Here is a 71,585-nt window from a genome sequence, read left to right on the forward strand (position 1 = left end):
AGTAAAAATCATCTTACATGTTAGTGTCTCAGTGGACAGTGAAATTCACTAAGTTAGTAAACTTGACTAACTGTTTCAGTCAGTGTGCTCCCGTCATGCTCTCGCGTCAATTGTCCCACTAATTAAGCTTCCCAGTCTACCCCGCTATAGCGCGGGCGTTCTCCTCATTGTCTCAGCAACATCGTTTTGTCCCACCTTATTCCTTCCCGTTTGTTGTTCTTGTGGAACCTATATGCAATATTAGTGTTTTACTATAGTGATTTAGGCAAGAGTACAACCCTTTTCATTTTTTATACTGTGTCATTTCTATTTGCATTACGTACAAATACTTTTTTTTCATAACGCCAATATAAGCATTCTTTTTCTTTTAATACGATGACAAAAAGGAATCAGGTGAGAATCTCATCATGAAAACGCACCTCTATCGACTTGAATACATGATACTGTAGTTCATGTATGATACCATGTGCAGGTTACTGTTGAACACTCATTCCAACGTTATTATGCTTATTCCACGATGACGCTTACACTGTCCTGCTAGTTTTAGCGTCACAGATTTGTTTTCGGGGCGTACATATCCTTGAACTGATATTACCTTCTCTTCAAAGTAGCGTTAAAGCAAACTCACTCATTTACCTTTATTCCGCCAGCCACCCTGAAACCAAGATTTACGTGTCTATATACTCGCTTGTCTCATACAAACTCCCTGCATTTATGATATAGGCAAGTTTGATTTTATTTAATTTACTGCCGTGTTTAGTCAAATGTTATTTATATGTTTTTAGTAAAATAATTGTCATGTTTTATCGTTCATTAACACTTTCTTTACTCATAGGGTAAGAAATAACTGAGTTAAAAATCGTTTGTGCACTTGTGCAAATATAACTTCACGCGCACCAGAGTATTGTTCACGTCACCCGGGCGTCATTGTTGACGTCCTTCGAATCTTATTGTGACATATAAGGTCTGAATAATGTCACACTAGAAAAAAAACCGTCACAGCTGAAGGTTAATTGTTGACGTCATTTGACAATTGTGTTTTTCTTATTCGGCGGTTGTGGCCAGTATATTTTACTAAAAGGGAGCTCAAAAGGATTAAGAAATAATGGGTAATAAAGACATTATTACACTCTAATGAGTGTCATACTGATTTTACGAAACTCGTGTAAGAATTCATGTAATAATCTATTTAGTTATTTAGTAAGTCATTTCATTGTTTCATTTATGCCCACGTCGACAACACGTTATCCCTTTTCCTCCCCCTAAATATATACAGGCTGAAACCAGCACGAAAACATAAACACTGTAAGCTGGTTCTCGGCCCTCTATGCGCGTCGTGAAGAGACGGGACCCAGCTTAAGATAACCGGAGCCAACTGAAAAAGCCAACAGTAATATACAAGCCCTACACAGGGCTCTCCCCGAACCCTACAATCATAAGTGAATAACCAAAGAGATCTAAAAGCGCTGCTAAAAGGTGTAGCCTCATATCGCCCAAACGAGCTGGATGGCTTCTAACTGATATCATTGTTCAATATATTATAATATAAATACTTATTACACGGAATGTTAGTTTCTTTGATATTCAAACAAAGACCCATCACTTATCATGATATTTATTCGAAACTAAACAGACGGAAAATATATCGGAGAAGGAAAATGGCGGTAACCACAGCCTCGGGAATACCATCGAAATCATGGCAACCTGCACAGTGTACTCTGGAAACAACGTATGTAGATGGCGGTTTTCTAAGTGAATGTACCAATAACCGATAGTTTGTATTCATGATTCTCATTGATCCATTTGTTTAATCACGTAAAATAACAAGGTAAGACCACTGCTAGTAGAATGCTGGTTGATCGACACATGTACCCCCGACACGTTCGGCAGAGTTGTCTCCCCCCCTGGTTGATGTGCATGGCTCCTATTAATTTTATTTTACCAAGAAGCGACAAACGAATTTATGGAGCGAGAGAAAATAATTGATTATTTAGCTTAAAGCATATTTTTTCAGATAATTACCTCCTTTAAGATGCATTAAAAAAACGTTTATTACAACATTGACGGAAAGAAAAGTCATGAATTTCTTTTAAGCATGTTGTGTTTCAGGTGTTAACAGAGAAATAAGCTTACAAATCCTCATAAGATGCTTAACATTATGAAAGCCACTGACATTCATTTTCCGATGTTTTATAAAAAATATATTTTGCCAGCCTTTGTCATGTTTGTTGAGCAAACTGCCATGGAATAAAGTGCTAATTTCAGATACCAGTGCCTATATTTAAAAAATAAATAAGGATCAACTGATTTGTTCATAGACTCATATGTTATTAATGGTTACCAAACTTGTTCAGGAAGTGTTTTGTGACCATGTTGTTTGTATTCCAGGATGGGGACCATCATAGTGGAGCTGTACTGGAAACATGCACCAAACACTTGCAGGAACTTTGCAGAGCTGTGTAGACGTGGGTACTATAATGGCATCAAGTTCCATCGAATCATCCCAAATTTCATGATACAAGGAGGTGATCCCACAGGCACAGGTACAGAGCTTCTTGTCAGTTTGCCAGACCCTGACCATGGTCATTGTGTTTTCTCTTGACTTGACCTTTCATGTGGTAGTTCCTTGATACTCATGTCAGTAGTGATGGCAATAAGGTACAATTTCAAGATTGATTATTTGTTTGAAAAAACAATGAATGAGAAATTATTGATCGAAAACTGTTTGTGTGTTTGTTGTTTAACGCCGTACTCAGCAATAATCCAGCTATATGACGGCTGTCTGTAAATAATCGAGTCTGGACCAGACAATCAAGTGATTGACATCATGAGCATCGATCGACGCAATTGGGATAAGATGACATGCATCAACCAAGTCAGTGAGCCTGACCATGCTGACGACCCGATCCCGTTAGTAATCTCTTATGACAAGGATAAAAAACTGAACAAAAGAAAAGAATGATATGCATTTACTGTGTTATACAGTATCCTTCATGTACATAATAAATACAGAGGTAGACACTGTTAGCATGGTTAGTCAAATGCAACTAGTCTGCAGCTCATTTCACACTTGTGACTTGAGTAAAATAGCCAGATTTTCATGGAAAACCTTTTCTACCTTTTCTCAGCCTGTCACCATGGTCAATCTCAGATGAGCCATGCGACACATTCTGTATATCGCTAATATAACTTGTGGTCAGCGATTCTGTGATACCGAGGTCATGTGAAGGAGAAACATTTTTGGCATTATCAGAGCTGTGACTACTATATTTGCAAGAATGTATACAATTGATTCTGATTGGACCATTTGTGACTTTTAGCCAATGAAGGGCACTGATAGTAAATTGCGACACATAAGGCAATGAAAATCATGACGTTTATTTTCAATAATAGGAGCAGCTATCCTGTGATGTAAACTGTTATTGACACAGTAAAATAAACCCATCTACATGAATGCACCCCTTGTCCCACTGAGAGTAAATATCATGGGGGGGGTCTGGTAGCCTAGTGGTTAAAGCATTCGCTCGTCACGCCGAAGACCCGGGTTCGATTCCCGACATAGGTACAATGTGTGAAGCCCATTTCTGGTGTCCCCCGCCGTGATATTGCTGGAATATTGCTAAAAGCGGCGTAAAACCATACTCAGTCAGTCAGTCAGTAAATATCATGGACCAGTCGATAAAATATTGCAAGAATCCCGCAAGGCCTTGGCAGAACTGCCAGGGATCTGACCCAGAATCCATATTGGGCTTCTGTATAAGTCCCATGGGACTAGGACCTACTAAACTCAGGGGCCGGTCGAGTAGAAACATGACAAAGGTATACTGTTTCATCGATATTTCTGCTTTTCTTTCAGGCAGAGGTGGGGCGTCCATATATGGAAAATTCTTTGAAGATGAAATATCTGATGAGCTTAAACATGCAGGTAGGACTAAAGATATCATGCACATAGGAATGTGAGTGTTAATTAAGTAATTCTGGTGTCACATGGTCCTGTTGACAGCGCACAGGTCACAATCAGGTGAAGTTATGCAACGTAGGTCGCGGAAAGTAGTTGGATGGGTGACAGTTTTCGTCAGCTTGACTCTAAGCATTTCTAGGGCTTCGTTCCTGCCCCATAGGATTATTTGTTTGTTGTGTAACGCTGCACTCAGCAATATTACGGCGATATCATGAATATCGACCCTTGCAATTGGGATACGATGCCCTTTTAGGGCAAGCATTGGTTGCTGAAGACCTATTCTAACCCAGATCTTCACGAGTGTGCCCCAAAGGAAGCAGATGTGGTGTCTCCTAAGGCAAGACTGTTTTGAAATACATTTGTATATCTCTGATCACCCAGCAGTGAATGGATACCCAGTAGGATGACATGGTAATGTCACTGTTAACCTTTGAAGCACCTCACGGGCAGCTTGGGTAATATACTCCCCAAGGAGCTGAGAATGAAAATCAGGTCACACTGATCCTTGACCGGGAATAATGTAGTGCTTTTAGCATGCTTTAGAGTGTGGATTTGGAGCATTATAAATATGCACATTATTACATTATCAATCCAACTGCAGAATGACTGGAAAATCTGCACTTACAAAATACCACTTTTAGCACATTTGATGTTCGCCATGAACATGAAGGATTAAGTATAACAACATGCCAAGAAATACCTATGTCAGTTAAAGTGCTCAATCATCATGATCATATATGCTGACAAAAAAATTCATCAGTTTAAAAGAAATATGGGGCTTTCAGTTATGATTGAGATACAGCATTTATTGATTTATCAAACTAACATTACAATATTGAACAAGTTGAAATGGTAGATCTATTTTCTTTCTCAGGAGCTGGTATATTATCCATGGCAAACAGTGGTCCAGATTCTAACGGGAGTCAGTTCTTCATTTCCTTGGCTCCAACACAGTGGCTGGATGGAAAACATGCTGTGTTTGGTCGAGTGTCTGGTGGCATGCAGGTTGTTCACAGGGTTGGCATGGTGGAAACTGATGAAAATGACAGACCATTAGATGACATTAAGATTGTGAAAGCTTCTATCACACCTTCGTAATAATAATGTGTCTGCAATCAAACTGGATGATGGGACTGCGAGACCTTGGTGATTTTTAAGAATACTCTCCGCCACACAGTGTTTTAGCAAGTCATCTGTTCTACCAAGTATGCGTTATGAGGTATCCAGCTGATGACTGTCAATCTCTTACAGCATTGATGTGGCACAGTGGTGAGAGTGTTTGCTTGAGCCAGACTAGATCCAGGTTTTATTCTCATAATGAGTAAGGTCTGTGACAGATATGGGCAGGTTACACCACCTCATCACGCTATTCTGTTCGGCATGTTTTAACAGGAATAAGCTCTATAGTTTAAGATTGACATAAACATGTAACAGCTGTGAGCACCACTCAAGCATTTGACAATGAGCAGAGATCACTGATTTTTGTATGACCTGAGTAAAAACCTCAAAATAATTCTACTTAACATCAATTTGTATATGCCGCTGTGTACTGGAAATGGTAAGTGGAATTTTAGATATAGCTTTAAAGAAAAGGTTCATCAGGGAAGTATGGACTTGAAATGGTTTGCATTGTTTCTAAGTGGCACCTTCTCTCACTACTGTTTAATCATGTTTATAAAGGTCAATATGTGACATACTTAAATCTGTGAAGTATCAGAGAGCTTTTTCGAGAGTGTTAATGCATGTTTTATGGCATCATCATTTCAAGGTCTGTTCAAACATTTGTCATCTAATGTATCAGGATCATGCCATGAATCAAATGTCATGTTTTAGTTCATTTCAGAAACTGAAAATATATTTTGTAAATAAACATTGTCTTTGTTTTTCTCTGTGTTTACTACTCAAAAGAAGTTACGGACAACCTGATTCTTTCATTTTTCTTCAGTTAATCTGTCATGGCATGTAATGTCATATATATTGTAACATATTGCATAATGTAAGATTTGGGTGGTCATTAATGACGTAACAGTTTGACAATAGCCCTCACTACCTTTCGGAAGTCGAGGTGAGTGAGTGAGTGAGTGAATAATGTTTTATTGCAAAGTCATCAATGCTACAGCTCTATCACACAGCATTTAGCCTGTGCACAGGGTTTGACAGTGCAAGCGTTGTCACAGACCAGGTCACACATACTGCTTATCAAATTCCCACTTCAGTTTGGTTCTGATGGCAAGCATAGGACGCTGCATACCTATTCCCACATGAAAAACCCTACCAACTAAATTTGTTTCTCAGTTTGAAACCTCTTCTACCACTATTTAATGTGGTAACTACTCACCACACCGTAATCTTAGTAATGTTAGTCGTGTAAGTTTAACTCCAATGACTATATTTGCATCTTTTATTAATGCCAACACACTGTATCTCACCTAAAATGAAGTTATCAAAGGTAAGTACTTAAATAAAAGTGGATGTGAGCATTGATGTTAATATAGTTTCTTATTACATGACTTAAATACTGATTACTATAAAATCCCAATAGTATCTAATGGTTTGAACAAAATATGTCATCTGGAGAAACCTACATGACAAGGTTCAGCTTCCGCAATGTGACAATTTCGGAAGACAAAATGTTTACAGAGCTAAAAACGCATTCAGGATTTTCAGTAAGGTTGCTGTACTGTGCTGTTGTAAATCTGATTCGATCATCTTGAAAAATCTGATTTCGAACCAAGATGACTCCAACAAACTTGGAACTACATAGGCGACCATCTCACCCTCAAGGTTCAACTTTGAGGCCTGGTGATGTACAAATACGTTTTCAGCATAAATGTGTTACATTGAATGTACCGGTATTGGCAGTGTCAAGATATGGCTGGTAGTGTACATTCACCTGATTGTGAGTTTGTCTGGCATGTTGGGGAACATTGTTGATCATGGATGGCCCAATGGTTTTGGGCCCGTCTTTCGCTGAGTAGAGTTACGCCTCTTAGTTTTGCTAGGGACTGCGGATCGAGCATTCGAATCCCAGGTTTTTCCCGATTACGACCCTTGTCTGCCAGTACCTCACCTCGTGGGTTACCAACCTGGTTTCTTGCGCTTGCCCTACATTGAGAGCAAGCGCAGCCTACCCAGGAAACCAGGCTGGTGGGTTAAGCCTCAATCACATCGAGCTTGCGATCAGATTACGACCAAGCTGCGACCGAAAAATGTTCGAATCGGGCAAATCGTATGAAGAGCGCACGGCTGATCGCAGAGGTCGTGGGTGATCGCCAGAGCAAAATCAGTCGCAGCAAGGTCGATGGTCATGTTCAGCATTTCGCTATGGCGGGCGTACCAGTGCTGTCGAGAAGACTTCGACTTATGGTGGCACGACTGCAGATGGCGCGTACGATCGGTCGCTGATCGTCACGATTGATCGTACGATCGGTCGCTGATCGCACGATTACCTACGATTGAACTTGCGATCGATCTTCTCCAATCGTTGGTGATCGCACGACCCCGTGTACCACCAATCGTACGATTACCTACCACCAATCGCAGTATACGATCACAAATGGAGATCGTAGCAAACATGGTCGTAGGTCGTATCTCGGCCAAATTGCCAGCAATCCCACGATCCTGAAATCGTACGATCCGGTGTGACTGTGTCTTTAGTTGACGATCCGAGTTACTCTTAACCGCCACAAGCTAATAAGCAGAGATATCTCAGTATTAACTGACATACTGTCCAAACCGGCCTTCAACACAAATGCCTCCATCACATATTGACGTGTAGTTGCATTCCTCCAGTTCCACATTTTTAACAGACCATAAAACAGTTATCATCTACCAGTGACCTTAGAAAGATAATAAGCACGGAATGGAGGTTATTCAGAATCTAAATGGGGTTAAAAAGTTAAAAATGCTTATTAACTTCTAAAAAAACATGTAATACTGTCATGACAATGTAATTTCACATGTACTCCGACACCATTGTCAACACTATCATAGATACGCTGAGTTGCAATAAGTTCGTGTTTGTGTGCAGGCATTGTCTACTTTTGATACAGTTTACATCCTGATAACGTTGTGAGTGTTAGCTCCAATGCAAACAACATCAGTAAAACGAGAGTTTTTCCGTGTGGCATGGCGAGCGTCAGTCATCCAACATGTAATACAGAATTATTGAAACAGAACCGAGTAAAACGAGGTTAGAATCTTTCAAACACTCATTTTTATTTTGTATGCAGTTCAATACATGTATTCAGATAATCAGCTGTAACAGATGGGCACATTGCGATGCTGACAATGATTCTTGAATTGGAGAGGATGTGTAGCGTCATTAATGGCAAAGGGTACTATTTTAACGGCATCAAATCGTATGGTCATGACAGGAATCCGGTCATCAATAAATTTATCAGGGACGAGCGCCCTGCTAAAATACCAACAAATGACATGCTACGAAAAATGTTACAAAGGAAGTTAAATGTGTGTGTTTGGGTCCCAAATACAAAGAGGGTGTATCACGAGATATCGGACAAAACAGGAAGTATCAAGACTAATTTTTATTGGTGCATTAGGAACTGCGATCAAGATGCTAACAATTTGCTAATATTATGAATGTGGTCAATCATTACAAGGATATCCATAATAACTGTTCAGAAAGGTCGAGATGTAGACTCGACGCGCACTATGCTTAGCTACTTCTGTGTCAAGCTTTGAAAAGTACTGTTGTGTATAAACATACCGACGACTACGTTCATTGTATGGACACGTTTTCCGTTGAAAGTTTCATCAATTCACTGCTACAATATCATAACAAAAGAATTAACTTTTCTGACGATGTTTATCGTTTTCGGACGAATATGGCCGTATTAGACTGGAATGAACATGTAATTAGACCAACAACATCATCAAGATATGTCATGGATGCTAGAAACCCAAGACGCCAGGCCGAGAGTAAAGATCTATTGTCTGACATGAATCTTCGTGTGAGGGTGTGAGTACACTGAATTTCTTGTTCTAATTATAAGTATTATTAATAGTATTATTATCAAGAAACAGAAGACGATATATCAGCCTACTCGAAAAGTGCGAACTGAGTCCGAAGCTGAGAGGCGGGAGTTCAGAGTGGAGTAATACAATTAAAAACTAGGTATTCAATGGAAGACATCCGATGGCAAACGCTGGACGGAACTCGCTGTTACATGGGAGATGGCGAAGCAGGCAGAGGTGGAGCAGACGAAGAAGAGGTTAAACTTGTCCCTCCAACCCACACCGAAAGAGAGGATTTTGTAATTGGACCCCCCCCCCCCCCCCCCCCCCCCCCCCCAACTATCAGTTCGAGTCCAGGAATAATGTCAAAATGCAGTAAGATTGAGCGCAATCATTCACAAATTAGTAGTAGTAGTAGTGAGGTGAGGTGAAATTGGGTTTAACGTCGCGTCCAAGATTATTGCGCTTATATAGCGACGTAGTAGTAGTAGTAGTAGTAGTAGTAGTAGTAGTAATAGTAATAGTAATAGTAGTGGTACTATTAAAAACTAGATAGGTTTTCAGCCTTCTCGAAAAGGATTTTTGTGAGAGAATCAGATGCTCAGCCAGGTGACTCAGAGAGCCAAGAGTGCCAAGAGAACTGGGGAAAACGCTGGAAGAACTCGCCAATACCTGGGAGATGGAGAAGCAGGCTGAGATGGAGCAGACGAAGGATAGAAAGATGAGGTTCATCATCAACTTGTCAGCCACCTCACCAGTGAGCCCAGAGTGAGTGAGTATAGTTTTACGTCGCTTTTAGCAATATTCCACACATTGTACCCATGTGGGGAATCGAACGTGGGTCTTCGGCGTGACGAGTGAATGCCTTTACCACTAGGCTATCTCATCGTGCCACTGAGACCAGAAGTAGTGAGGACAGCTAACAACCTCCTGGATCAAAGCGGAACCGAAGAAGGCGCCAATACATCCAAACGGACGACCGAAGAAAAAGATTCTAAGCAAGGTCCAAACTTTTCAGGATCGACCTCATTGCTTCTGGAGATGACCGAAGAGGAGAGGCGATAGTCCAGAGTGGAGTAATACAATTAAAATCTAGGTATACAAAGGAACACATCAGGCTTTAGGAACTGAAACAAACGTTGGAAGAACTCGCCAATACCTGGATGATGGAGAAACAAGCAGAGATGGATCAGACAGAGGAGATGAAGACATCCAAAGGGCCGACTGTTTCCGTCCTGATAACTTTGTGAGTGTTAGCTCCGATGCAAACAACATCAGTAAAACGAGAGTTTTTCCGTGTGGCATGGCGAGCGTCAGTCATCCATGTTCGGGTATGTCACAATTTCTTCTAAAAGTGCATCCTCGCAAGATTAACGACTTAAATCACAAACGACTTCTTTATAGTTAACATTCTAGCAATACCTACCATTTTTTTCAATATTCGTCACTCTAGATCTACAGATCGGTTGCATAAAATTAGCAGACAACAAATAGAGAAAAGCGGGTAATTGGGCATGGCTTATGTAACCCATAGGGGTGTGACAGGTGACTTTCGCTTTTGATAATAGTATAACTTTGAGACTTTTTAGAGAACCTTACTTGAGTTGCATATATTATTTCGTTTTGCACAAGTTTTGTTAATATAATACAAACTTGGTCGGTTTTGATTGTTTGAATGCAGTGAATTCCATTAACCATCCAGACCAAAACAACCCATCCAGCCCGACGCGTATTAGACTACCCACCGATGCTTGGGTTATAAGAAACAGCTTTTGAAAATGTATATTCGGAATGTGGAATTTCAAACCTATAAATTGCATGTATATATACAAATCTGAAATAAATGTAGGATAACAGAACGTGTTCCTATTTCTTTGACAAGACATTGGGTCTTAAATCACTTCTCATTGTTTCTTCGCACATCTTACAGTATCTATTGTTTAATACACAATATATCTGACAGCCGTTAAATTTGGTCTTAGTCATTGATTCTTAATTAGAAACAATACAGGACATGGCATGTTTGATCAAGACCTTGTTACTCGGTCTGTATTTGCAAACTGAGGACTCAACTATTTAGCCTAATTTAAAATGACTATGTTATGCTAGTAAAGACCTATTCAGCTAAAATAGAAACACTAATTCAAAATAAATGCATATAAAACAAGCATAAAGTAACCCCAACCAGCAATACAAAATCTCCAATTCTATATAAGCTCGAAGTCCGTACAGAGTTATGGTTATTGCTGGACATTTTTTCGGACAAAACACAAGAAATACCGGTACATTGTACTGCAGCATAGTAAGAAGAGATTCAGGGAAGACGTTTTGCTTAATGACATTGCAACCAACAAAATACCAGGTTCTTTTTTCAAATTCGTCTCCATAACCCATGATGTGTAAATGTTTACAAGATGTAGTTACTTGTAAAAGTTTATTAGACTTGCACTGAGCTTGTAATCCTCTTGAACCTTGATTCCTTCACTTGATCTGATGTATACTGGCCCTATGAACACTCGTATACAACCTTGCCTCATGGTGGACAAAAAGGTTGGGCCGAACAAAGTCATTCTGAATGTTCCAAAGTTGCCGACTTGACATACTTGACGCGCATTGTGTTGTGATGAATGATATATGACAGGTTCAGATTATTATAATTTTCTCGTTAACTTGTATTCTCTTTGATCTGTCAGTAAAATCTGTTCACACTACCAATGATTTCTCTGTAACGCGTGTCAGGAAATTTATCTTCTGGACTGTTTGCCAGTTGACCGTAACAGTTACAGGGGCCCAGACCGCTAGACTTGTTCAGACTTCAGTTTCCCCTGCACTGCAATACATAAAAAAATTCCGTCATGTCAGTTGTTATCTTACTCAATCTGATTAACATAATCTACGTTATCATTCATTGCATCAGACAAATATTGAGTATAGCTAGTGAGTCAATAATGAGGTCATAATCGAACAAAGTTTTATAAATTAAACATGCCCGCCCGTGAGTCGCTAATGACAGGTACTTTGTTTGCCGAACTCGGTAAAGAAAATCAGCATCGATCAATCCTAATTGATGTGTCAAAAAAGTTGAGTAAAGAACAAGTAACATTTTGCGTATGAAATATTTCATAGGTTTGTAAACGTTCGCCATGACGATTCATTTATATATTAACTACAGCGATAATATCTAGCGTACCATCCTAGCGGCTACCAATTAATGCAAAACCAATGAATGCCACAATCCAATTAAAAACAGATCTTAGTTCTCGCTTTGTTTAGCGGTAGCGAGAACTGAGATATATAAGCGCAATCGGGGAAATGAGTTCTAGATGTTACACAATAGGCCTAACGCAACTGTAACATCAATGACACCTCACTTACGTTTTCCATCCAAGGATTAGGCTAGCCCTCATCGATCTTCTGCAGGGCCCGACAACAATGAAAGGTTTCACTTCAAACCACAAGAATCGAATGAGAGTCGAAATATCCTGCACATACGTCTTACCCTTTAGTATATACCCCATTCCTGCCAACTTTTGCTTTCTTTCCCTCGGGTATATCACCGTTTCTCCTAACATCATTTTCTTATTCGTCAACGCATATGTCGCTGCCATTTTGACACTGCGCGCGGAAACGACAGATAACTCTTACGTGATTACCAGGGGAGATAACCATACATATACCAGTGAACGAAGTCGAGGCGTCTTATGTTTACAATAATGATATTTTTCAATATTTTTTGCATTTTACACTTTTGTCATGAGTCATAAGTCTCTCTCATATTCGACGAACGTGTAACCCACACAGATACTAAAATGACACTGGCGGACCTACAGCTTGCCTGTTAATCAGCAAATGACTTAGTGGCGCTATTTGATGTTCTTTGCTTTTCCGAAATAATTTAAATAGAGGAATATGCTGTAAGCCTCAACTTACGGACATTTTCGATTTTAAGTGATGTACAAATATTTCATATACTTATTATTAACAATGAAACAGAATATAACCTTGGAAAAACCGCTCTGTCTGAACAAACGCGTGTCGGGAAGAGACCTCGTCACGTGACCAAGCCTTCTCCCACTCCAAGATCCGACCGCTGTTCACTAAATTGCACCTCCACCCTTACCACAGCGATCGCGATTGTCTGTTTTTGTTAATCATAGTCATATACACAACTCTTTTTTGTCACATTTTAGATCTGACCAGGTTTAGTATCTAAAAATGTCTATTTAACACTGTAGACAATATGGGCGACTAATTTTTTTATCAAACAAGGAAAATAGGGGTTGCACTTCATTAACGGCTATATTTGAAGGAATGGATTTTAAGAACCGACTTAGGGCAAAAAAGGAAAAAGGATTTCTTTCTCACTATCATGCGTGTCATTTTATATGGAAGCGTTAAATTGCCACGTTCTAAAAAAATATCTACGTAGAGGATACTTACATTTACCTAGAAGACACTTTCATCAAAGTGTACATGATGTTATAATCGTGAGTATCGTTACTCATTCAGAGATATTGTTCGACAGTAGATGATACTTACAGTAGATGAGTAGTATCAGTTACGCGTAGGTGATATTTCTTTTGCTTCTTTTTTTTAGAATGTGGCACTCATTCCAAGAGTTACCGAACGTGTAGTGGACACTAGATGCTTCTATAGATGTCAAGCGAAATTATTTCACAAAAAATGAGTCTTTGTAACCTGTATGCTTCTTTGATAATTTTGTTACACATATCCCTAGCGGGGTGTATCTTCTGTCTCGTGGCGTACAAGTAGATTCAACGCGTAAAATCTCGCCAATGAGTCCAGTGTTTTGTGATGTGTGGTGTGGTGTGTTTTGTCGTTTATTAACCAATTTCAGATTTGTATTGTATTTACATTGATTCAATCGGTGCTCCGTTCGTTAGAATTGACAAAAAAACACTAGACCAATCTCCAAGACATCTTTTACAATGATTACGGACAGCGTCGTCCAAAATTACATCCCATGTGACGAAAGATCCCTTTCGCGGGAAGTGACGTCATAGACGACCCCGCATAGTTACGACTTCATTGTCAGCGCATCGCCGCCTTAGTCAGACGTTTTGTTGCTGCAGCTGTTGTTTCACGCCGTTTCAGACGCTGCCATCTTGATTGGTCGATGGGAGGTAGGTGACATATCTCGTATAATATCATTTAACATGTATAGGAACGTGTAAGCGATTCAATATATTTTTACGCAAGTTTTAGCAAATTTGCAGCTGCCGGTTACCCTACAACCGAGGATTCGAACGAAAACCTGAAGAACAGTAAGCATCTTGTCTTTTAACACATCGTATCAGTTGCGAAATAAGTGACATGTTTATCTGAATATATTATTGCTGGTAAACGAAGACACCCAGAAAGTCAAATTGAATGACTGATTGAATGAGAGACACAGTATAACACTTCGGGAATGATGAAATGCATAGTTTGTTTTATTTCTCTGCAGCACTGAAAACAAGATGATCTTTCTGCATGGTTTGGCTTTAGCCGTGTATGAGGTACAGAGATACCTCATATACCGCGATGGTAGGTATTCGTTTAAACAATATTCCAGCTATATGACGTCGGTCTGTACATAATCAAGCCAGATGATAGAGTGGTTGACATTATGAGCATCGATGCTATAAGTTTAGTCACAGAACCTTGCTACCGAACCATTTAGTCTACAATTAAAAGACCTTTTCTAACCCAGATGGATGAACCTAAACTCTGCTCTTTAGGTGACGTATAAACTCTACTCTACTATTTCTCCCTCACAACCCATGTCTACATGGTGATTGGTGGTCGGGAGTAGCACACAGAAGAATGTCATTTCTTCTTTCTATGAGATATTTAAAATGTCAGGTATCTAATTTGATTTTGGACAACATGTGTTTTACATATCTTAGTATGTGCATTAGAGTTAGAGATAGAACTTGATATTTTGTGGAAGTGATCGCCTGACCTACAACCATTCGGCCCAACAGATCAGAGATTGGAGATGCTAAGGCGGGATGCAGCTGGGCAAGCCGCCGCGGAGTCCGCTGCCCAAAAGAACCTCATGATTGCGGCTGATGCTGCAGTGAAGGCCAAGGTTGCTGCTGCTGTAGCAGACGCTGAGTATGCCGCCTGGAAGGCCCTGATTGCTGCAGCTCTGGAGGCCGAGAGAGTGTCTGCAAACTTAAGGAAGAACGCCGGGACGCCTGCAGCGTTGGAGGCCGACAGATTAGCTGCAGCTGCCACGGTGAAGGGCCATTCTGCTGCTGCAGCACTGGAGGCCGAGAGAGAAGAAGCAGCCTTTGCCATGGCCCAGTCTGCTGCAGCACAAAATGCTGAGAACCTGTCTGCAGCTGCTGCTTATTTGGCCAATGATGAAGACGCTGCAGGTGGGAACTATGGAAGCATTATACATAATACGTCAAGGAAAACCGTTTCAAATGCCTAAACATAAAAAAGACTGAATGTCAGTGTTTGTGAACGTAGTTGCAGATATTTCCTCAACCATGCTGTAGCATATTAGTTGCTGACATTGTTATTTTCTTGCAGTCAAACAAGAAGCCCAACAAGAAGGGCATGTTCGGAGGCATGAAGACTGGCTTCATGCTGTAAATGCTGTGTCTGATTGGTCCTCGGCCGTCTACGTCATTCCTGCATGATCCACCCGCATGTCCTCCACTAACGACCTTGACCCTGATTGAAATCGAAACGCCCGATGAACTTTTTGCTCTGTGTATAAGAAACCTTCTGATCAACTTCATAAGAGATGCGTTAATTTAGAGGCTGATGGGTAAACAGTTTAACATATTATTCGGATATCCATAAATGTACGTGTAATTATCGTTTCTTTAGATATGTGTTGATTTACATCTTGATTATCATGTTGATTTACTGTCTGATATTTAGTGATGACAAATATCCCGACCAGCAGGAACACTGACCGACTGTGACGGGATTGTGCGGATGTGTTGTGTCACCATCCATGTGTTGTTGACAGTCCAGGGCGGACTAAATCGTGCTAAAGTTGTACAGACTAGGTTGTTCAATACAAGCGTCATGTTGTCAGAAACATTATCAAGTTGTTAAAGAGGGGTCGGTGATGAAGTAGACAGGGCGATAAGAGAGGTGGTGAGCGACCAGGTGCTACAGGTGTGGTTAGTGGGGTGTTAGAGAGGTGGTTCGTGGGGTGTTAGAGAGGTGGTTCGTGGGGTGTTAGAGAGGTGGTTCGTGGGGTGTTAGGCAGGCAGTTAGTGATCAGGCGTTAGAGAGGTGGTTCGTGGGGTGTTAGGCAGGCAGTTAGTGATCAGGCGTTAGGCAGACAGTTAGTGATCAGGCGTTAGAGAGGTGGTTAGTGATTGGGTGTTAGAGAGGGGGTCGGTGAGGTGTTGGAGGTGTGGTTAGTGATCAGGTGTTAGAAGGGCGGTTAATGATCAGGTGTTAGGGGGTCGGTGAGGTGTTACAGAGGTGGTTGGTGATCAGGTGTTAGGGGGTCGGTGAGGTGTTACAGAGGGGGTCGGTGAGGTGTTAGAGAGTTGGGCGTGTCAGCGGGAAAGTTTTGGTTGACGGTAACCTGACATACGTCCTTATTTGAAACCCTCTTCTGTGATGGTCGTAGGTAAAATCGCTTCTCATTTGCCTGGGAGATGTGTCATTTTCTTTGCGAGAACTCTCTCCTTCCTTGCTGGAGAATCTTCTCCATTCTTCCCAGGAGTATTGTCTCGGCCTTTGGTGGAGAATCGTCTCTCTCATTTGTCCGGGAGTTTTGTCTCTTTCCTTTTGTGGGAATGTTCTCTCATCCTTTGGGCTTATTCGTTCAATGTTTGATGGAGAATCTTCTTTAATGTGGGAGTTGTATCTTTTACTTGCTGGGGAATCGTCAAATAATAATAATAATAATAATAATAATAATAATAATAATGAGTGGTTAAACAACGTTTGTAATTATGCAATTAATATAAATAAATATAATAAAATATATTAATTGAAAACATTTGTATAAGTGAGGTGTGTGCGTTGGACGTGGGTGCATCCTCTATCTTATTAAACATCGGTGAGGTAGTTTCCCGTCTCTATGATTCTGTTCCAAGGACACCAGTGTCACCTCTCTAGTATTGTGTTCCAAAGACACCAGTGCCACCTCTCCAGTATTGTGTTCCAAGGACACCAGTGTCACCTCTCTAGTATTGTGATCCAAAGACACCAGTGTCACCTCTCTATGATTCTGTTCCAAGGACACCAGTGTCCCCTCTCTAGTATTTTGATCCAAAGACACCAGTGTCAACTCTCTATGATTCTGTTCCAAAGACACCAGTGCCACCTCTCTAGTATTGTGTTCCAAAGACATCAGTGTCACCTCTCTAGTATTTTGTTCCAAAGACACCAGTGTCACCTCTCTAGTATTGTGTTCCAAGGACACCAGTGTCACCTCTCTAGTATTGTGTTCCAAAGACACCAGTGTCACCTCTCTAGTATTGTGTTCCAAGGACACCAGTGTCACCTCTCCAGTATTTTGTTCCAAAGACATCAGTGTCACCTCTCTAGTATTGTGTTCCAAGGACACCAGTGTCACCTCTCTAGTATTGTGTTCCAAAGACACCAGTGCCACCTCTCTAGTATTGTGTTCCAAAGACACCAGTGTCACCTCTCTAGTATTGTGTTTCAAAGACACCAGTGTCACCTCTCTAGTATTGTGTTCCAAAGACACCAGTGTCACCTCTCTAGTATTGTGTTTCAAAGACACCAGTGTCACCTCTCTAGTATTGTGTTCTAAAGACACCAGTGTCACCTCTCTAGTATTTTGTTCCAAATATATCAGTGTCACCTCTCTAGTATTGTGTTCCAAGGACACCAGTGTCACCTCTCTAGTATTGTGTTCCAAGGACACCAGTGTCACCTCTCCAGTATTGTTCCAAAGACACCAGTGTCACCTCTCTAGTATTGTGTTCCAAAGACACCAGTGTCACCTCTCCAGTATTGTGTTCCAAGGACACCAGTGCCACCTCTCTAGTATTGTGTTCCAAATATATCAGTGTCACCTCTCTAGTATTGTGTTCCAAAGACACCAGTGTCGCCTCTCCAGTATTGTGTTCCAAAGACACCAGTGTCACCTCTCTAGTATTGTGTTCCAAAGACACCAGTGTCACCTCTCTAGTATTGTGTTCCAAATATATCAGTGTCACCTCTCTAGTATTGTGTTCCAAAGACACCAGTGTCGCCTCTCCAGTATTGTGATCCAAAGACACCAGTGTCACCTCTCTAGTATTTTGTTCCAAAGACATCAGTGTCACCTCTCTAGTATTGTGTTCCAAAGACACCAGTGTCACCTCTCTAGTATTGTGTTCCAAAGACACCAGTGTCACCTCTCTAGTATTGTGTTCCAAATATATCAGTGTCACCTCTCTAGTATTGTGTTCCAAAGACACCAGTGCCACCTCTCTAGTATTTTGTTCCAAATATATCAGTGTCACCTCTCTAGTATTGTGTTCCAAAGACACCAGTGTCACCTCTCTAGTATTTTGTTCCAAATATATCAGTGTCACCTCTCTAGTATTGTGTTCCAAAGACACCAGTGTCACCTCTCTAGTATTGTGTTCCAAAGACACCAGTGTCGCCTCTCCAGCATTGTGTTCCAAAGATACCAGTGTCACCTCTCTAGTATTGTGTTCCAAAGACACCAGTGTCACCTCTCTAGTATTGTGTTCCAAAGACACCAGTGTCGCCTCTCCAGCATTGTGTTCCAAAGACACCAGTGTCACCTCTCTAGTATTGTGTTCCAAAGATACCAGTGTCACCTCTCTAGTATTTTGTTCCAAAGACACCAGTGTCAACTCTCTAGTATTGTGTTCCAAAGACACCAGTGTCAACTCTCTAGTATTGTTCCAAAGACACCAGTGTCACCTCTCTAGTATTGTGATCCAAATATATCAGTGTCACCTCTCTAGTATTGTGTTCCAAAGACACCAGTGTCAACTCTCTAGTATTGTTCCAAAGACACCAGTGTCACCTCTCTAGTATTGTGATCCAAAGACACCAGTGTCACCTCTCTAGTATTGTGTTCCAAAGACACCAGTGTCAACTCTCTAGTATTGTTCCAAAGACACCAGTGTCACCTCTCTAGTATTGTGTTCCAAAGATACCAGTGTCACCTCTCTAGTATTGTGTTCCAAAGACACCAGTGTCAACTCTCTAGTATTGTTCCAAAGACACCAGTGTCACCTCTCTAGTATTGTGATCCAAATATATCAGTGTCACCTCTCTAGTATTGTGTTCCAAAGACACCAGTGTCAACTCTCTAGTATTGTTCCAAAGACACCAGTGTCACCTCTCTAGTATTGTGTTCCAAAGACACCAGTGCCACCTCTCTAGTATTGTGTTCCAAAGACACCAGTGTCACCTCTCTAGTATTGTGATCCAAAGATACCAGTGTCACCTCTCTAGTATTTTGTTCCAAAGACACCAGTGTCAACTCTCTAGTATTGTGTTCCAAAGACACCAGTGTCAACTCTCTAGTATTGTTCCAAAGACACCAGTGTCACCTCTCTAGTATTGTGATCCAAATATATCAGTGTCACCTCTCTAGTATTGTGTTCCAAAGACACCAGTGTCAACTCTCTAGTATTGTTCCAAAGACACCAGTGTCACCTCTCTAGTATTGTGATCCAAAGACACCAGTGTCACCTCTCTAGTATTGTGATCCAAAGACACCAGTGTCACCTCTCTAGTATTGTGTTCCAAAGACACCAGTGTCAACTCTCTAGTATTGTTCCAAAGACACCAGTGTCACCTCTCTAGTATTGTGTTCCAAAGATACCAGTGTCACCTCTCTAGTATTTTGTTCCAAAGACACCAGTGTCAACTCTCTAGTATTGTTCCAAAGACACCAGTGTCACCTCTCTAGTATTGTGATCCAAATATATCAGTGTCACCTCTCTAGTATTGTGTTCCAAAGACACCAGTGTCAACTCTCTAGTATTGTTCCAAAGACACCAGTGTCACCTCTCTAGTATTGTGATCCAAAGACACCAGTGTCACCTCTCTAGTATTGTGTTCCAAAGACACCAGTGTCAACTCTCTAGTATTGTTCCAAAGACACCAGTGTCACCTCTCTAGTATTGTGTTCCAAAGATACCAGTGTCAACTCTCTAGTATTGTGTTCCAAAGACACCAGTGTCAACTCTCTAGTATTGTTCCAAAGACACCAGTGTCACCTCTCTAGTACTGTGTTCCAAAGACACCAGTGTCACCTCTCTAGTATTGTTCCAAAGACACCAGTGTCACCTCTCTAGTATTGTGATCCAAAGACACCAGTGTCAACTCTCTAGTATTGTGTTCCAAAGACACCAGTGTCAACTCTCTAGTATTGTTCCAAAGACACCAGTGTCACCTCTCTAGTATTGTGTTCCAAAGATACCAGTGTCACCTCTCTAGTATTGTGTTCCAAAGACACCAGTGTCAACTCTCTAGTATTGTTCCAAAGACACCAGTGTCACCTCTCTAGTATTGTGATCCAAATATATCAGTGTCACCTCTCTAGTATTGTGTTCCAAAGACACCAGTGTCACCTCTCTAGTATTGTGTTCCAAAGACACCAGTGTCAACTCTCTAGTATTGTTCCAAAGACACCAGTGTCACCTCTCTAGTACTGTGTTCCAAAGACACCAGTGTCACCTCTCTAGTATTGTTCCAAAGACACCAGTGTCACCTCTCTAGTATTGTGTTCCAAAGACACCAGTGTCACCTCTCTAGTATTGTGTTCCAAGGACACCAGTGTCACCTCTCTAGTATTGTGTTCTAAAGACACCAGTGTCACTTCTCTAGTATTGTGTTCCAAAGACACCAGTGTCACCTCTCTAGTATTGTGTTCCAAAGACACCAGTGTCACCTCTCTAGTATTGTGTTCCAAGGACACCAGTGTCACCTCTCTAGTATTGTGTTCCAAAGACACCAGTGTCACCTCTCTAGTATTGTGTTCCAAAGACACCAGTGTCACCTCTCTAGTATTGTGTTCCAAGGACACCAATGCCACCTCTCTAGTATTGTAATCCAAATATATCAGTGTCACCTCTCTAGTATTGTGATCCAAATATATCAGTGTCACCTCTCTAGTATTGTGTTCCAAAGACACCAGTGCCACCTCTCTAGTATTGTGTTCTAAAGACACCAGTGTCACCTCTCTAGTATTTTGTTCCAAAGACATCAGTGTCACCTCTCTAGTATTGTATTCCAAAGACACCAGTGTCACCTCTCTAGTATTGTATTCCAAAGACACCAGTGTCACCTCTCTAGTATTGTGTTCCAAAGACACCAGTGTCACATCTCCAGTATCTACAAATTAAACATTAGACCTACCATTATTACATCTAGAACGACAATAATGTCAACCAAATGTGACTACACAGAACCCATACAACCAGCGTTCGAGCTCGTGACAAAACCTGACCGACACCAGCACATCCCACTCTCCCAGTCGGCTCACTGTCGGTTTCTGCCTGGCTGCAAATCTGGCCCTGTTCACTGAGGATGGTTGGAGTTATATAAATAAAGATTTTTAGGCAAAAACGACGACTTTGACAATGACAACATTCATTAACTTACCCATCAGCTTCTTTTGTGATTATCACATGATGTATTGTTTTAATTCTGTTGGATGTGTTTGTGTAAATAAATGTTATTTTCTATCTGTTTGACTTTTGTTTAGTTTTGATCTTTCCTACAATTATCAGAACTGAGCCGCACTATTCAACATAGTGGATATTAATATTAGAGGGCCGAGGATCAAGGACTGGCCAGGTACTTACCTGTGATTTGACGGGCAATAATTTCGTGTACAGATCAAGATGCGTACTCTCTTCAGCAAGGAAACGTTTTCTTCGAGCAGAAATATCGTTTTCTTCTTTTATTTTTCAATGTGTCTTATCATTTCTTTAGGTCGAAATTGGTAACTGGAACCGGTGACAATCGTTGCTTTAGGAGACTGAATTATTCATTATGATACAATGGAACCTACTTTATCCGAACGTATCCGTTCTCAGTGTAATAGTATTTACTATTTAGTAATCGGAGATTGTGTAGATAAGATATAACATGTAGTGACGATATACTTATAATTATATTCAAATTTAAGGTATACATTTCTCCCTATGTTGCAGGGTATTTTCAAAGACCGTCAGTTAGTGATTAATTTGCTGAACTAAAATCTTGATATAATCCATGCTGTTTCTGTATTTTTAAAACATGTCTTTATAATGAGAAATGTGTAATGTAAAACTCTAATCATGCACATCACGTGACAAATGTTAATATGCAATCTGCATTGTACTATGGGCCTTGATGCCTAAATTACGGAATAAACTGTCTGTCTGACAGAGACGTGACATATATTTAACGTACCTGTAAACTTCATCGTAATTCAAAGAAAATAACAAATATAACATTCATTAAAAAGAAAATGTCTTTCAGTTTTAGCCAAATGGAAATTAATACCACACGGAATCCACGTTTTACCCACGTTTACCCGTTGTGAAGTCGCTATAAAGGATACGTTAACCTCCATAAACTCAACTGAATTCACTTTACTCATTTTTGGAAATATATCCGAGGTTTTGATATCGGATATAGATAAGGCGCAAATCGAAACCAACACCATATTGCCTCTAAGTAAATGGAAATGTAATTTTAGTTTAATCGGATTTCTCGATCAGCCTATATAAGAAAAGCTTATATTCTTTTTTCCCTCTCGTCACGTATCGCTGAAATACTACTGACACTGCATTTTTAACAAGTTCGATTCTTTCTTTGTTGTAATTCAACATTTTTTTATTAAAGAAGACAGAGGCCTGGTGTAATGAGTGAGTGAGTTGGGTTTTACGCTGTTTTAAACAATACTCCTGCAATGTTACAGCGGGGGACACTAGAATTGGCTTCGCCCATTGTACCCATGTGGAGATTCAATCCCAGGCCTTCGGCATGACGAGTGAACACTTTTACCATTACGCTACCCCACCGCAACCCGATATCATGTAAATGAAGAGACGATTATAAGGCTTATGTATCTCTACGTGTGTATATTGTCGTTAACAAGCGGTTACCATATTCTTTACCTGCTGAACATATAGTATATATGTTGTGGAATTTGTCACATGATAGTGTAATTTATTGTTAAACAATGATTGTAACTGTATTACATTGTTTCTGTTGAGAATCAGAAGTCCATTGCATTGTATTTGGGCAATGACTATTTCGCACTATATAATGTAAGGGAGTGAGTGATCAGTGAGTATGGTTTTACGCCGCTTTTAGCAATATTCCAGCAATATCAAGGCGGGGGACACCAGAAATGGGCTTCACACATTGTACCCATGTCGGGAATCGAACCCGGGTCTTCGGCGTGACGAGTGAACGCTTTAACCACTAGGCTATTTAATGTAAGCAGTTGTGAGGAAGTTATTATATATAGATGCTTGACACTTGACTGGACTGGTCTGGTCTGGTACTGTGTCGAAAATGCTGGAAGCTAGCTAGACTAAATAAGTGGAAAGGGCGCGTGCCTGTTGGGTCTCACATTTCAGCTGACATTACATCAAGACTAGCTTTTGTGTGAAGATCACATTTCACCCTGGAGCCTAGAGCCTAGGCCTATCACGGAGGCTTGACCACTGTTGCGGATAGGTGAACATTATTATCACTGAACTTTTTTATATCACCCCTGCCATCATATTTTGTATTTGATACCGCCAATTGTACTACCACTCTATAGTGTACTTCTAGTGCAATTGCTGTGCAGTATTTTGTATCGATTGTAAATCTAGTTAATTTTGTAATACAATTGTTGATTTTATACCATTTGTTGCTTTCACACTAAATTGTTTTACGTTTTGTTTCAATTCGGGAATCGACACATAACAGTATATATTGTCTTAGGGTAATAATGATAAAAACTTCCCAGTGTTTTCGGTGCCTTAGGTTTGGTACCTCCAAATCTGTTGACTGACATTGGGAGAGTACCCGGGTTTGCTACCAGTAATACAGCCCTTCTGACAATCTGGGTAATGCAGAAGGCTGTAGTGTTGGGGAGTCTTCACGTTCTCCGAAAAGGTCTTGGTGAGTTTGACTAGGCAGCGCTTCCTGGGAGAAGTCCCATTCGCTGTCTGGGCTACGTGAAGAGGGGGCAAGGGCCCTGAGCTGATGATAAGCCTAACCAGCCTGACTGTACCAGGATCACCCAAATCCTCTTTGCTAAATTCTTTATTTTAATCTGTAAGTAGTAAAAATAATAATAATGCTACATCCTACTGGAATTGCTAATGTTAACAGCTATTGACATGAAAAGGGCGGTTGGGTACCCCAGTTGTTAAAGTGTTCGCTCTTCACTAAAGTATGTATGTCAGCCCATTCTTGGTGCCCTCAGACGAAAGTGGCTGGAATATTTCAAAAGGCTGGGTTGTATTCAGTTCGTAAACTCATAGTTGAGTGCAATCTTCATGGAGGTGAAACCACGTGTACCCGCAACACCATCATATGTCAGTGATATTACCACCCGTGAAGATCCGGGTTAGAATCGGATGGGTCTTTAGCAACCCATGCATGCTTGTCGTTAGAGGCAACTATGTTTATCGTAAGAGGAAACCAATGGGATCGGGTGGTCAGGCTCGCTGACTTGGGTGATGCATGTCATCGTATCTCAGCTGTGCGGATCGGTGCTCAAGATGTCAATCACTTGATTGTCTGGTCCAGACTTGATTATTTACGGACCGCCGTCATATAGCTGGAATATTGCTCAGTGCGGCGTTAAACAACAAACAAGCAACAGTGATATTACAGCATCGGTTTATCTGCACTTTACTGTGAGCTATAAATTAGTGTATGTTTTAGCCTTATATATATTCCCGCAATGTCAGCAAGAATTTATGTAATAGCATCACTGGTAATCTTATTATGCAAAGTATTCCTTCAGTGGTCTGGCACTCTGAATGAACAAGCAAGTTCCATTAACGGTGTTAACATAATCATGGATATTCATAACTTGAAATAATCTCGGTGTCTATATAAGGCCGGAGTTATGGGTGAGTTGCTCGTATCAAAATGAGGGGTACCTGGTGTATTGCAGTGGTCAGCGTCACGCTGTGGGCAGCCTTTGCCGCAGCGGACAGGTGAGTGGACTGTCTTCTCTTGCCGTCCTCTGACCAACACATATATAACCGTGAAGATCCGGGGTAGAATAGGTCTACAGCAACCTATGCTTGCCGTGATAGGCGACTATGTGTGTCGTAAGAGGCGACTAACGGGATCGGGTGGTCAGGCTCGCGGACTTGATTGATGCATGTCATCGAACCCTAATTGCCTGGATGGATGCTCATGATGTCAATCACTGGATTGTCTTGTCCAGACTCGATTATTTACAGCCTGTCGTCATATAGCTGGAATATTGCTGAGTGCGGCGCTAAACAACAAGCAAAATATATATCTAAAATCTGCATAGTCAAATTGGGGGGAAATCTATATGATATAACAAATAGCCAGTTTATAGATTACACGCGAATGTTTATTGATACGTGGAAGAAAATAATATTTATCGTGCAACGGTTATTCCGAACGTTGTCAGTACTGCATAGTGGTGTTTCAATTTACGGAAACATAAGTGACAGGATAAATAAAATAAAATAAATAACAATGACATTAGATAATTAAAGACATTTAATTTACAAAGGTCAGCTATTAGAAGAAAAGGTTTATTTGAAGTGATGGAGTTCAACATGTCACTGTTGGGCCCTGCTTACATGTAGCTAGCTTGGATGGGTCGTTGATGAAGATGTTAAGGTCTGGGATTACGAAATAGTGAGTGAGTGAGTTGGGTTTATCGCCGCTTTTAACAGCATTCCAGTTATATCAGGGCGTGTCACCTTAACGTGGGAGGAAAGCCCGCTGTGATGCAGGTCTCGAAACATGGTGTCTGTCGTGTCCAAGGGACGCAACTCTGCACAGCAAATTGCGGCGCCTTAGACGACTGGGCCACCCGTGCCCCCTGGTGTACGGAATAGTTTTTGTTAGATCTCAGTACCAGAACTGTTCTTGTGGTTGATGATGCATATATAGCAGGGAATTGCAACTTCTCCAACACATGCAATTGTGGTTTAAGGAACATTACTATATTTTTCAAAATTGTCACAATACGAAAACCAGTTCCTCGTCTGCAGGTGCCAGTACTCGTGCAGCAAACAGGAGCGCAGCAACTACGAGTGCGGATGGTGGGGATGGAAACGCTGCAGCAGATACAGGTCAGTCCACTGCGCATCATGTACGCACATACAGGAAGGAGTTGAAAACGAAGCTGTCGTGGCGAGTGGGTCATATTAGAATGGAGATATAATACACTGGATAATCGAGGATGATCTTAAATAAATGCATGCCCGTTTAACATATGCTTATAATCCTATATTCATATTGTGGTTGCTGAAAATTTTATATTAAAACTGTGGTTTCAGTGTAGATATTTAATAGTTTCATCCAAATAATATTTCTCACTTACAGGAGCGTCCCCAGCACCTGCTACAGAGACTGCACAAGTGAGTCTAGAAATAGTCTTTGTATTAGCCATAAGAAGTGTAAAGGCAAGTACTGGCATATCACGGAGTGATCACCGTGGGTATTCAGGGTTATAAATTGTCTTCCTCACATAACCTTACCACGAGGGCGTGAGTCGATGCTCTTAATATATATCACTGATTTGTGGCAGATAATCCATTACTGTACACTGTATACAGAACAGTAGCACAGTAGCCGACCTGTCTCCTTAATGCCTATCTATCACTGATTTGTGGCAGATAATCCATTACTTACAGAACAGTAGCACAGTAGCCGACCTGTCTCCTTAATGCCTATCTATCACTGATTTGTGGCAGATAATCCATTACTTACAGAACAGTAGCACAGTAGCCGACCTGTCTCCTTAATGCCTATCTATCACTGATTTGTGACAGATAATCCATTACTTACAGAACAGTAGCACAGTAGCCGACCTGTCTCCTTAATGCCTATCTATCACTGATTTGTGGCAGATAATCCATTATTTACAGAACAGTAGCACAGTAGCCGACCTGTCTCCTTAATGCCTATATCTATCACTGATTTGTGGCAGATAATCCATTACTTACAGAACAGTAGCACAGTAGCCGACCTGTCTCCTTAATGCCTATCTATCACTGATTTGTGGCAGATAATCCATTATTTACAGAACAGTAGCACAATAGCCGACCTGTCTCCTTAATGCCTATCTATCACTGATTTGTGGCAGATAATCCATTACTTACAGAACAGTAGCACAGTAGCCGACCTGTCTCCTTAATGCCTATCTATCACTGATTTGTGGCAGATAATCCATTATTTACAGAACAGTAGCACAGTAGCCGACCAGTCCCTTAATGCCGAGTGCATCTTTTAGGTACTTTTTCGGTATGCCCACCGACCTTCCGTTCTCCGGGCTGACTCTCTATTCACTATGCCATTTAGGCAGTCTATTCTTATTGGATGCTGTTGTACAAACAGGTTGTAGCGCTGAGATCATCGTAACTCCCATACCTTAACGTAGACTTACGACAGTCGCAGCGCTAAGGTTGTTTTGTACAACGAAAGTCACACCGTGGAATATGACGAAGGTCAGATTTGTTAAAGGGCGGATATGTAGGTTGTTGCTGTATATGGTTTAGTATGTGTCACCCTGGATATCATTCTTCGTGTGCAGATGGCCAGTGGAGCGCTTTCTCATCGTGGGAAGCGACCAGCACGTGCTCTCATACTTGTGGGGGAGGGGAGATAACCGAGCAGAGAACCCGCCAGTGTAACAACCCCGCTCCAAGCAACGGCGGCAGACAGTGTGAAGGCGAGACGTCGGAGACGAAGACCAGCACGTGCAACACTCACCCCTGCCCAAGTACGTCAGTCACGCCCGTGAAGATCCGGGGTAGAATAGGTCTTCGGCAAACCATGCTTGTCGTAAAAGGCGACTATGCTTGTCATAAGAAGCGAACGGGATCGGGTGGTCAGGCTCGCTGACTTGGTTGATGCATGTCATCGATGCTCATGATGTCAGTCACGGGATTGTCTGGTCCAGACTCGATTGTTTACAGACCGCCGTCATATAGCTGGAATATTGCTGAGTGCGGCGTTAAACAACAAACAAACAAACAAACAAAACAATCGTTAAAGGTTTCCGTAATTGTTTCTCGTGGCCCACTCCACAAAGTGATCTTAGTGCTATCACTATATCGTAGGTCTATGTGAAAGACTGAGCGCGAAGATCGCTGTATGAATGATATGCATACATAATATGTATTTTCTTGTAAGTAAAATGTCATTACTAAAACTAAGTACGGTGCTTGTGCCCCAGTTGCCGGTGGGTGGAGCGCCTGGACGGAGTGGACCCCAGTTGACGAGTGCCCGGCGCTGTGCGGAGGGGGGAAGGCGGATCTGACCCGCTCCAGGACCTGTACCAACCCCTCCCCACAGTATGGCGGAGCGGACTGTGTCGGTCAAGCGACCCAGACTTCCATAATGGGCGACTGCAATGTGGACTCGTGTGCTGGTAGGTGCATTGTTATACGTCACTTCCGGTCTCGTTGCCATGGGGATGTTATAGTTTAAACTACATGCACCTACCTTAAGGAAGAGAATTTACGGATGTCAACTCTTTATTATGAGGAACACAACGTTTCGGAGTATATACTTCATCAGGTGAATACCTACCTTGACCAAAACACATATCACTTTAAATGGTAATTTGCAGTAAACTTTGAATATAAAATAGACAGCCCTGAACCTGTACAGCGATATAGACAAGATAAGGAACAGAGCGTATCCATTTGCACGTGCAATCCGTGAACTTCAGCCATGCAGTCGGTATTGTCAAGGTTACAAGACAGCTTGGCATGAGTGCGTGAGTTGGGTTTAGCGCCGCTTTTAACAGAATTATCACGGTGTGTCAGCTTAATGTGGGAGGAAAGCTCGAAGTGATGCAGGTCTCAGACGTTTACCACTTCGGTGAAACCCACGAGCACGGGTATGGTGCTGACAAATCTAGAAACATAATCTGGGCGAACAATCGGAATTGGAACCCACAATCATAGATGTCTGTCGTGCCCAAGGGACGCAACTCTGCACACCCTACGTGCCCCCAGACAGCTTGGAGAAATAAGTTGACTTCAGTAACTATGTGACCAAAGTATTTTACGTTGTAACACGCCACTTTGAGTTACACTGCAATACTATTGTTCTCCTGTCAGGTTAAATCTAATAAACAGGGATGTTATAATAAACCCGGGATTTTAGTAATTCAACTTCTGTTAATATTGTTACATATGAATGTTTCTCGCTAGAAACTTATTTTTCATTAGAACACAATGTAATGAAAATCAAATGACCAATGTTTTCTTTATATTCCAAAGGATCGAACATGAAACCTTCGTTTCTGTAGCCCAGTGAGTGTACATTTGGCTACAGACGCGCTGATAAATCACAAAGCTTTTAAGAATGTCATTTTCAAGTACCCGTACGCCAGCACCTGATTTTTTACGCCCGTTTAATGGTTAATGGAAATTATGTTTGAATCATAAAAAAATGTTCATAAATGTTGTTTTAAGTTTCCTTTTTCGGTTTATAAATTAGATAAAACACCTACCCTCGGTTGTTGTTTTTTGAGACATAAAACCCGAAACCAAGGGATGTGTCCCACTGACATACAACTTCTTTGTTATACTGCAATAGCCACGTTCGGTCTTGCTTAGCAAAACGGAGTACATTTTGTAGTAAATTTGATTGTAAATTTCACATAAGGAAAAGCATGTTATCTGTATTTTCTGGCGGTTTGAAATGAAATGACGTTTAGGACTATCTGCCCTTGGGCAGAGGTGAGGTTGAAGAGAGAAAAATATGGCGGCAAAAGAACGGCGTCTTGTTGTCTGTGGTGGCCAGAATAATTACAAGATGTAGAAGACAGGTCCCACAACGCAACACTTGATAACGGTATTAGGGTCTATACCGAAACGTCGCTATTACACTATAATAAGAAGTTGTTATCCAGTTATATTACCTTCGTCATCAGACAACTTGAAAGGCTTATGAAACAATTTATACCCGATCAGCTGTAGAGTTTCCGAATGTATGATTATAAAAAATGGCCCTAAACATCCCCCATAGCCAGCATTACAACATGTTGCGCCAATACGACCAGTGGGCAAGCCCTTGCCCCTCGGCTGTGTTAACCACTAGGGCAGAGTCATACAAATAGGTCCAGTGGTCATCTTCCCGAGGCAAGAGAGTTAACTGACTATAAAAGTTCAGTGGAAACTGGACTTCTAAAGTCAGTTAACCCCCCTTGCCTCGGGAAGATGTTCAGTGGTATGTGCTTTACAATACGTACAAATACATCCAGACAATTACTATACGTCCAATTAATGATACCTTCGAGCGATACCCCCTTGGGCACGCCAGAAACCTAGGATTGTGGGTTCGAATCCAGGTTCGCCCCGATTATGTTTCTAGGTTTGTCAGCACCATACACGTGCTCGTGGGTTTCACCGAAGTGGTAAACGTGTGAGACCTGCATCACTTCGGACTTTCCTCCCGCATTAAGCTGACACGCCGTGATGTAACTGTAATACTGTAAAAAGCGGCCTTAAACCCAACTCACTCACTCACTCGTGTGATATCATGATGATTGAAGCATTCGAGAGAAGATGCAGATGTTAATATTGTATCCAATTCTCTGCCTTTGTTTACATCCTTCTTTGATCTACGGGCTTAACTTATTATCATGTTATAGATAACATCTGTATAGTTCGAGTCGTACTATATTGTATAATTTCTTCATCCTGCTTGCAGATAATAATCTGCTATATAATTTTTATCGCATGGGATGCCGTTTCTTGCCAAAGGGCATTGTTCTTATCATTTGGCGTGTTTGTGTTTATCATTTTAAACTGGGTGTGATCTTAAATGATAAGCCTGTGTAGTCTCTGTGTTTTATGGCCCGTTCTACCTAATGACCAGGGTCCTGTTGTACAAAGCGATCTTGTCGTTACACCCCAAACCTTAACATAGATTTACGACAGTCATAGCGCTAAGGTTGTTTTGTACAACGGCACCCTGTGACATGGTTGGCTACAATGTTACGACAATGGTTTGCAATAATTTTATTTTTTATTACCCATAGGGTTAGAATTTACCGAGTTTATAAAAATCGTGTGTGAGCTTGTGTGCAAAGATCTTTTCACGCGCACCAGTGTATTATATCCGTCATACGGACGGCATTGTTGACGTCATTCGAATCTTATTGTGACGTGAACACTAGAAACGACGTCATAGCTGACGTTTGTTGACGTCATTTGACAAATTGTGGTTTTCTAGGACAAGGGTGGTTATCAGTGCTTTTTTCTAAAGGGGGCTCAAGGGGATTAAGAAATGTTTGGTAATAACGAAATTATTACACTTACATGTGTGTCATACGATTAAAGAGCTGAATAATGATTTTTTTCCACGATGTTTTTTACCTGGCTTTTTATCTACACCTTATCCAATTCATAATGATTAGGTTTCTAAACATTAAGAACAGACTTCGTTACCATATAAACTTCATTTTTTTGTCGTCTTCGGGAGGAAGAAATTATCAATTTTGAAACATATTTAGAAAACCGGTCGCTTTGATAGAAATTATCCCGGACGCTCAGGTGTAAATACAATTCAAAATTTCAGTTACGGACGCACAGTTTAAGGAACATAATATCACACGTTAATACGCATTCGTTTGATTGAACGCTGTCTGGATAAACGGGTGTTTACTTTACAACTGGATAGTTTAAAGTGGACACAAAAACAGTATTAAATGTAACAACGACTTCTATTGTAGATATCTGTGCCCCTGGCAACCCAACAGTCGTGCATCACGAGACCAGAGAACACCTCTACTACGAGTGTGACGAGGCCGGTGACGTGGCCTACCTGGAGGAGTGCCCCGACTTCTCCACCTTCAGCCCCATTGCGGAGACGTGTACGCCACTGCCGTGCAACATCATGGACGGCCTGTATCAGACGTTCCCTGGCGACTGTCGCAAATACTTCATGTGCCTGGCGGGTACTCGCACTATTGACCTAGTGTGCCCCTCTGGCCAGGTGTTCAACGGCGACACCCGCATCTGTGACGACCCCGCCACCACCCAGATATGCGGCATGTAATCTACAACATCAATGCACTTGACAACACACATGTAAATAATAATAAACAATAAACTTGTATAACCTTCATAAACGTGTTCTGTCACCTGTTAGAATCCATGGCCGCGTGGTAGTCAGTTGGCCACCAGAGGAAAAGACACCCGTGAAGATCCGTGGTAGAAGCAACCCATTCTTATCGTAAAAGGCGACTATGCTTGTCGTAAGAGGCGACTATAACGGTACCGGGTGGTCAGGCTCGCTGACTTGGTTGATGCATGATGCTCATTATGTCAATCACTTAATTGTCTGGTCCAGACTCGATTATTCAAAGACCGCCGTCATATAGCTGGAATATTGCTGAGTACGACGTTAAACAACAAATAAACAGAGGAAAAGAGGCTTAGTTAAGATTTCCGTTCCGAACCGAATATATTACCGGTAATCAAAGTAATAATTTGGATAGTTAAATGACTTACCTGTAATTTTGTCAAATTATGCAGTTTTCCTTCAATTTATGCAATTTTGACCCCCTGAAAATTCACACACACACTTACAAGCTTACTACCCAATGGAAATTGTGTACAGACACCTCCTTTATGCAATAGAAAAGGCTTAAGGTTTTCAGGGAAATGCGGGAACGAAAGACTTCTTTTTCACCCATGGCCAACTGAGTATACCTCAAGACGTTAAATTGTTTGATAGGCATTACTTAGGAGTTGATGGTGACAAAGTTAACAATATTTGGATAACAACTTCTTTAATACTCTAAAGGCGACGTTTCGGTATACATCCTTATACCGTTGTCAAATAGACGTTAAACGATGGTATTTGTATTCTACCTGCCTGGCACTCGGCAATAATGGAGTAAAGCAACGACAGGTCCCACTTGCTCAAAACGACCTTAGGGCTTTGAATATAGTAATTCTATCTTAAAGCAAGGGAAGTACGATCCTGGGCCCCGTTCCTCAAAGCGATCTTTGCGCTACGATGATCGTAAACCTATGTTAAAGTATTGGACTTACGATCATCTTAGTGCTAAGATCGCTTTGTGGAACGGGGCCCTGGTAGCGCAAAGATTGCTTTGTGCTAGTGGACCCTGGTTGGCTCGGGGTATGCAGTGTCTGAGTGGGATATCCGTGTTAACCTGGGCCATGGTATCTCAGTGGGCTAGCACTATGAAACCGGCATTAGTCTGCCAGGGAACCAGACTGGTTGGATGGGCACAGTGTGAGGGGCCTTGTTGAGTGCCCAAACCATATTTCAACAAAATTAAAACAAGGACTGGTCGGTCAGTACACTGTGTCTGAGGTGGGTATGTAACCATGTAGGGACCCTGTCCGCCATTTAAGTCGAGTATATACAATCATGGGATGAGCTCACGTGGACCCGTCAATTCCAGTAATCTGAAAGGTGCCCGTGAATCTACTCAAAAACACCCACGCACTCATCTATCATGGTGCTTCACCTGTCTCAACATTCCCAGCTCACTGTCCATGCATTTCAGAGTAAGCGAGTAAAGGTCGCACAGACACAATGCATACATGATTCTGACAGACCAGGGGCCACAACCAGGAATTATGGGATAAGCTGCAAGGCTATTGGTGTGTTGTTTAACACGCATTCGGTACTATTCCAGCCATGTCTACGGCCTAAAATAAGGTGCCTCGACCTGACAAACCAGTGGTTTATATTATAAGCAATAGTCCACCACTGAGGTACCATGACACAACATAGACCAGACCCGTGAAGATTCTGGGGTAGAAAAGGTCTTTAGCAACCCATGCTTGCCGTAAAAGGTGACTATGCTTGTCGTAAAAGGCGACTAACGGGATCGGGTGGTCAGGCTCGTTGATTTGGTTGATGCATGTCATCGATCCCACTTGCGTGGATAGATGCTCATGATATTAATCACTGGATTGTCTGGTCCAGACTCGATTATTTACAGACTGCCGTCATATAGCTTGAATATTGCTGAGTGCAGCGTAAAACAACAAACCAACCAACAACATAGACCAAATCTGCAAGCCTGACCACAGCCACCCAGAAGTCGCCTCTTACAACCAGATGACTGGAAACCTACTCTAACCCGAAATCCCAACGGTGCCTAGGTCACTGGTACGTTCTTCAGACATATGCAGTCACTTATTTCATAAACTGTAAGCCCGCTGGGATCAATGGTCCAGTTGAGCTGAGAATTTGCCATCTTCAAGGAGTGAGTGAGTGAGTTTGGTTTTACGCCGCTTTTGGCAATATTCCAGCAATATCACAATATTCCAGAAATGGGCTTCACACATTGTACCCATGTCGGGAATCGAACCCGGGTCTTCAGCGTAACAAGCGAACGCTTTAACCACTAGGCTACCCGACCGCCCCTTCCATCTTCAAGGAGGATAATAAATTCCATTCTGTGGGTACAACATTCAACAGAGTAAGCACACAACACCACTGCAAGTACATTACCACAGGTTTGATGACTACAAATATATTATAACATACAAGTGTATTTTCCATAATCTTTATTTCCAAATCAAATCATGGGATTGCTTAATGGCTCCTCCTTTTTGGAATCTCAAGTGTCTCTACAACAAATATTTTGTGCATGTTTTTGATTCGGGAAGGCAACAAAATAAACCTTCCACCAATTATGTAATTGTTTTTCAAATCTACTCAAATACATGCAAAAGGTTTTCATGACCCTCCCCAGGATTTTATCAGCTATTACTTTACCCTCCCCGATTCTGCATACGTTTTTACATGACCCTCCTGACCTCACATCAGCTATTACATGACCCTCCCCTGTCAAACGTTTTGTGAACCTCCTTATTCTCTCCCATTCCCATTTCAATAACAAACCAATCCTTAAAGCTGGAAATGTTTACATCAATTCTCACCACATAAAGCGTTGAAGTTCATTAGAATCTGGCCAATGGAACGGTTTATACAAAAACATATAAAGTGCTGCTGCATTGATGAAAAGAAAATACAGTAACTCCAGTACTAAAATAACCTTAGAAGGGGACTGGTCATTGATATTCAATCTCCAAATATAAAACGGAATTACAAAATATCTGAACTCGAGGAGTTTTTGAGGAACAAGGGTCACAACAAGACACACCCAGAAACACATCCTCCAGATGATGGTCTTATGACTTAATGAGCTGCTAAAGCTGATCAAGGCAAAACAATACATCGGAACTAACAAAAACTTGACCAGTTCGTGTCGTCTGTAGATCTTCGACCAGACATAAAAAGGGTAGTGACGATTGTCAGCCAGAAGATATTCATGCACGTATGTAAAATTCGAGATCAGGTATGCTGCAGCTACTACAAAAATGCTGACCAAAAAATGATGATTGAAAAGGAATTTGAAAAAATATATGATCTTTGATCTGGACATCAAATGCATAAAGCTAAAGACGAGACATGTACTTAGGAAATAAAACACTTGAGGAAAATTAAGACATGCTTGATGATGACTTCTATCGCCAACCACGATACCATTGTTGATGTAAACAAAGACAACAAATAGCAAAACAATGAACATATAAGGGAGAATAGTTTTTAGGATATTTTGCACAAAATTAAATAATTTCTTTCGGTCATGTATCAAGGTCTTGCTGAGGCATTTAAAGAGAGGCTTTAGTATGGTCAAAGAATATTTATCAATGCTGTCCTTTCCTCGGTACTGTTTGCAGTCATCGAGCCATTTAAACACATCTTTCTCACAGGCGATGCCGGCCATGAAGACTACCCAGATGATGTTGGTCTGGCGAAACATGATAGCAATGGCGCCGCAGATGGAGGCGGAGACGTGGGCATGGCGGAGGCAGGCGAGGTACATGAGGAGGACCCAGAGGACGGAGCCTGGGTCGGTGTAGTAGAGGAAGGTGAAGAAGTAGAGAACGGGGTACAGTCCCAGACACAGTCCCTGGAGGGTCTGGGATAGGGAGTCCGTCCTCTGATTCTGAAATGAAAAATAATAAAGAACGAGGTAGGCCAAGGTCCTTTATGGGCCACCAGCAATGGTAATTTTCATAAGGTATGAAAAATTACCAGACATGTTAAATTTGCTGAACGCTTGCATTCTTTCTTACACTTTTACTTCCAACATGATCAAATACCAAGATGAATGTGTTACTACTATATCCCAAGAAAATCAGCTTGGGTAAAAGACTTGCTCATGTCTGTGTGTGCGTGTTGTGTGTCTGTGCTTGTAATAGTCCGGACTAATGCCAATTTCATAGTGCTAGCTGAGATACAATGCCGCAGGTTAACATTAGCATTAAAGCCTCTTTCTCTTTGTTGGTCCTGTTGACCATAATATATACACGCCATAACATTAATTAGAACCTTTTTAACATGAATTGGGAAATTTTAATTTCCATTTGCAACCTGTTGCTGCAGACGTGGGGCTTAATATCGTCCTCTAAGCAGGTCTGTATAAATCACTGTCCTGAATCAAGGCTAGTGCTACAGCACACAATTACAACCTGCATCAAGGACAGGTAAGGAGGACCTGAATCAAGGCTAGAACTACAGCACACTATTACAACCTGCATCAAGGCCTGGTAAGGGGGACCTGAATCAAGGCTAGTGCTACAGCACACTATTACAACCTGCATCAAGGCCTGGTAAGGAGGACCTGAATCAAGGCTAGAACTACAGCACACTATTACAACCTACATCAAGGACAAGTAAGGAGGACCTGTATCAAGGCTAGAACTACAGCACACTATTACAACCTGCATCAAGGCCTGGTAAGGGGGACCTGAATCAAGGCTAGTGCTACAGCACACTATTACAACCTGCATCAAGGACAAGTAAGGAGGACCTGTATCAAGGCTAGAACTACAGCACACTATTACAACCTGCATCAAGGCCTGGTAAGGGGGACCTGAATCAAGGCTAGTGCTACAGCACCCTATTACAACCTGCATCAAGGACAGGTAAGGAGGACCTGAATCAAGGCTAGAACTACAGCACACTATTACAACCTGCATCAAGGACAAGTAAGGAGGATCCAATACAAGGGATTTTTCCTCTCAAGCTCAAGGGACTGGGGACCTATCACGCTGATGGCAGTAGTAGTAGAAGTACTAGTAGTAGTAGTAGTAGTAGTAGTAGTAGTAGTAGTAGTAGTAATGGAGGTAGTAGTAGTAGTAATGGAGGTAGTAGTAGTAGTGGTGGTAGTAGTTTTTAGTTTAAATAAATAATCTAAACCAGACAATCCAGTGATTGATATTTTGAGGAACAAACCACACCATCGGGTACACAATCAACCATGTCAACAAGTCTGACCACCAGATCCTAATAGTTGCCTCTTACAAGCAGCATAGGTTGCTGGGGACCTATTCAAACCAGGAATCTCAATGGGGCAGTGGTAGTTGTAGCAGCAGTAGCACAGTATCCAGGTGATACTTACCTTCTTTTTCCCATTGGGGATGGCAGCAGCCAGCAGATACAACACACACACATTAGCCAGCATGAATAGCAGGTTGACCCCACGCAGAACGAGGGTGGAGCAGACACTAGCCGGGGGCACCTGCAGCAGCCGTGCCACGGGGACCAGCACCCCTGCAGACATCAGGTACAGTCCTGGCAGGGTGGTGATCATTGGGTCCCACTGGAACATACACAACCACTGAAACATAGGCAACTACTGAAACATACACAACCAATGAAAACATTCTTCTTTCTGTTATTGACCCATATGTTTGTTTGTTTACTCAGCAATATGCCAGCCATATGACGGTGACCTGTAAATTTTGTTATCTGTTTGTTGTTTAATGCTGCACTCAGCAATATTCCAGCTATTTGACGGCAGTTTGTAAATACATGTAATCGATTCTGGACCAGCCAATCCAGTGACTGATATCATGAGCATCGATCTATGCAATTGGGATACGATGACATGGATCAACCAAGTCAGCGAGCCTGACCACCCGATCCCGTTAGTCACCTCTTACAACAAGCATAGACCTATTCTAACATGGGACTGGCCTGTAAATAATTGAATCTGGATCAGACAATCAAGTGATTGATATTGTGAACAGCGTTCCATGCATCACGGTATGAGGACAAACAATCAACCATGTCACCGAGCCTGACCACATGATCCATTTAGTCACCTCTTATAACCTGCTTAGGTTGCTGGGGATTTATTCTGACTTGTAATCGCCACAGGATTTCTGATTATTAATCTTGCAATCAAATACATGAAAACTGTCATATTTATTATTTATTGGGAAATGAAGAGCTTTGTAACAACTTCAGAGGATACATATAGTAAGTGAGTCCGCAATATTTCAGCTATATCATCATGTCTGGAATTAATCAAATTTGGGTAAGACAAACAAGTGGTTGATATCATGAGCATCATTCTTTGCAGTCAGGGGTTCAAGTTCTAGGGGTAAACAAACTGAAGCATTGAGCAGGGTGCATTTGGGACCAAAATAACACTTGCACTTTCAATATGTTAATGCATTTTGAATGATTCATATCAGATTGTGGAGATGTCAATTTCTATATATCAAAGTGGGAATGTTTAGTGAGGTGACAGTTTGGTGGTTGGTTAGTTGTTTAACGCGCACTCAGCAATAATCCAGCTATAGGACGGCGGTCTGTAAACAATCAAGTCTGGACCAGACAATCCAGTGATTGATATCATGAGCATCGATCCACGCAATTGGAAGCCTGACCACCCGTTCCCGTTAGTTGCCTCCAGTGAGGTGACAGAATGAAACATGAACGAACATAGATATTCAAATATAAAATATAACGAAAATGTGTTGAGATGATTGAATGTCGAATATGTGTAAATGTTATTGTCGGTGAGAGTAAGCTAGTGAGAATGTTGAAATAAATGTGTATAAATCTGAGATTGTTGTGTATTCTTGTGGAAGTGTTACACGATGAGAAGTAAACTACTGTCACAAAAGCGTTTCTGTGTCTTGTATCATGATACACATATCATATGTGGTGCCGTCCCCTGCGACAGTCTCTGGTTACAGGAAATTTTGGAGCCGTTTTGACGTGTTGATAGGTGCCTTTACAAGTCCTATTGTATCTCAGTCGATGTTGAATCGATAAGGTAAGTTCAGGTCGCACCTCTGATAGATTCCCATGACAATATTGTTGTGCTTGTGGAATATGAAAAATCTCGTCCATATAAGGTTTTCCTTGTACTTCATTGATGACTTTCAAGACCGTTATTCCGCAGGCTGCATAGAGCAGCAACCCAACTGTAAATGCAATCATCCTCAAGCCGCTTCCACGTCTTGAGGGCACGTACGATTAGAGTAATCCGCCCCTAGTTTCCCACAGGCCCCGCTAGGAAGACTGTACTGTAGACAGGCACCCAGTCCAAGCTACACCGCTGTGAGCTCCGGTATTAGGAGTTGCGCCATCAAACTGTCACGACTTTTTTTTCTTACGGAACTTACTGTCTCCTTTATAATTTATTAGAGGGTCCTGGCCATAACTACAATAATATCTTTACGTCCAAGGATATATGATTACATGTAAAACATATCAGAAGCACCGGATGTGGATCTCTGCATATGTTGCGTGTGGATTTAATTACTTACCGTATTGTCACTTTTTATTTTTAAAAAACGTTTACACAAAGTGATTTATTTAGGGTTTAACCATTACATCTTCCAGTCGTTCTGTGTCAAAACACATATGTATTCTTGAATTATTCTCTTTAGTGAACAGTATACAGCCATATCCGACTTGCATCTACACGAGCCTTATTTTAAATGGTTGGTTATTGATAGGACACACATTTGGTTTGCCGGATGCGGAGTCGGTTAAATGGTATTCCGCATGTCGATACCTGTTGTATTCCGCATGTCGATACCTTTTAAGTGGTATTCCGAATGTAGATACCTGTTAAGTGGTATTCCGCATGTCGATACCTGTTAAGTGGTATTCCGCATGTCGATACCTGTTAAGTGGTACTCCGCATGTCGATACCTGTTAAGTGGTATTCCGAATGTCGATACCTGTTAGAGGTATTCCGCATGTCGATACCTGTTAAGTGGTACTCCGAATGCCGATACCTGTTAAGTGGTATTCCGCATGTCGATACCTGTTAAGTGGTATTCCACATGTCGATACCTGTTAAGTGGTATTCCGAATGTCGATACCTGTTAAGTGGTATTCCGCATGTCGATACCTGTTTAGTGGTATTCCGAATGTCGATACCTGTTAAGGGGTATTCCGAATGTCGATACCTGTTAAGTGGTATTCCGAATGTCGATACCTGTTAGAGGTATCCCGCATGTCGATACCTGTTAAGTGGTACTCCGAATGTCGATACCTGTTAAGTGGTATTCCGCATGTCGATACCTGTTAAGTGGTATTCCGCATGTCGATACCTGTTAAGTGGTATTCCGAATGTCGATACCTGTTAAGGGGTATTCCGCATGTCGATACCTGTTAAGTGGTATTCCGAATGTCGATACCTGTTAAGTGGTATTCCGAATGTCGATACCTGTTAGAGGTTTTCCGCATGTCGATACCTGTTAAGTGGTACTCCGAATGTCGATACCTGTTAAGTGGTATTCCGCATGTCGATACCTGTTAAGTGGTATTCCGCATGTCGATACCTGTTAAGTGGTATTCCGAATGTCGATACCTGTTAAGGGGTATTCCGCATGTCGATACCTGTTAAGTGGTATTCCGAATGTCGATACCTGTTAAGTGGTATTCCGAATGTCGTAGTGCAGTACGCTGGATGCCATCAAATGTTGCCAATATGTCAATGTTGAAATGTATTTTTATCTTTTATTTTCTTGCAAAGAGTGACAAATCAATGACATATTTAGCCCTAATTGAGCTTATATGCATGCATGGTCATGCATTCTGTGTGAAAATCCAAGTCGAATTTACTTGTACCAGCATTGTACACTGATCGATATGACTCAAGCGTTATGTAATTGGATGCCAAGACAAATTAAGCGGTTGCCTAGTGAAACAGGGATGAGGGGCGTACGCGACCCCAAAACATGTTATACGCTGACCTTTCTTGGCCAAACAAAAAAAAGCAGACAGAGGGATGTGGGGGAGGAGGCTTTGCGAGACCCGCCCTTAGATTTTATTGATACAATATACAGGAATAAAATAACAATGGAAGTATTTCAGACAAATACGGGAGAAGGTTTATAACCAGGTACAATTGTAATGTACATAATTATGTTAACATTTGTTTATGACAATTTCTAGTTTATTTGTTGGTTACTTTAAACAAAACAAAAATTTACTTCCACCTACATTGGGTATTCGTGTTTCTTTTTCATCATTAAATAAGTAGAGAAACGGGTTCATGTTGAATTTGCCACAGAAACAAATACCAGTAAAGGATTCACTATAAATATGTGTGTTTTTTGCTTAACGCCGCACTCAGCAATATTCCAGCTGTATGACGGCGACCTGCAAATAATCGAGTCCAGACCAGACAATCCAGTGATTGACATCATGAGCATCGATCTACACTATTGGGATACGGTGACATGCATCAACCAAGTCAGCGACCCTGACCACCCGATCCTGTTAGTCACCTTTTACGACAAGCAAAGTCGCCTTTTACGATAAGCATTGGTTGCTGGGGACTTATTCTCTACCCGTTTCCTCACGGGTCATATTAAGAAGGTAGTTTCAAAAACTTAATTTTTGTTGTTGTCGAATGTTGAGTAAATATGTAAGTGTCTAATAGCAAGTAGTTTGAGGAGTATGACCAGACAGAAAACAATAAATTTCTCAAGCATACAACAAGGAGTGTATATCCTGTTTGTGTTAAGTTTACATGCAGACGCTCCATCGTTTACTTATTTTACTATACAAGCGGTGGTTGATATGTTCTGAGACTCACATAGAAAGACTTGACAAAAAACTTTTAAATTATTCATTTTTAAACATAGTCCCCTTCCAAACTGATACACGTCAACTGACAACGGCGTTGCATTGATTTTATCCCAGTTTCGTGGAAGTCCTTCTCTTGATGACCAAAACGTTCTCCCAGCTGCTATGACGTCATCGTTCGAGTCGAAATGGGTTCCGGTTAGAGCTTTCTTTTGTTTGGGAACAGATGGATGCCTGACGGAGCCAGATCAGGAGAATCATCTAGGTTCTGAAGCTGTTCCAAGCCACACTCTGGCTTGTAGACATCTCTTAGTCTGAATTTCATCCCCTAATTGCCTAAAAAGCGCAGACTAATATGCCCCGTTGTCAGGCGTTTTGGAAGATATTCTACAATGATATACCACAACGATATTCTACAATGATATTCTACAATCACACCCTCGGCAATCCAGAAGCATTCTAGCTGACGTGACAGTCTTTGCTTTCTTTGGTGGTGTTGATGTCATGCGAATGCATCCTCTGTTTTCATTGTTTTTTGTACCCAAGTTTCTAACATAGATCCACATAGATCCTTGTATTAATTAAAGAACATTTCTGGATCTGTAAATACAAGATATTGTTCTGGATCACAACTTCTTTATTCTGTTATGATGCGACGTTCCGGTATAGATCCTTACACCGCTGTCAAGCACGAGTGAACGTCATAAGGATCTATACCGAAACATCCCATCATAATATAACAAAGAAGTTGTCGTCCATAATAAGATATCTTGTCTTTACTGTTACTTACCAACTTCTAAAAATGCCAATCCGCTTTAACCAGAGCTAGGATACCACGAGACATGCATTTTGTGCGTTTTTGATCAGATGTCAGAATTAAGCTTTGGAACATGAGCTGATATTTTCTTCGTTGCCATTCTAGCTCTGGATAATTTCTGGTATTTCAGACATGACCGGCCTTCCAGGGTTGGGATCGTCTTCAATTTAAGGCCCCCACTGTCAGCTACCCCTCGTCTCCCTTTTATTTTTAAGCGCTTACGGCGAATATGGTACGTTACTAAAGATATGTTGTTGTTTTTCAATGTGATGATTCACTGATCCTTATATCAACAGCTAGTGGTCTATTTTGACCTGATTTATGGGCTGTCATGACCAAATCAGTTAGGCCGTTTTGGCACTGCTCCATTTCGTGACTTGCATCTGAATTTAGCACTTTATCCCATGCCAGTTTGCTTTACAAAGACTGGTAAAATATAAACTTGTTCTGCAAGTACTTGATCACTGAACGTCCCTCGAGTTTGTTGATTTGCCAAAGGTCACAGACCCTATAACTTTACTGACTTTGTCACAGCGGTAAAATTTGCTCAGTTGACTCAAGTTTTATGGATATAGCTCCATGACATCATGTTATGTCCACACAAAACATATAACTAATATTACGCAATTCCGTCTATGTGAAGTTCAGAAGTAACTGTTATCGTAATAATCACATTAACAGTTAACGGGCGGTAGCTTGAGGCGGTTTGCGCGGCGTGCTTAACGCAAAACCAGTTTTGTTGAACCCAAACAAAACATTACTGGTGATAATGTTTAGAATGCGCGATCACCTTCTGTGCCTAGCTAACCATACGTCGAGCGATTAGGAGCCCAGTCTTGCTGTTCTTCGATATCGGTTACTCCCCCTTTTTCTTGTGTTGGAATGTCAGGCTTGCAGTTGCACACGTTCTTGTGATTAGGCGACTGTATGATCGAGGGTGCTCCATAGCTGACATAAATCGATGTTCCTTGTGGCTTCAGTCGAATAAAGTTGGCTATTTATTCGACACTTTTAAAATTCAGATTGAGGTGTGAACGAAATCTGGCATCGATGTCTGCCACATCTGCACCTGTTAGCGAGAATACGCGTGATCTCGAGGAAGGGAAAATGGCGAAGACGGGTAAGAAAAGTTGCAAAAATTTAGCCTATTACAACAACCTACGGACTGCAACATTATTTCATAACATGACAAGTGTTTCAAAGTTAAGCTACGGTCATGTTGTAATTTTGTGTAAAAATGGGCAGTACGTTCATTGCTTTCCTTGTTGTTTTTCAAGTGACTAGTGTTTCGCCGGTCAACAGGATAGGCCTAGGCTATTGATTTTCGAAATGCCACATTGCAATCGAGATTTTCTGCTCTATTTGACACGTATGCGGGAGATAACATGGACATTGTTTCCTTCGTTGCATACATGTATAAAACGATTTGCCAGTATGCAAAGGTTGTCGTCAGGTCATTCTGTGTTCTTTTTCTTCAAACGTAGACATATTAGATCATATTACGGATAAAACTGGTTAAGATGTAAAACTTTAAAGAGCCAACCAAGAACGTCAAAAGGATCTATGAAAACAATCAATACTAACTTATGTAGTCATATCGTTATGTTAGATATGCAGAGATAGACAATACAATATTTGTGGTATTGTTGGTAATGAAATATTGTTGTTTTCTTCTATTTTAGTCAAACATTAAACGCTCTGTTGCCATGACTACTCGTTTGTAGTCATGTAAAGTTTATTGTAACATTTATCTGCATTTCTAATCCAAAGTCTTATTTGTTGAAATAGATGGCTGTAGTAATGAATTGTTACTGTTATTATTAGTCTGGACTGTTCATGGCATGATTAACGTTTGGCATACAAGCAAAAACATCTGAACATGCAGATATTGGAAGACAAGCTAAAACACCTCAATGTTCTCACATAATAAAAACACATTAACATTAGCAAAATAACAATCATTTCTTGCAATATATTGAAATGCCGCTGAAAACTTAAAACAAAAAGCAATCATGATTTAGGGATAGTTTAATTCATCAATGTTTATTAGTTCATTTATTATCATACAGTTACTTTTAAAGTATATTTTAAATCAGAGCTTTTTCTTTCATCATTTACACATGGCACGACGTGACGTACCTTAAGACAAAAAAAACAGAAAATTGCAATACACTTCAGGGTTGCATGCCACTTGCTTCAAAACAAGAAAATAAATTGGCATTGTTTTATCCATTACAGTGGAACGAATCAGTACAATGGCTGATGACGTGTCAATCGATTCATATCTGTATATATGCTGTATGTTCATTGCTTTGAGTTGGAGACAAGTGATGATTGTTTCTACCATGTCTACAGTCAACAAGCTTTTTACTTTTGAAATGCTACATTACTTTTGGAATTTTCTGCTCCAGATGACTAATAAGCAGAAGATGACACAAATAGTCTTTCTTTTGTTGCATACATGTATGAAAAAGTTTATTTTTGCCTTTGTGCAAGGCTTGTCCTTCTGTTTCCTATTTCCTAAACAAAGATCTATATTGCTTTATAAGAGTTTAAGACGCTAAACATTGCACATGATATACATATAAAATTCTTATATTTGTTTGTTTGTTGTTTAATGCCGCACTCAGCAATATTCCAGCTATATGACAGCGGTCTGCAAATATTCAAGACTGGAGCAGACAATCCAGTGATTGATATCATGAGCATCGATCCACTCAATTGGGATACGATGACATGCATCAACCAAGTCAGCATGCCTGACCACCTGATCCTGTTAGTCGCCTCTTACGACAAGCATGGGGTTGTTGAAGACCTGTTCTACTTATGACTCGGACCTATGTTAATATATCCAATGTAACAAATCTATAATTGGTGATTTCCAGGAAACTCCCAGGAAGTGTTGAAGTACTTCAGTTTAGTGTGCCTGACCCTGCAGAATGCTCTACTCATCCTTGTCATGCGCTACGTGCGTACACGTACAGGAGACATGTTCATGGCCACCACTGCTGTCATCCTTTCTGAGGTACTCAAGTTCTCATCCTGTTTGCTGCTCATCCTCTTCCAAGAAGGCAGCTTGAAACGCTTCCTGCAACGTCTCCACGAAGACATCTTCCAGCAGCCGCTTGACTGCCTCAAAGTGTCTGTGCCTTCATTCATATATACACTGCAGAATAATTTGCTTTATGTGGCAGTGTCAAATTTGGATGCTGCAACTTTTCAGGTAAATGGACGTTATTATCATAATCATTGTTTAATCCTTAATGGGATTCTTTAGTTGACAGACAGATGTTAGTCTGTGGATTTGTCAGGTGTGTGGATGTAGTTTTTTTAATTATTTTTAATATCAGGTTGCATTATGTGATCATGACTTAAGAGCAAAGTGATAGATGTTATTTTGTATGCAAATAATTCTGGAAGAGTTCTCGGTTATCATGGTTATAGCGCGGTAAAGCATGGCTCACAAAATATATTTACATTTTTAATTTTTTAATAAGCTCTAGTTTTCTAGTGACACAATGTTTTCCCCATCTCAAATAACATTGTCAGCTGATCACCGTGATCTAGTAACACCGGAAATACCAGTCAACAAATCTGAACTGAAGTACGCAATTTAATCCCATTATTATACTATCTGGTTATAATAAAGTGTTCAATTTTGTTTATCCTGACTTATGTTTGTAATATATTTTATTAATTTTATTCAAAATTTTATTCAATAATATTTACATTAATTTTGTCGTAATCGTGTGTGAAGTGATCGGTAGATGGCACAACTCACCGTTATTTACAGCAACCACAGTCAGAATACCGCTACTGATGCCTTGAAATGAACTTTAGTTGCAAGAGAATGAATACATTTATCATAAATTCCATACTTTGACTTGTTAAAAACTAAAAAGTCATATTTGGGGCAGTTTAACTATTAAATGTCAACATCTCTTTGCAGTCGAAATATGGTGACTGGTCAAATTGTTCCATACCTTAAAATATCCTGCAACAGCAATCACTTGACCGAAGTGCTACACTTATCATGCTTATGGTTCTTATACTTTTTAATATATATAGTGGTTGGTTTTGGTTGGTTTGTTGACAGCGGTCTGTAAATAATCGAGTCTGGACCAGACAATCCAGTGATTGATATCATGAGCATTGATGTACACAATTGGGATCGATGACATGCATTAACCAAGTCAGCAAGCCTGAAATATATATAGTGAAAGCAGCAACTAAAATAACACAATGTTGGAATGATAAAATGATTATATTAGATACAATTTCTTCTGATCATTGCATCAAAATTCTTTGAAGTTGTATCATTGGGTACTTTTTAACTGAATCACTGGTAGATTGAGAGGAAATGGCATCAATCTCTTTCTCTAACCGTAATACTGATCGGCAGCCTAAATCTAAGGATGCAGAACATGGGCCTTCCTCTGCTGAGAACTCAAACGTGTTATCAAGTTGGCTGTCTGTTCCACCATAACAGCTGTAAAACCACCTCTAAAGCCTACCATACCATCCTTGTCAATTGAAGACGATGGCATATCGGATAGTTTCCTCAATGATGAAGTTCCTGTCAAAATGAACCAGTCGCCTGATACTAGTGCGCTTGTTACCACACTGACGTCAGAGCACGGACAGATGCACAGTTATATCAGAGCCATCTTCCCTAGGCAAGGGAGTTAACTGACTGTAAAGGAACAGTTTCCACCCTTGTCGAACTAGGCTGGCATTTCTGGTCTCGATCGTAGAGCCACCAGTGGCGATTACGAGTTATGTCCCTGCTATTCCCCTCCTACTGACCAACCAGATTCCACCTGTCATATTACTTGCATTTTCTTCAAACAAAGACGATTTGATCGATGATCAAGTTCTATGTTGTAATAAAAGTGCATCTTAATTAAACTCATGAAAAGATTTGGAAAATATCTGTTGATGCCCAGTTGACGGTACACATCCTGCAGTTGACCAAATCTGCGTGTTGAAATCCATGTTGTTTACGAAACGGATGTCGATTTCGTAACACGATTTTGATTGGACTATGCATAGACTCTATGGTCCAGCCAAAATATAACTCCATACTCTAAGCCTAGTTCGGCAAGGGTGGAAACTGGACTTTTGTGGTCAGTTAACTCCCTTGCCCTGGGAACATGTATCAGAGGAGACTTCGTCTACGTCAGCCTCGACACACAGCTGAGAGTCGTTGATTGTCCGTTGCACCTTATCAAGATGCACAAATGATCATCACCCTGAATATTTCATCAATGGATATGGTCGCTCTCAAGTTGACATCGGCAATTTCAACTTCCCCTCGGATTGATCGCACAAGTTTGTACTTTTCATACACTCAAGAACGACAGAACAAGGATCGATCCTGCACCTCTGATAAGGATTGCCGGGCTTCCTCAAAGAATCACTGTTCCAAGTATCGACATTCTCAGGATAGCTCTTCCAAGGATCAACACCTTAAGGATTGACACTCAAGGGATCAATGGTCTAGAGCTAAGAATCGGCTTTGCCGAGATTGGCACTCAAGGGATTGACCTTTACAGGATCGCTGCTCTACTGACGAATTGACAGCGGAACCACTGATATCACCGACCACTCAAGCTCGTCAGGGCAACTGTGACCTTTGAAGTTTCAGTCATGAAACCACCTCCAGCGTTAACCATACCCTCCATGTCGATTGCAGGTGATGGTGTCTCGGGCAGCTTTCTCACTGACGAGGTTCCCACCAATTGGATCAACCATTTGTCCCCATTGGAGCAACCAGTGCCTTGGATGCCTGCATGGCTTGTCGAAACCAGCTTAAACAGCCCCTACTGTCGACCTTCCTATTACTCCCTGATGGTCAGCTGCAGTCGCTTATCGTCCCCGGCTCCTCCACGTGATGCTCTAGTCTTTGACAAACTGACCACTTTGTCTCCGGACACAGTCGCTCCCAAGTCTACTAAGGCATGACGGAGCCAGGATTGCTCTCATGCTTCAGACAAAGGTCACCATGTTACCTTGAAGTCGCCGTTCCAGGGACAATCGAGGGATCGTCACTCTCGGGTTTATTGTCTCCCTACTGATCGACCTCGCAATGGAGCTACAGATTCTTCATGGACCACTCCTGCTTGACATGACGATCACCATCATTTGGAGGACCTTCCTGCTCCTACAGCTTGAACCCTCAGTGACAAGGCTTTCAACCTAAGCAAACACGTACTCTATTGTTGCTGTACCTTGCTAGTCTTTTTTTAAGACCACATCCTCGACCATCACTTCACTAGAAACTGGTTTTTCTCTTGTATTGACATTTATATAAGAATCAACGTGTTTAACCATATCATCTTACTCATTCACCTTCGCATTGCCTGGATTAACTATTTTGGTTTGGAGATGTTATGACAGTCAAGATTGGCATTGCCCCCCTTACCTTCTTCACGGAATCACCGGACTCTATCTTCAGTATTCTTTCAATCTGTTGCTCTTGAAGATTGCCAAATTATTCACGTCAAGATCGGGAATATTACCCCTTCACAAGCTAGACATAAAGGAAATGAAGAACGACTGGATTGTGAGCCACATTTTACCAATGCGATTGACTGATTTCGTAATTTCCATCCTATTTACATTCATCAGATATAACGAAGATCAACTTAATAATGCATTGGTCACATCAAGCCTTCTACAGGGAACTGGTTGCATGTACACAATTATCTCTTCAGAGCTCGGGACATCTTTTTTGTTGGTCTGCTCTACAGTTGTCTCTCTTTTGTCAACTGACGGGTGTGTGTGGAGCTTTTCACCAAGTGTTGGACAAGAACATAGCCCAGTTTGCCTGCTCTAGAACGCTTGCAATCATCGCCACACTACAAGCTTTGACGAGAGGATACCGGTCGAGGCAAGGACACAGTTGTCGATGCCCCGGTGCATGGATGTTTTGCATGTAACGTTTTTACGCTACTTCGGCATGCCAGCGAGAGATTCTTCATCCCACTTTCCATGGCAGCCACCACGGAAGTCTTCTGTGCCACAGTCTCCTTTTGGCCCCGCTCGACTATCCTGTGGGCCTACACCATTGCAGGATTGCCTCCTCCGGTGACATCCAATCCACATGAGCCATCACCTCTACCATGGCCCTGCACAGCAATATTTTAGTCTGGCTGCCATTGTGGTGGGTTGTTTTTGGAAGTCCGATACTGTCTTTGCCTCCCACTATCTTCGTGACATCTCAGTCACCAGTGTTCAGGGCCCCCACCAGCTTGGTGCCTTGGTCTTGGCCCAACATTTGATGTATGCAAATCACCGGTGAATGACAATACTCGTACCTCTTGCTGCAGCCCAGTATTCCGTATCCTGCACAAACGTAATAATCATTGGAACATCCTATCTTTCCTGTCATTTTCCATGTCCCGCGGTTGATTATTCAGGTTCCCAGACTGAGTACCCAGTGGAGGGTAAGCTACCGGGTACCTTTTCTGAAGAGACTCTGGTCTTCAAAGTTTAAGTTGCCTCCAGGCACATCAGTTTCGTCGGTGTCTCGAGCCCTTGCTTACTCATCTCTGCCTTGTGCATGTGACATATCGTTTGTTTTTAAAAAATTCTTTTATGGATATTGTCCATTGTTCCTCTTCACTTCTTAGCATGCTTCAATCCCTGGGGCATGATTGATAGGTTTGTCAAAGCGTTAAAGGAGATGCCAAACTGGACACCCTATTGTTCGTCTGAGATAGTGGTTTGGCCTGTCTTGAAGAATCAATTGACTGGAGACCCTTCCGGATTGATTATAAGTCATATGCTGAATAGAACACTATTCACAGCTATGTGCTTGTTCATGAAACGATGACATAATTAAGCAACATAACATATGTTATACATGATCATCCTGTTACATCTGATTAACATATAGGGATCATATTGCCTGTTTTGGTGTGTTTTCTGGCTCACGAGTTCTTGTCTTTACAACACTAGGCAGTGTTAAAAAATATTTTATTTGCGTCACTGTTTAGCACCAGCTTCCTCGTGTACGTCTCACAGTTGTAGTCTATTCAGGCTTGGGTATCTGTGCCCCATCATCCAACCGTGTAATAACTGCATAGTGTGAGATAAGATAAGTTTAAAATTTGTAAACTTTAGATTAAATTGTATATTAATATACTTATCCTATCTCACACGCTATATGCCCTCCCGACCATCCCCGCATCAAAGCTCCTCTAACCTGTTAGCTCTAAGAAAGGGAATGATGTGGCTGGGATAGATGTGATCATATCGTGTAGGTCGCTGTGCACGGGATTACAGTGCGAGACCCAATGACCATTGTGTTGATTGGATGTGTTCAAGTGAATTGCTTTTAGAAGCTGGAAACTTTGTTCAAGCATGTTTCCTCAGAAGGATAGAAAGAAGAAGGAAGAAATGCATTGTGTGAGATAGGATAAGTTTATAAAAATACAATTTAATGTAAAAATTTACAATTCTTCTTGTTTGGCAGTCTTAACAACACACCAACTCTGGCAAGCCGGATATCAAATTTTCAGCACACTTGCACTGGGCCATAAACAATTGCAGTGCATTGTTCTATCCTTCATAATAACCACAGTCATCATAAAAATATACACATGATAGTACAGATATAACTCATATTCTGCCAGTGGCTTGCTTACGAAAATTGAATTGATTAGGCTTAAAAGAATAAAAGAATTTGTTCTTAGCCAATGTCTTTTGAAAATATAGTGCAGGCAGGCGGTGGTTTTCTTCTCTCTCTTTTTCTGCTTGTTCAAACTAGATTGTAACCAAATAAACAGTTGTGTACCATCAACCTGGGAAAGGGCCTCCCTACATAAACGAGATTACAAACTCCTATTGCCACCATGACCATAACCTGAGATGCACAGTAAAACAGTGTGCATGTAAAGGGAAGTAACTGCTTCTATATTGGATTGCATTGTAAAAATTTAAGTGTTAGGATTTTTTGATTTTTTTTTAAAGTGGAAATAAAAATGAAACGTGCAGCAGACTTTCTGATGATGCCGGCAGTGCCTGAGAACCAAGACTATTATTTTTCTTATCATTATGAATCAGAATAAGTTTTGTTACCTTTTTTCATGTTTGCTATGATCTTAACAAAGGGAAACTCATCATTTTCATTATGTACTAAATATGCTACAGGCTATCCAATACACATATAACACTTGCTCCTTACAGGTGACCTACCAGCTGAAGATTTTAACAACCGCCATCTTTTCTGTGTTCATGCTGAAGAAACAACTGAGTAAGCTCCAGTGGATTGCACTGCTCATTCTGTTTGTGGGCGTGTCCATCGTCCAGATGCAGCCTACTGCCGACAAGAAGGACGCGAAAGAGGAGAAAGTGACCACAGAACAGAATCCAGTCAAAGGTCTCATAGCAGTCATCATATCATGCGTCATGTCAGGGTTTGCCGGTGTATACTTTGAGAAGATTCTTAAAGGCACAAACCAGTCTGTCTGGCTGAGGAATGTCCAGCTGGGCATGCTGGGCAGTGTCATAGGCGTCATCACCATGTTGATAAAGGATGGAGAGAGTGTAAAAGAAAAAGGGTTTTTCTTTGGATACGATGGAGTGGTAATGTTTCTTGTGTGCCTGCAGTCGTTTGGGGGCCTGCTTGTAGCCGTTGTCGTGAAGTATGCAGACAATATTCTGAAGGGTTTCGCCACCTCGGCAGCCATTGTGATATCCTGCATCGCATCCATATACTTCTTCAAGTTCCAGTTATCCATTCAGTTTGTTGTGGGTGCTTCGTTTGTCATGCTGGCGGTGTATATCTACAGTAGATTTGTCCCTGCACCACCCAAAGGATCGCAGTCGGCTTAAATTTGTGAAGATATAGACACTATTCATGAAGTGACAAAACCATTTGTGCATCTATTTCAACTGCTGGTGATGATCATTAAAGACATTAGAGGACAGACAGTCATCAACAAAAGTTTGGCATTGTCATGTTTTATGGGGTTCAATTCACTGTTATTTGTCTTGTATTAAATGGGTGGGGGCTAATATGTTGATCACTGAAGACATGAGAGGACGAACAGACCGTCATCAACAAGTCTTGTGGTTGTCATGTTTGGTGGGGCTAGATTCGTGGTTATTTTTTTTGTTATTAAGCATATGTGGGCTTATTTCTTGTTGATCATCGAAGACATTAGAGAACATACAGACCGTCATCAACAAGTCTTTGTTGTTGTCATGTTTGGTGGGGCTCGATTCGTGGTAATTTTGTTTTGTTATTAAGCGTATGTGGGCTTATTTCTTGTTGATCATCGAAGACATAAGAGAATATACAGACTGTCAGCAACAATTCTTTGTTATGGTCATGGGGGGCACAATGTGCTGTTATTTTTCTTTTATTAAACAACAAAGTATGTGGGCTTATATCATGTATATTACCATGTCTGGGACGTGTTGTTTGCTTTGTTGTTTAATTTAAGATAACTAACAATGATAATGCTGGCACACTGATATGGTTGGTGATACTGTAGAATGTTGAACTGCTAGCATGATTTAGAAGATAATTTTTTTAATAATCTGTTCACAACGCAGATCATGCATTTAGGGCCCTTTCAGATGTGAAATATTTAGGTTATGAATCTCATTTTAAAAGGGACAAGAGTTTTTGGTGCCACGGTATAACAGATCAACAGATCCGCTTCATAATCAGATCATTGTGCAAGATCCATCCAGACATTATCATGATTATCATCCATTGATCAGACATTCTTCTATTATTTCATTACACAATTTATATTTTTTCTCATAACCAACCTCAACCAGTAGGAGAACAGGCAAGCGAAATTAAAAAAATTAAAATTAAGAATAATGTTATATGATATAACTTATTTTATGACATTTTAAAGTTTAAAATACTTGGCACCAGGGGGTTGCACCCTCATAATTAGCAGTTTTAGTTTTTTCCTCATTGTTATTATATTTCACAAGGTATGCCGTTGTATACAATCATGGTACATGTATGTCAAAATGTGAAATTTTCCAAATATATTTGTTGAGACGATGCGAGAGATAATCACTGCCGCACAGATGCAGACTACTAATTTTTGTTGACCAGCCTGGTTACCAGGTTTACACTGACATGTATTTCTATTCTGAGTATCATGTGACTGTATCAGTAATCATGGTAATGTTCATTGGTTGTATGTGGTGCAGCGGAGTGTCAGCTCTGTTTCAACATGTTCCAATCTATCCCGGATGCTTTGTCTAGTCTGTTTTCTGCGTACAATTGGCACAAAATTTGTAGGAAATATTAACGTGTGTGTGTGTGTGTGTGTGTGTGTGTGTGTGTGTGTGTGTGTGTGTGTGTGTGTGTGTGTGTGTGTGTGTGTGTGTGTGTGTGTGTGTGTGTGTGTGAACTGACACTATTTCTTACACGAAATCGACATACTTTGAAATATTTGTTGATAAATTATTTTTGTACTTATTTTATTAATATATTACACCCCAAAACTACATTGTAAATATTTCCCATGTGAATAATGGACTGTGTAACATTAACTATGAGCTATCAATGCTAACTCTTAAGTTCTAACGTAAAGGATGAGATAGGGTAAGAGCCCATTTTGAGGTTGCGGAAAACTTTGAAATATCTTTATGAACATTATCAGACATGGCTGACAACTAACTTTTTCTTTCTTTCACTTGCATGTTTTGGACTTATGACATGTTCAAGTACACTAATATGTCTAGAATGTGTGAAAAAATCTGTTAACCAAGATGAATTTTTTACCATATATTTGTAATGTTTTTTTAGGTACATCTGTGAAAATCAGCTTGGGCCAAAGACTTTCTCATGTTAAAATAGAAGAAAGGCACTTCATGAAAGCCCCTAAAATCAGCCTTTGGGACATATTTTATCCTTACCTATGCACTTAGTGTTGCCATTATCCCAAAACATGCAACTGTTTAAGTGAGTCTAGTTCTCATTCATATGAACATACCTGAAACTTTCATAATTTCTAAAGATTTGCTCAATTTTTAAATCATGCAGTTCATGTGGGACAAAAATAGACTCATCCTACCTTGGCCTTTGATACTGAATATTACAGTAGCACAATCCTGCCAGTTTTCAGTGTGATTATATAGTCTCAATCTGCACCTTAGGCATGCTGATAAAACTAGCATGGAATCATTTACCAGAGCAATTGAGACAGATTTATTGTTACTGTCATGTAATTTATTCAAGCCCAAGGCAGTTGATAGATGTATCCCAAGATTTTGTCTGATGTCGCTTGAGACCTGTCATATCCTGATGGAAATATCTCCGATTCAAAATGGCCATCTACAGAAATCCCACACGAATGTCAGATAAGATAAATGAAGTCCATTGCTGCTTTGATTTATGTTTTAACCTGTTTGACATGTTTCACAAATTCTTTTATTTCTTTGAATTTTGTTTTTATTTCAAGATCTTTATTAAAATCATTTAAGCAATATATACAAATTTTCACCAGGGTCACTTAGTTCCATTGTCCTTATATCAAAGTTTCTTTTCCACCCTTGCCATTTCAAGCCTACTGATTTTGGCTTGATCTCGGTGCCACCCCGTGTAGAACACAAGTTGTGTCCCTTGTGATCAGAAAACAAAACAAATTGAAGCATGTAACAATACACATAGTGGCAAAATTACGATCAGCAAGAACGTTCTAGCAATATCACAGCATGGGACACCAGAAATGGGCTTCATACATTGTACTCAAGTGGGGAATCAAACCCGGGTCTTTGGCATGGAGATTAAACGCTTTAACCACTAGGCTGCCCCACTAAGTACATATACAACGTACATACACACAAGTGAAATCCATGCAATACAACAAGATCGCACTGATTCATCTGCTGTGTGTTTCCACGATGGTATGTCAGCCCAAATATTGATTTCTTTGTCAATGACTATCCTTCCAAAACATATGTTCTTGTTAATGATCACGCTTGTGAATGAAATTTCATTCACAAAGAATCTCTAACTTGGACGTAGTTGGCGTGTGTCTGGACTGTCTGGTGAATTATTGAACCCATCACTAATCAGTTATTCCATTTGTTCTGAGCTGAACTACACTATAAGTTGTAGCAGGATCATGAGGGGAATGAGCCGGAGGCGAGTGGTATAAAACCTAACGAGGGATGCATAAAACCCCATGTACCCCGAGTGATCCTGCTGCAATGAATTTCTCTTACCGACATGTTTTAATGTGATATTGTAAAATGATTGAGCTGAGGTTAGCTTGCGGTATGTCATGTGACATCCATTGACTCGGAAAAAGCGTGCAGCTTTTTGCTTTCCCCCTTTTAGAAATTCATGTGCAGCCTGTAGTGCCTGTGGCGGGGTATAAGTGATTTATTCCCCCGCTGAGAAATTTATAACCCCTCAGATCTCATCATTCTGACATGGAGGCATGATAATAAGTCTTGGTTGTATCTGTCACTTACGTTAATGATATCTTTCTGAACATTTCTCAGTGCAATTTCAATTCCTGATATATGGAGTTTGGAGTCTTATTTTACTAGTTCTGTTATTTAGATTGTTTAAACAGTGTTCCTACTGCATTCCTATCATTTACTTCATGCTACATTCTGCACCATTATGATAAGGACATTCTGCACAGTATCACGATTAGGACATTCTACACCGTAAGGACATTCTACACCTTTAGGACATTCTGCACCATTAGGACATTCTGCACATTTGAACATTCTACATTAGAATGTTCCACACCATTCTTTGGATTGTCTCAGATTGTGTGCTTTTGTGCATGGTAAACAGAATAGAATGTTTCTGTGATTTTCCTGTGTATTTATTGACAATGTTGATGCACAATTAATTTATTTATTGACATGATTTATCATTCTTTGCTAGTTTATATATTTGCTTTGCAAATGAGGCTACACATAATGTTGCAAAATTAAACAGAACCTGTAATATGTTTCGACGTAAAGTTACCTTGTTTTGCTTAACTTGTTTAAATAGTTGTTAGGAAATTAACCTCATTTCAAAGCTAACAACAACATTTTATATTTTTTCTGTTTTGCCACCTACCTAGTGTTACTGAACAAGACTGTATTTATTGTTTATGAGGAAAATAATGGCATTGTTATGAAGATAACAGACCTACCACCTTATCATGTGGGAATGTGGATGATTTCTCATCAATACATACTCATAGGAGAATAATTTTGTGTTGTTTTATGAGAAAAAACAATACATAATGAAATGAAAAAAATATCGATCCCTCCTTGTACCTGTAATAATCAAAACCAATTGCATGTACTGGACATATTTTATGAATTTGTTTTGTGCCAACTGCCAAAGTCTTACCAGATGAAGTGATTGGTCTGTTTTGGGCAGCTGTGCAGTAAATGTTTATCTTCAGTTCTCGCTTCACAAAGCTCTGTAGCACTAAGAGCTGGTTTTAATGAGATTGGGGATTGGGGATATCTGGCCTTTACCTTTTGGAAATAGCTCAGCTGATCTATTGAGTATTGAAGCATTGGCAGCATGAATTCTTTGTCCACCTGAATGTTTTTAGATTTTCATAAACCCGCCAAGGCCACTTGTACTGACTTCAGTATGTGTTGTCCTGTACAAGCTTCTGTGGTAGATCTACACACTAGTGCTTTTGGAGTTATATTTATCAACATCTTGATTGGTTGCCTGATTTCTTTCCTGATAACCATGGGGTAGAAGAGGTCTTCAGTAACCCATGCATGCTGACAGAGGCGACTATGCTTGTTGTAAGAGTGACTGATGGGATTGGGTGGTCAGGCTCGCTGATTTGGTTGATGCATGTCATCGTATCCCAATTGCTTGGATCGATGCTCATGATGTCAATCACTGGATTGTCTGGTCCAGACTCAGTTAGTTACAGACCACTGTCATTTAGCTGGAATATTGCTGAGTGCGGCGTTAAACAACAAACAAAGAAACAAATAAACAAATCCTGATAACCAATGACTTTTAACATGATGTTCAAATGTATAATTGATTCTTCTTTGGATTACCTCTTAAGAAAGCCATATTTGTATGAGTTGGCAGCTACACTGAACATAATAACTGTCCAAATAGTAAACTCTTCCGCTTTGGAGAATTGGAGTTGGTAGGGGAAAATGTTCCATCTATGACAGTTACATGGCAAGGCTGAAACCTCACCATGTCTACTCCAGCACACTGGCTGTAAATCTTGATCAATTTACACTTTCTACAAACAAGTGACACCCAGTTCAATTATTTGTCTTAAGTTAAAGACCACATGCGAATGCAATTTTTATTAAGTGTTTTTTTTTATGAGGATTGCATACTTGTATGTTATATGGTTGTAAGAGTCTTAATGGAATGAAAAACAGTGCAAGTTGATATTTTCTTGCAACACGAACCATGTATAAGCTATGGGCCTGGTGGAATTGTTGGTTTTGTACTGGGAAAACAAAAGAGTAGTTTGACCTTTTCTTTCTCACTTTAGTTCAGATAATATTATCAGGTGGAATTCATATTTCTAGATTTATTTTAGGTCAGGCGAAATTGAAGAGAATGTCTTTAGGAATGGCAAGTATATTCCCATATTGACCAATTTCTATTCATTGCTGAAACCAGTTGGAGAGTCACGTCAAGTCAATGTGAAAATATACGGTATTTTCTTGAGTATATGGCGTATCCGAATTCTAAGGTACAGTTTTTGGAAAAATTACAATTTGTGTATTGTGCGCAGTCAAAAACCACATTGTATCGCTTCAGGTGAACAAACAGGAGATAACAAACTATAACTGTTCGATTTGATTTTAGTTCATATGTGTGAAATTTTGGGACAATAGTTCCAGATATGAAAACCTATGACTTGATAAGTTCTTCCAACATCACCATGCTACCTCCACTTGAGATGACGTTTTAACATGCACAATCTTTATGGGATGCTGATTTGATTTGGTTTTTTTCAGCTTTGGATGTAGACATTTCCTAGGTGCTGACAGTTGGTTTCATCAGAGACTATATACTGTAAAAGCATGTGGTCTCTGGTTTCATAGACTGGTGGGGGCGAGATCATGTTTGCAGATTGGATTTTTAAATGAGAGTCCTCACATCTGACATCTGACATCTGACTGCCAATAGGTTCTCTGCTATAATGGGAAAATAGTTGTAGAATTTAGTTAGCTGAGCATTGGGTAGCTTTTGTTGCAGGAGCAAGTGGTAGTTGATTGCTTTACCAATACCATCATGTTATCATGATAGAGGGAAACTACACAAGGGTATGCTATACGATTCATATCCCATGACAGGATTTGTGGTATGCTAAATATACCTATATATAGAATGGTTCAGGATCTTCATCTGTACGTGAAGACATTGTGGGTTCACTAATGACAAAAGAAAATTCAGCCAGAATGAAGTCTATTATAAAGGGTGTATTTGTAAAATGTCCTGAAAACTTGATCTGGTAATGAGTAAATCACTGGTGAAATTATCATTTGCAGTGCTCGATGCCCTAGCAAATCAGTGAAATGTTGCCAAATTTATTGTATTATCATACACCAAAGAGAGATCTCGATTTTCATTTGTACACCCATTGGCTATGTATTCTGTTGTTGAATTTGAGGGTGATTTTACTGGTTTAATAAAAGCCAGAAAGGGGTTTGTTATGGAAAGATGTTTTGTTATGTGCATATCAGTATATACATCATAGCATTCAGTACCAGAACCATGTGCTTGATACCATGGTTAGGCAATATGTATTATGTTGGCAGATATACACAAATTTGTTGATTATGTGTTAGTATTATTTCTGTCTCAATCACCGTGTTGTCTTAATGTTTATTATTTATAAGGGAACAATTGACATTGCAACCGACCTGTTTAAATCATTGGGAGTACGGCTTCATCTCAGTTGTTCTTGTGATGTCCTTGGATCACTGGCCACATTGAAATATGCTCTTGATATTGTCATCATACTGTCCATTAACGTTCAGCAAAGGACAAGTTTTGGGATTGGAAGCATTACTAGGTTAATTCAGAAGTTTTATGGACAAAACAACTTCTTTGTTAAAACGAAGGTGACTAGGTTTTGATTCGAACACTTTATCAAACAAGTGATAAGGGTGTTAGAATCTCCACCAAAGCATCACCTCAGTCTTTTAAGGAATTTGTTTATCCGTAAGAACTTGTCGTTGACAATCACACCAACTTCTAAATGCAACACAAAGAAGACACCCTATCATAGCTAAAATAGTGTTGACTGTGGGGTAAAACAAGGGACAAACAATGATCACTAATAGGCCAATGGTTCCAGACTTTAGATTGCGTCCATGCCAACGTGATGGGTGGTGTGTAGCTATGCTACTCAACATTTGCTAAGGAACACACCTTTGACTGAAATGATTCTTTTGGTCCTTAGCAAATGCTGAGTAGTATGCTGTAGCTCCTCGCCTATTGACTTGTGTATCGGATTCTTAAAACAATATTTTTTGAGAATTCATTTATTTAGATCATACTCTTTTCAGACTGTTGCCATGGTTACTTGATTTTTCTGTAATTGAGATAAAATTGGTACTTAATTGGAGGCAGTTATGCACAGCTGCAAATCGGGCACTTGATAATTTGTGGCATGCATGGTTATGTTTGGCAAAACATTGTAAATAAAATCTAAATTAATTGTATTTTGTTTTTTGTTTTTTATTACATGTACTTTTTTTGTAACTGCGCTTAGCATTAGGAACAGGCTGTTGTCGAGCATGTGCTATTCAGAAGCATTCTATTGTTAAACTGTTAAGGTGCATGCTTGACTGGCTCAGCAGTTATACTTGCCTATGACAGCCACTGGCGTCACAGCTCACTGCTTACAGAGCCATGTTGGGGTGGACTTGAAACTCCTCTGACAGCCAACATTCAGAAGTAGGGGTTGGGCTATGCTGCAACACAGGCGTGCGCTCTTGACAGGCTGTGCACCAACATAGGTCTGCAGTCAAACACAGGCCTGCACTCCATCACAACTCCAACACAGGCCTGCGCTCCGACAGACTGCTCCCACATAACCCTGCGCTCCAACACAGGCCTGCACTCCAACACAGGACTGCGCTCCTGACAGGCTGTGCTCCAACATAGGTCTGCAGTCAAACACAGGCCTGCACTCCAACACAACTCCAACACAGGACTGCGCTCAAACACAGGCTGCAGTCCAACACAGGCTGCACTCCAACACAGTCTGCGTTCCAACACAGGCTGCACTCCAACACAGTCTGCGTTCCAACACAGGCTGCGCTCAAACACAGGCTGCACTCCAACACAGTCTGCGTTCCAACACAGGCTGCGCTCAAACACAGGCTGCACTCCAACACAGTCTGCGTTCCAACACAGGCTGCGTTCCAACACAGTCTGTGTTCCAACACAGGCTGCGCTCAAACACAGGCTACACTCCAACACAGGCCTGCACTCCAACATAGGCTGCACTCCAACACAGTCTGCGTTCCAACACAGGCTGCGCTCAAACACAGGCTGCACTCCAACACAGGCCTGCACTCCAACACAGGCTGCACTCCAACACAGTCTGTGTTCCAACACAGGCTGCGCTCAAACACAGGCTGCACTCCAACACAGGCCTGCACTCCAACACAGGCCTGCACTCCAACACAGGCTGAACTCCAACACAGTCTGCGTTCCAACACAGGCTGTGCTCAAACACAGGCTTAACTCCAACACAGTCTGCGTTCCAACACAGGCTGCGCTCATACACAGGCTCCACTCCAACACAGGCCTGCACTCCAACACAGGCTGAACTCCAACACAATCTGCGTTCCAACACAGGCTGTGCTCAAACACAGGCTTAACTCCAACACAGTCTGCGTTCCAACACAGGCTGCGCTCATACACAGGCTCCACTCCAACACAGGCCTGCACTCCAACACAGGCCTGCACTACAACACAGTCTGTGTTCCAACACAGGCCTGCGCTCCAACACAGGCTGTGCACCAACATAGGTCTGCAGTCAAACACAGGCCTGCACTTCAACACAACTCCAACACAGGCCTGCGCTCCGACAGACTGCTCCCACATAGCCCTGCGCTCCAACATAGGCCTGCACTGCGCTCCAACATAGGCCTGCGCTCCAACACAGACTGCGCTCCAACATAGGCCTGCGCTACAACACAGACTGTGCTCCAACACAGGCCTGCACTCCAACACAGGCCAGAGAAAGAAATTGTGTATCTTGAAGCAATGACTGAACAAATAATCTGTCTCAGACAAAAATCCCAGGTCTTCCCACAACATGAAATAGTCTATCATTCAGTACCTTGTTGGACCGCCTCCATGGTGCATCTTCCTGAGGCAAGGGAGTTAAATCCAGTTTCCATCCTTGCCAAACAAGGCTGGAATTTCAGAATTAAATTTTGGCAGGACTTTTATAGTCAGTTAACTAAGCATTTAGGGGATAAAATGAGGACTGGCCTGCTCAAAGTAGGTATACTGCATCCCAGTTGGATATCCATGTTATACTGCTGCATGGTATCTCACAGGGCTAACACTATTAAACCTGCATAAGTCCAAACTAAATGGTACAAGCAGCCACACACACCTACTTGCACATCACTGTTAGTGCCATAATCTCATTTCACCTCATCTTGGAAGCAAAGCCGGCTATTCTAGCTGTCTCTCAGGCCCAATTTTATCAGTAGCATTTGGTGAAATGCAAAATATACTTAGATAATGTTATGTGTCATTGGTGATATGCTTTCTTCATTGATCCAGCATGGCCAGAGACAAGTCATTAATAATGCATGTTACCCACTTCTCATTCACCAGTGAATACATGACGAGGCAGATGGTGTGATGTTTAATTGGAGCTCTAGCAATAACGTGGTTACAACTGTTAGGATACATGGAGAATATTGATCTTCGGGGAGGCTTTGTAAGGCTCTACACTTATCAGGACACAGAATGTAGCAGAGAACTCCTTGCAGGGGTCGGGTTAATATGCACTTGAGTCCTACCTGAACAGCTGGGCACCAGCCTGAGTACCTGCCCAGGGGAGACAACTTGAGTCTTACGTGAACAGCTGGGCACCAGCCTGAGTGCCTGCCCAGGGGAGACAACTTGAATCCTTCGTGAACAGCTGGGCAACGACCTGAGTGCCCGCCCAGGGGAGACAACTTGAGTCCTACGTGAACAGCTGGGCACCAGCCTGACTGCCCACCAAGGGGAGGTAACTTGAGTCCTACATGAACAGCTGGGCACCAGCCTGAGTGCCCACCCAGGGGAGACAACTTGAGTCCTACGTGAACAGGTGGGCACCAGCCTGAGTGCCAGCCAAGTGGAGACAACTTGAATCCTTTGTGAACAGCTGGGCACCAGCCTGAGTGCCTGCCCAGGGGAGATAACTTGACTGCTTCGTGAACAGCTGGGCACCAGCCTGAGTGTCCGCCCAGGGGAGATAACTTGAATCCTACTTGAAGAGATGGGCACCAGCCTGAGTGCCCGCCCAGGGGAGATAACTTGAATCCTTCGTGAACAGCTAGGCACCAGCCTGAGTGCCCAAGCTCCTCACAGCGATAGTACGTTCCCGGAGCTCTCTATACTATCGCTGCCACCAGTCAAAACTCCCAACTGTGAATAGGTGGCCACAACCATGCTTGGAGTTGAACTCGCAACCGAATGACCGTTATGTTTACAAACAAGTGTCGACTGTCGTGCGCCGAATACACTTATCGCTGCTAAATTACTTTCTTCGTTTGTCAATTTGAATTTCTGTTTCATTAAAACTATCGTGTTATTGATATAGTAAGAATGTAAGGGAGAAGTTGGTTGATTTTCCGTTGGTCTGCAATCTCGAACCAATCTGATTATCAAAACAACAAAGTAAATTCGTCTGGAAAACATGGTCAGTCGTAAACCTTTTCAAATTGAAATATGATGGCATTCCCAAAGACATAAACAAAAGTATAAACGTTAATACACATGGGGTTTGAGGGCAAATTTCAAGATTCTTGTAATGGCTGCGCCCACACTGGTGGCAGCGATGTTACCGAGAGTGTAACGAAGGTGTCACGCGCTGGGAAGGAGCTTGCCTGAGTGCCCGCCCAGGGGAGATAACTTGAGTCCTTCTTGAAGAGCTGGGCACCAGCGCACAGGGGAGACAACTTGAGTCTTACGTGAACAGCTGGGCAAATTTAATAAAGTAAACTTTAATTTCAATGTGTCGATGTGACAGAAAGATGGCACACTCCGCAAATAAAGAGAGGAGAGTACAACATGTTCTGCAACCTAGAAACTAAAGGTCATTATTCTACATTTAGCCTAGTTACATTTCAAACATTACATGGTTCGGTGGGATCACTCGAATATGTTGATTCTCATGATTTCTCCATTACGAAAATTAGGTTTAAGAGGTAAAACGTGAATATAAACATCTTCCCGGGGCAAGGGAGTTAAAGGACTGTAAAAGACAAGTTTCCACTACAGCAACTCGATGATAGCGTGTAAAGCATTATATCATCGATTTCCTGTGGTTTCCACCCTTGCCGAACTTTGCTGGAATTTCTGGGCTCGATCGTACCAGCCACCAGTGGCTCTCAGGAGTCATGTCTCTCTAACTGACCAATCAGATTCCACCTATAATATTACTCGCATTTGCTTGAAACAAAATGGCGCCGCCCAGTCAAGACGATCGATAATCAACATCTATATATTGTAATAAAACGGGTCTTATTTCGCGAAGTGCATTAAATCACGTGAGCACCTCGATTAAAAAGATGAAACAATTTGGAAAATATCTGTTGACGATAAGTTGACGGTACACATGCGATGCATATCCTGCAATCTGCACGGGAGCTTACGATCCGGATTTCATTACGCGATTTTGATTGGACTACTCATGAATCGTTAGTCCGGCCAAAATATAACTCCATAATTGTAGCTTTGTTCGGCAAGGGTGGAAACTGGATTTTTAAAGTCAGTTAAATCTCTTGCCTCGGGAAGATGGAATAAGAAGGGGCGAGAATCACTCGAACTATAACAAACTATATCAACCAACTCGTCATCAATTCTGCAGTTTGTGTTTTGCTTTAGCGCTGATAGTTTGACAATTTGAAATGAACTCAGTATGTAGTAGTGAGTTAGTTGGGTTTAACGCCGCTTTTAACAGTATTCCAGTTATATCACGGCGTGTCAGCTTAATGTGGGAGGAAAGCCCGAAGCGATGCAGGTCTCAGACGTTTACCACTTCGGTGAAACCCACGAGCACGGGTATGGTGCTGACAAACCTCGAAACATAATCGGGGCGAACAGGGATTCGAACCCACAATCATAGGTTTCTGGCGTGCCCAAGGGACGCAACTCTGCGCTGCGGATCGCGGCGCCTTAGACGACTGGGCCACCCGTGCCCCCCAGTATGTAGTAAACATAAGGAAAAATCCAAATGAAAATTAACGACCAACATGTTCCCAAACATTTAATTAAATTGACAGTAAATATGTGCCTTATTCACCTTTATTTAAGATATAAGGGGCGGTCGGGTAGCCTAGTGGTTAAAGCGTTCGCTCGTCACGCCGAAGACCCGGGTTCGATTCCCGACATGGGAACAATGTGTGAAGCCCATTTCTGGTGTCCCCCGCCGTGATATTACTGGAATATTGCTAAAAGCGGCGTAAAACCATACTCACTCACTCACTATTTAAGATATAAATGTTTAAACTAGTATCCAACTAGCGTCGCAACTGCGCAAGACAATACCACTGTCTGAGTAACGATACGTACGATTATAATATCACAAAGGTAAAGGAAAATAATTATATTCTACGTAGATGAAAATATTATCGACGTAGATGATAAATTGCTTTAGACTGTGGCACCAATACGCTTCCACAATTGTCTCTTGTAGAAGCTACTAATTCACAAATAGCGCTTACATGCCTACGTGTCTAGAGTTTAATAGAGTTTTGTCTGTTTGATAGTAAAAAGTTTGAATATAATAGGAAGTGGCAAGCAGAATAGCAGAAATGGGGAAATAGCAGAAGAGTAGAAAAGGGACAGTTTGTTTGTTTGTTTGTTCTTTAACGCCACACTCAGCAATATTCCAGTTATATGACGGCGGTCTGTAACTAATCGAGTCTGGACCAGACAATCCAGTGATTGACATCATGAGCATCGATCCACGCAATTGGGATACGATGACATGCATCAACCAAATCAGTGAGCCTGACCACCCGATCCCGTTAGTCGCCTCTAACGACAAGCATAGTCGCCTTTTATGGCAAGCATGGGTTGCAGAAGACCTATTCTACCCCGGATGTTCACGGGTCTAAAGGGACAGTAGTAGACATATTTGAAAAAAATATACATAAAACTAAATATTAAAAGAATAAAAATTGTTTTTTTCTCTGATTGTATATCTTAGTATATGACATTTTAAAGTTTAATACACCTGGTACCAGTCTTGAAATTAATTTATGACGTGAATTGAGTCGCTTTGCTTCGAAAACGATTTTTTAACAAACACAGCTGAAGAAAGATCAAGCTGCACCGGCTATTCAATGAATGTGCAATTTTAATTGCATGTTGTCATCACATCGGTGCATAATTTTACACAGCAGCGGGGAAAATTGACATGCGAAAACGTTTTAACTATTTCACGTCGCAATGAAATTTGTGCCGGGCAGGAGATGGTAAAATAATACGGACATCTTAAACATAATATTGGGGTTGTGAAAGCTACGCTACAAAAGTTTCAGTCAAATATAAGTAGTGAATTTTGATGCTTGCTTGCGAGGTGATGCGCCTTCATCACGATGGTCCCAAACATTATCTTGGTCATCAAAATAATATGTACATTGTTTGTTTGTTTTTTACTGATTGAGAATGACGTTGGATAATATATAAATAAAAATAAATAAATATCTCACCCTCGTACGTCTTTGTATATCAAATATATCACCACTCGTCATTGTTTTGTCTGTTTAATCGACATGTGTTCATATATAGTATGACCAGAAATTATTGAGAATTTTAGGAATATGTTAAAGTGGATATCTAGTATAAAAAACACTTACCAGCTATCAAGTGCTTGGTTTCATTCAAGAGAGACAACTCAGTTAATCCTATTCATTATTTGTCAAGAGTTATCCTCCTTTGTTTACTTGCTAGCAGACGTCATTTTCAGTGATCCTCAGTATGGATGATTTAGAGAAGAGGAGGTTGATTTCGGAGTATTATAACAAGGACATCAGATCAGATAAAGTGATTTCAAGTAGAACAGGCATCCCTTTGTCCACTGTGTATCGTGTTTGGAAAAATATTGAAAGTGGAGATGGCATTGAGCACAAGAGAGGCGCAGGTAGGCCCAGAAAATTGACAGTCGGTGACAGGAGGCGGCATGGTAATTCTTGTTTCTAAAAACAAACGAAGGAGTTTAGTAAACTTAAGACTGGATATGATTGATAGAGGAACTGTGGCTCTCTGTAAGGAGACAATTAAAACTGAGCTGCATGCACTAGGTTGGGAGAAAAGTCGAGGAATTCCATCACCGATCATGAAACCTGAACAAAAGGAGCGAAGGTTGAACTGGTGCTTAGAGCATAGACATTTTAACTGGGACAATGTGATTTTCTCAGATGAAAGTTCTGTGTGGCTGTTTCCTAATACACTAAAATTCTGGACCAAACAAACTGAAACACCTTTGTATCAGCGCCCAAAGTACAGTCCAAAATTTCACGAGTGGGGTGGCATATCTGTGTTAGGGGCAACGTCCCTGTGTGTATTTGAAGGGAATATAGGGCCTAAACAGTGCGCGGTACACAGATATTCTCGAGGGACATTTACTTCAATCTGCTCAAGTATTCTATGGAAATTCTTGGATTTTCCAGCAAGACATTGACCCATCGTTCAAAGCATTCTCAGGCCTGGTTTCGGACCCAAAATATGACATTATTAGATTGGGCAAGCAGCAGCCCTAACCTTAATCCAATAGAAAATGTTTGGGGGCGTATGAAGGAAAGTGTCAATAAGAAATTTCTGACAAATATTGCTGAAATGAAAGAAGAGTTGGTCCGATATTGGGACAGCATGAACCACGACTTTCTAACTTCTTTGATCAGTAGTATGCCCCTCGCCTTGAAGCCTGCATTGCAGCCCATGGTGACTTGACAAAATACTAAGCGTTCACCTGTCTTTGAAGCTCGAGTTATATTCACATTTAATACGTGAGTAATGAGTGAGAGAAAAAAATACAATCTTTAAATTCTCAATAATTTCTGGTCATACTGTACATGTATTTCATATCTAATAGGCATTTGGGTGAGAAAAGGGACGTTAAATTATATAATTATAATAATTATTTTACGGTGAGAATTTATCGATCAGAGGTCTGTACAGGATCTGCCCCTGGTTCAATATAAAACAGGACTTTAATTATTTTGTTGTAATATATTCATACTGAGGAATAGTGACAGAAATCACGATAAATAAAATAATGATGCCAGATACGCCACTAAATCTATAATCATATTAATGTTGGATGGAACAATCTAGAAGGAGCATTCAATTTTCACATTTCGGAAAAGTTTTCCCGTCCGTCTTTCAAGCCATGTGCGTACACCAGGGCTATCAGACACGGGAGTGTGTTGATCAAAACTGAATATATTTTCGTTTGTTGTTAAAATTTGTAAACAGCTCAATCGGACGGGAGGATGTCCTACTGCAGACAGGAGGGTAGGTGTCATGAAAACTGTCAAATAAATGCAACTAGCGTGTATTGTTGGGGCGACAGCACTCCTATCTCGGATCTCGTCTCCTCAGTCATCTCAGCGTGCTGGTCTGTTGCCCTTTAAAGTCGGGGTTTTCGATGGGCATCCATTCCTAATAACTGTTAAATATTAATCTGTTGGGGCAGATATTTTGCGCCCGAAGGCTATAGTTGTGTATAATGTCACCTTTTCAAGATTTCATCAGCCATGAGTTTACATAATATTTGAGCGAAACGTAAATTGCGGGTGGTTAATCAAAAAGGTGGATTTGCATTTTTGTCCAGTGTGTGATCTTGAAAACTACGTGAGTACATACACTGTCACGCATTTGGTTTGTCATTGGTTTGTGTAGGTTAACTGGAAAATGTGATTTGTTAATGAAGAATGCATTACACACATTCATTGTCCTTAGGGCATTAAAACATTCAGGTGCTCTAACATGTCTCAGAAAAGCTAAATGGCAGCTAGGCTTTTGTTTCTATGTACATGTTGTGTATGCACAATATACTTATAATATGTATCATGATGTGTATATCTAAGTATTCGTATATACATGATACTTGCGTTAGGACTTCAAAGTCTATATTTTATTTGTATTTAATCATGGTAAACATATTATATATATGCATTACTATTGGAGTTTAAGTCATGATAGGCTGAAAGATTTATTTAGGATGAAGTAGACCCAACCTCACACACATGGTCAGATATAGAGGGATCAGTTTAGTACTGAACTTGAAGATGCGATATTTCCTCAAATAAGAATCCCATCACTTGTCTTCCAAACCCTGAGCTTTTGTTTTTGCCAGGGAGGAGTAATTTATATACAGCATTTATTATGGACCCATCCCTTATTGAGTTGTACGCTGCTTTGAACCCGGAGCTTATTGGAGTCCGGCACCTGTTGGTACTAGTGCTTATTAGAAGACATGTGGTATTCTTAATCTTTGTGGATTGGGAGGGAGTGAATTGTCAGCAGTCACGATAACCTGAACCAGGCAAGTAGTATTGCTGTGTTTCTTCCTATAACCATGGCAACATGACATCGTACAACACACTGGTTTATGTCTGTTTCAGGAAAGGACCAGATAATCTTTGCTACCAAAGAGGACCTGGATCAGCCAAGCTCTGCATTGATCCAAGTAGAGGAGGAAGAGGAACCAGGTACAGCAGGCATACATACAGACATACATACAGACATACCTTTTATGTACAGGCACACATGTACACACGTACAAACAAGCAACATTTACAGACACACATACAAACAAGGGACATTTACAGACACCTATACAGACAAGCCGACATGTACACACATACCTTTTACATTCAGACACACGTACAGACAAGCAACATTTACAGACATACGTACAAACAAGCTGACATTTACACACATACCTTTTACATACAGACACACATACAGACAAGCAACATTTACAGACACACGTACAAACAAACTGACATTTACACACATACCTTTTACATTCAGACACACATACAGACAAGCGGCATTTACACACATACCTTTTACGTTAAGACACACATACAGACAAGCAACATTTACACACATACCTTTTACGTTAAGACACACACACAGACAAGCGACATTTACACACATACCTTTTACGTAAGGATACACATACAGACAAGCGACATTTACACACATACCTTTCACGTTAAGACACACATACAGACAAGCGACATTTACACACATACCTTTCACGTTAAGACACACACACAGACAAGCGACATTTACACACATACCTTTTACGTTAAGACACACATACAGACAAGCGACATTTACACACATACCTTTCACGTTAAGACACACATACAGACAAGCAACATTAACACACATACCTTTTACGTTAAGACACACACACAGACAAGCGACATTTACACACATACCTTTTACGTTAAGACACATACAGACAAGCGACATTTACACACATACCTTTCACGTTAAGACACACACACAGACAAGCGACATTTACACACATACCTTTTACGTTAAGACACACATACAGACAAGCGACATTTACACACATACCTTTCACGTTAAGACACACATACAGACAAGCAACATTAACACACATACCTTTTACGTTAAGACACACACACAGACAAGCGACATTTACACACATACCTTTTACGTTAAGACACACATACAGACAAGCGACATTTACACACATACCTTTTACGTAAGGATACACATACAGACAAGCGACATTTACACATATACCTTTTACGTACAGAGGTAATAGTCTGTCCCTAGGCAATTGGTCTCTAGCCAGTGTATGTGTGTCTTGGAGGTTAAATAATTGGTCTCTAGCCAGTGTATGTGTGTCTTGTAGGTTAAATATGTGGTCTCCAACCAGTGTATGCATCTTGTAGGTAAAATAATTAGTCTCTAACTTGTCCATGAACCCGTGAAGAATTGGGGAAGAATAGATATTCAGCAACCCATGCTTGCCGGAAAAGGTAACTTTGCTTGTCGTAAAAGGCAACTAATGGGATCGGGTGGTCAGGCTCGCTGACTTGGTTGATGCATGTCATTGATCCCAATTGCGTGGATCGATGCTCATGATGTCAATCACTGGATTGTCTGGCCCAGACTTGATTATTTACAGACTACCATCATATAGCTGGATTATTGCTGAGATCGGCGTTAAACAACAAACAAACAAAACTAGTCCATGTGTCTTGCAGGTTTAATAGTTGTTCCTAACCATTCCATGTGTCTTGCAGGTTTAATAGTCGGTACCTTACCAGTCCATGTGTCTTGCAGGTTTAATAGTCGGTTCCTAAGCACTCCATGTGTCTTGCAGGTTTAATAGTCGGTACCTTACCAGTCCATGTGTCTTGCAGGTTTAATAGTCGGTTCCTAAGCACTCCATGTGTCTTGCAGGTTTAATAGTCGGTCCTTAACCAGCCCATGTGTCTTGCAGGATTAATAGTAGGTCCCTAACTAGTCCATGTGTCTTGCAGGTTTAATAGTCGGCACCTAATCAGTCCATGGGTCTT

The 71,585-nt window shown here is 41.0% G+C and overlaps 6 protein-coding genes and 1 long non-coding RNA gene across 8 annotated transcripts in view; 5 read left to right on the plus strand and 2 right to left on the minus strand.

Annotated features, from left to right (window-relative positions):
* Positions 1 to 1,577: 1,577 nt before the first annotated feature.
* LOC124136082 (peptidyl-prolyl cis-trans isomerase-like 1) lies at positions 1,578 to 5,833 on the plus strand. Its single transcript, XM_046501871.2, has 4 exons — positions 1,578 to 1,729; positions 2,389 to 2,543; positions 3,857 to 3,925; positions 4,836 to 5,833. Exons 1-4 carry the CDS (start codon positions 1,659 to 1,661, stop codon positions 5,057 to 5,059), a joined length of 519 nt encoding a protein of 172 aa, XP_046357827.1. The 5' UTR covers positions 1,578 to 1,658; the 3' UTR covers positions 5,060 to 5,833.
* Positions 5,834 to 10,801: 4,968 nt separating this feature from the next.
* On the minus strand, positions 10,802 to 12,598 carry LOC125380923. Its single transcript, XR_007221530.1, has 2 exons — positions 12,438 to 12,598; positions 10,802 to 11,768 (listed from the first exon to the last, which is right to left on the minus strand). It is a non-coding gene; the product is annotated as an uncharacterized LOC125380923 (long non-coding RNA).
* Positions 12,599 to 13,975: 1,377 nt separating this feature from the next.
* Positions 13,976 to 16,044, plus strand: LOC124137161. 2 transcript variants are annotated; one of them, XM_046503363.2, is made up of 4 exons: positions 13,976 to 14,082; positions 14,406 to 14,485; positions 14,926 to 15,324; positions 15,485 to 16,044. In XM_046503363.2, exons 2-4 carry the CDS (start codon positions 14,419 to 14,421, stop codon positions 15,592 to 15,594), a joined length of 576 nt encoding a protein of 191 aa, XP_046359319.2. In that variant the 5' UTR covers positions 13,976 to 14,082; positions 14,406 to 14,418; the 3' UTR covers positions 15,595 to 16,044. The 2 variants fall into 2 exon arrangements, with proteins under 2 accessions (XP_046359319.2, XP_046359327.2); XM_046503371.2 differs by lacking the exon at positions 13,976 to 14,082 and having other exon boundaries at positions 14,094 to 14,485.
* Positions 16,045 to 24,995: 8,951 nt separating this feature from the next.
* On the plus strand, positions 24,996 to 32,224 carry LOC124137176 (SCO-spondin-like). Its single transcript, XM_046503381.2, has 6 exons — positions 24,996 to 25,083; positions 26,128 to 26,208; positions 26,462 to 26,496; positions 27,672 to 27,860; positions 28,317 to 28,511; positions 31,830 to 32,224. Exons 1-6 carry the CDS (start codon positions 25,016 to 25,018, stop codon positions 32,153 to 32,155), a joined length of 894 nt encoding a protein of 297 aa, XP_046359337.2. The 5' UTR covers positions 24,996 to 25,015; the 3' UTR covers positions 32,156 to 32,224.
* A 2,411-nt stretch (positions 32,225 to 34,635) lies between these two features.
* Positions 34,636 to 39,444, minus strand: LOC124136088 (putative Dol-P-Glc:Glc(2)Man(9)GlcNAc(2)-PP-Dol alpha-1,2-glucosyltransferase). Its single transcript, XM_046501884.2, has 3 exons — positions 39,242 to 39,444; positions 37,557 to 37,757; positions 34,636 to 36,098 (listed from the first exon to the last, which is right to left on the minus strand). Exons 1-3 carry the CDS (start codon positions 39,389 to 39,391, stop codon positions 35,022 to 35,024), a joined length of 1,428 nt encoding a protein of 475 aa, XP_046357840.2. The 5' UTR covers positions 39,392 to 39,444; the 3' UTR covers positions 34,636 to 35,021.
* A 4,234-nt stretch (positions 39,445 to 43,678) lies between these two features.
* Positions 43,679 to 60,488, plus strand: LOC124136098 (UDP-galactose translocator-like). The gene is made up of 3 exons (XM_046501894.2): positions 43,679 to 43,935; positions 45,701 to 46,038; positions 52,008 to 60,488. The coding sequence occupies exons 1-3, from the start codon at positions 43,866 to 43,868 to the stop codon at positions 52,653 to 52,655; spliced, it is 1,056 nt and encodes a 351-aa protein (XP_046357850.2). The 5' UTR covers positions 43,679 to 43,865; the 3' UTR covers positions 52,656 to 60,488.
* Positions 60,489 to 68,373: 7,885 nt separating this feature from the next.
* The window catches only part of LOC124136155 (mitochondrial intermembrane space import and assembly protein 40-B-like), a 5,264-nt gene continuing 2,052 nt past the window's right edge, over positions 68,374 to 71,585 (plus strand). Inside the window, exons 1-2 of the mRNA XM_048396895.1 lie at positions 68,374 to 68,526; positions 69,639 to 69,725. Of these exons, the coding sequence (XP_048252852.1) occupies positions 68,505 to 68,526; positions 69,639 to 69,725 (109 nt within the window). The 5' untranslated portion in view covers positions 68,374 to 68,504. The remainder of the gene's footprint in view (positions 68,527 to 69,638; positions 69,726 to 71,585) is intronic.

Source organism: Haliotis rufescens, unplaced genomic scaffold (assembly GCF_023055435.1).
Source record: "Haliotis rufescens isolate VD_foot unplaced genomic scaffold, xgHalRufe1.0.p SCAF_16, whole genome shotgun sequence".
Lineage (NCBI taxonomy): Eukaryota > Metazoa > Mollusca > Gastropoda > Lepetellida > Haliotidae > Haliotis > Haliotis rufescens.

Coding starts and splice junctions, on each gene's coding strand:
- LOC124136082 (XM_046501871.2), top strand. CDS start 1,659: ATGGCGGTAACCACAGCCTCGGGAATACCATCGAAATCATGGCAACCT. Junction 1,730..2,388: donor CAGTGTACTCTGGAAACAAC/GTATGTAGATGG, acceptor TTTGTATTCCAG/GATGGGGACCATCATAGTGG. Junction 2,544..3,856: donor AGGTGATCCCACAGGCACAG/GTACAGAGCTTC, acceptor CTTTTCTTTCAG/GCAGAGGTGGGGCGTCCATA.
- LOC124136088 (XM_046501884.2), bottom strand. CDS start 39,391: ATGATTGCATTTACAGTTGGGTTGCTGCTCTATGCAGCCTGCGGAATA. Junction 37,758..39,241: donor GTCATGGGAATCTATCAGAG/GTGCGACCTGAA, acceptor TGTATGTTCCAG/TGGGACCCAATGATCACCAC. Junction 36,099..37,556: donor TCCCCAATGGGAAAAAGAAG/GTAAGTATCACC, acceptor TTTTCATTTCAG/AATCAGAGGACGGACTCCCT.
- LOC124137176 (XM_046503381.2), top strand. CDS start 25,016: ATGAGGGGTACCTGGTGTATTGCAGTGGTCAGCGTCACGCTGTGGGCA. Junction 25,084..26,127: donor GCCTTTGCCGCAGCGGACAG/GTGAGTGGACTG, acceptor CCTCGTCTGCAG/GTGCCAGTACTCGTGCAGCA. Junction 27,861..28,316: donor CAACACTCACCCCTGCCCAA/GTACGTCAGTCA, acceptor CTTGTGCCCCAG/TTGCCGGTGGGTGGAGCGCC.
- LOC124137161 (XM_046503363.2), top strand. CDS start 14,419: ATGATCTTTCTGCATGGTTTGGCTTTAGCCGTGTATGAGGTACAGAGA. Junction 14,486..14,925: donor ATACCTCATATACCGCGATG/GTAGGTATTCGT, acceptor TCGGCCCAACAG/ATCAGAGATTGGAGATGCTA. Junction 15,325..15,484: donor CAATGATGAAGACGCTGCAG/GTGGGAACTATG, acceptor ATTTTCTTGCAG/TCAAACAAGAAGCCCAACAA.
- LOC124136098 (XM_046501894.2), top strand. CDS start 43,866: ATGTCTGCCACATCTGCACCTGTTAGCGAGAATACGCGTGATCTCGAG. Junction 43,936..45,700: donor AGGGAAAATGGCGAAGACGG/GTAAGAAAAGTT, acceptor GGTGATTTCCAG/GAAACTCCCAGGAAGTGTTG. Junction 46,039..52,007: donor TGGATGCTGCAACTTTTCAG/GTAAATGGACGT, acceptor TGCTCCTTACAG/GTGACCTACCAGCTGAAGAT.